General features: G+C 37.8%; 2 protein-coding genes, 1 long non-coding RNA gene and 1 other non-coding gene across 13 annotated transcripts; 3 read left to right on the plus strand and 1 right to left on the minus strand.

Moving 5' to 3' along the window:
* Positions 1-896: 896 nt before the first annotated feature.
* Positions 897-1,493, plus strand: LOC145805299 (disease resistance protein RPM1-like). The gene is made up of 2 exons (XM_082900415.1): positions 897-1,140; positions 1,285-1,493. Exons 1-2 carry the CDS (start codon positions 897-899, stop codon positions 1,491-1,493), a joined length of 453 nt encoding a protein of 150 aa, XP_082756541.1.
* Positions 1,494-18,846: 17,353 nt separating this feature from the next.
* LOC114299476 (uncharacterized) lies at positions 18,847-22,781 on the plus strand. 7 transcript variants are annotated; one of them, XR_014348676.1, is made up of 4 exons: positions 18,926-19,329; positions 20,799-20,904; positions 20,992-22,181; positions 22,549-22,781. It is a non-coding gene; the product is annotated as an uncharacterized LOC114299476 (long non-coding RNA). The 7 variants fall into 7 exon arrangements; XR_014348678.1 differs by having other exon boundaries at positions 20,992-21,240; positions 21,350-22,781; XR_014348679.1 differs by having other exon boundaries at positions 18,928-19,329; positions 20,992-21,910; positions 22,150-22,781.
* A 3,597-nt stretch (positions 22,782-26,378) lies between these two features.
* On the plus strand, positions 26,379-39,279 carry LOC114318670 (disease resistance protein RPM1-like). Its single transcript, XM_082901943.1, has 2 exons — positions 26,379-27,482; positions 37,144-39,279. The coding sequence occupies exons 1-2, from the start codon at positions 26,679-26,681 to the stop codon at positions 39,133-39,135; spliced, it is 2,796 nt and encodes a 931-aa protein (XP_082758069.1). The 5' UTR covers positions 26,379-26,678; the 3' UTR covers positions 39,136-39,279.
* Positions 39,280-49,882: 10,603 nt separating this feature from the next.
* LOC114294854 (uncharacterized) lies at positions 49,883-54,733 on the minus strand. 4 transcript variants are annotated; one of them, XR_014348682.1, is made up of 6 exons: positions 54,719-54,733; positions 52,870-52,930; positions 51,398-51,623; positions 51,206-51,311; positions 50,839-50,987; positions 49,883-50,302 (listed from the first exon to the last, which is right to left on the minus strand). It is a non-coding gene; the product is annotated as an uncharacterized LOC114294854 (transcript). The 4 variants fall into 4 exon arrangements; XR_014348683.1 differs by having other exon boundaries at positions 52,848-52,930; XR_014348680.1 differs by lacking the exon at positions 54,719-54,733 and having other exon boundaries at positions 52,848-53,028.
* Between the last annotated feature and the right edge of the window lie 17,356 nt (positions 54,734-72,089).

Here is a 72,089-nt window from a genome sequence, read left to right on the forward strand (position 1 = left end):
CAAAAGAAAACAGATTTTATAGTAAGCATATACTCTTGCATTGCCACAGATCATAGAAACCTCAGTTGACTTGGAGCATTACAAATTCCCAGTTTTAAAATTCTGTTCAGCTCACCATTTCCTCTTAATTATCCCTCCAAACACAAAGCCTACTACTGCAAACAAACACTCAAAATAAGAAAATGGCCGAATCAGCGGTGCTCCATCTATTAGCCAACTTTATTGCACCCTTCCTCCAACAAGAGGTGAATTTGTCGAGCGGAGTTCGGGGAGAGATTGAATACATCAGAGATGAATTCGAGTGCATGTCAGCTTTCCTCAGTGTTGCTGATGCTAAGGAAGAAAATGACCAAGAACTCAAAGTTTGGGTCAAACAAGTCCGTGATGCTGCTTATGGCACTGAAGATGTTATTGACAAATTCATGCTTCACCTTGCACATCATCATGGCAATGGATTCCGTGGCTTTCTTTGTAAGATTCCCCACTTTATCAAGACTTTAAAAGCTCACCACCAAATTGCTTTTGAGGTACAAGGGATCAAGTCTAGGGTCGTCAATATTTCCCAAGGACGTCAGAGATACCAAGATAGATATGGTATACCAGAAGGCTCAAGGTCCACTATTGTTAATAATCAATGGTATGATTGTTGTGGCAATGCGCTTCTACTTGAAGAAAAAAAGCTGGTGGGGATCGAAAAGCCCAAAAGATGATTGATTGGGTTGCTAATCGAGGGAGGTACTAGGCTGAAAGCAATTTCTGTGGTGAGAATGGCAGGATTAGGCAAAACAACCCTAGTTAAAAAAGTCTACGATGATAAAACGGTGAAGAAACATTTTAACAGCCATGCTTGGCTCACTGTTTCCTAGTTAATTAACATTGAAAATCACATGAAGGACATGATTCAACAACTCTTCACCGAAATCCCGCAACCAATCCCATCTGAAGTTGAAACTATGAGCATTAAAAGGTTGAAAGGTATGGTTAAAGATTTTCTACAACAAAGGCGGTACGTGGTTGTTTTCGATGATGTTTGGGATGCTGTCAAATCCGTGCTGCCTGATGACAATTGTGGCAGTCGTGTTATTCTTACAACTCGTTTATCTGATTTAGCTTCTAGTACCTATTGCAATGAAACTGATGGCAATGTCCACACCTTATCCGCAGAGGAGTCTTGGATACTTTTTTGCAACTAGAATTTTTTAGGGAACTTATGCCCTGCACACTTGAAGGAAATTTCCCATAAATTCTTAAAAAAATTTAATGGATTGCCGCTTGCAATTGTAGTGATAAGTGGTGTTTTGGCTATAAAGGACCAGAGCGTAATAGACGAATGGGAAATAATTTATTGCAACCTTGGTGCTGAATTAGAGGGCAACAACAGACTAGATAGTATGAAAAAAGCACTCTCTATTAGTTACAACTATCTACCTGATTATCTGAAGACTTGTTTCTTGTACTTGAGCATTTTCCCTGAGGGTCAACAGATAATGTGATGTAAAATAATTGGACTTTGGAAAACAGAAGGATTTGTGAATGCTACCGAGAGGATGACAACAGAAGAAGCTGTAAACAACCACCTCAATGAGCTATTCAATAGGAGCCTGCTTCAAGTGGCACAAAGATTTGCAAACGAGAGGCCCTGCAGTTATCATATTCACGGCCTGATGCGTGAAATTATTCTTTCAAAGGCAAGAGAGCAGAACATTGTAACAATAGTTTGTGGACAGGGCTCAAGGTGGCCAGAGAAGGTCCGCCGCTTATGGATCCAAAGCACCTCAGATAATGTAGAATATAGTGAGCTTTTTTCTTGACTCCATTCTGTATTTGCGTTGGGGACAACGAGTTCATTGCTTATTGCATCCTTGGGTGAGTTGTTTAGACGTGGTTTGAGGCTAATAAAGGTGTTAGATTTGGAAGGTACTCCATTGGAGACTATACCTAATGATGTTTTTAAATTATCCTTCTCATGTATCTAAGCTTGAGGGGAACAAAAGTGAAGATGATCCCAAATTAAGAACCTAGAGACCTTAGATCTGCGAGACACCTATGTGACTGAGTTGCCTGATGAAATCCTAAGGCTTCAAAAATTGTGCCATCTCCTATTATATCACTTTGTTACTAAAGAGGTTGAATACTATCATCATAGATTTGGTCATATAAGTGGCTTTAAGGCTCCACTTGAGATAGGAAGCTTGTAATCCTTACAAAAACTGTACATGATAGAGGCAGACCAAAGAAATAGATATAGCAACCCCGGTCTTTTCCCATTTGATTATTGTATCCGGACTTAGGTTCCGTAGATTCCGTCATTGTATAATTGTTGTTGTCATTCATTATTTTCTTATTTTGAGTCTTGGGTTGTGTTGGGAAGATTTGGAGCAGGTTGGTTGAGCTTAGGAACCAAGTCTAGTTGCCCAGATTTTGGCTTGTCCGCTCGAGCGGGGGTTTGGACGCTCGAGCGGGGAATACACCCATCCAGTATGTCCTGTGTAGTGTTGGCCGCTCGAGCGGGGGGATTGGACGCTCGAGCGGGAAGTCGTGAGTGACGCTCGAGCGGGGAGTTGGGCGCTCGAGCGGGGACCTGTCTGCAAAAACTTCTGGGAGAGTGCATTCGCCGCTCGAGCGGGAGTTTGGCCGCTCGAGCGGGAGTCTGTGAGTGGCGCTCGAGCGGGGGTTTCCACGCTCGAGCGGGGCGACTGGTATAAAAATCCGAGATCCGACTTTCAAGATCATTTTTCATCTCCTTTTTGATTTTAAAACCCTAGAACCGTCTTCTCCCTCTCCCTACACACCTTCTCTCTTAGGTTTGATCTACTTAGAGTGTATTTCTACCCTAAGCCCTTTGTTAAAAAGATAGAGTGGGTCGAGAGCTTCCGTTTAATCTGAACAATCTTGGGTTTGGAGCACTTTGGTTTTCGTCATCTTCTCCATTCGAGTTCTTGGCTTCAAGGTAGGGATTTCCTACTCCATCCTATAAGTTTTGTCCTAAGTTTTGGTATTTTGATATGTTGGGAGTACTTTGGTAATTTTGGGAAAAACCCTAGTTGTATTAATAAATTAATTTGTATAATTAATTTAAGGAAATTGGGGAAATTGGTTAAATGCATGAAATTGAGGAATTCATTGATTAAATGGTGTAGTTGGATAATTAAAATCACTCGCCTATTGAATTGTTGATATATTTATTTCCAGTCTAGAAATAACTGTTTTGGGCTATCGGTGGAGGATAGTCGTGTTTGTTGTAGACATTGCATGTGGATTAGGAATAACTGAAACTAATCACATTGGTTAAGTCATTAATTTTGACTATTGCATTAATACAGAAAATACGTGTATTGATTGAGCATTGCATTTGCATATATATTGTTTTGTGTGGGAGGAGATAGGGGATGTACTCCACGGTTTAGGGGAAGATAGGGGATGGACCTCTAAACCGGATTTTGTTTGGGAGGAGATAGGGGATGGACTCCATTAGCATCACTTTTATGTGTGCTTATTTATATTGAAGTGTTTTATTTGATACAGCACTAAAATGTGTATCAAACTGGAAGTATGAAGTGTTTGATTTGAGCCTGAGTCTCATCTGTTTGTTGACATTGGAAGAATGTGAATGTAATATATATAGTTCACTGTTGTAAGTTTGGCCAGGTTCTGAGCCATATTGATAAAGTTGGAAAGTAAAACGTGTCTTAGACAATATTGTCATGAGACTGTAAAATGATGTAATTGATTATCTTGGTTAACCATCTATTGAATGCTAATGCTTTATTCAATGCTTATATTTGGTTTAGTATTTTTCTACTGGGCTGTGGCTCACCCTTTATGGGAACATCATTTTCAGGTTCAGGTGATAAGCTACCTCCACGGACTTAGCCTGGAAGGATTTGATGTTTGGGATTTTGAAGACTTGTCTTTAGTTATATGTTTTATTTTGTTATTTTTGAGATTTCATGTAAACATTCAAGCCTAGGGCTTAACTTGTAAATGAGTTAGTACTCATCCTTTTTGTGTCCAAGTGTTAGCTTGGAAAGATGTAAGCCCTTAGGGCATTTATTTTGATGTTGCAGGATGTTACATGTGATGTCTTTCAATAAGAATACTCTGATGAATAACTCAAATGATTCGTTTTCTTTTATAAATGCATGTTAATGTTATGGTTATTATGGGTTATTTTGAGGGCGTGACAATAGAGGTGGCATAGTGAAAGAGCTGGGGAGGCTGACCAATCCAACGGCTCTAGGCATTGTGAAGTTAAGAAAAGAAGATGGGGCAACTTTGTGCTCCTCCATTGAGAATCTCAACAATCTTTGCGAATTAGATGTAACTTCAACACAAAACAATGAGATCCTTGATCTGCAATATTTGTCTCCAGTTCCTAAATTTCTTCAACTGTTGAATGGACATTTGACGAAGTTTCCGCATTGGATACCTTCTGTCCATGGCCTTGCCACTTTACATTTAAGGTGGAGCAAGTAAGGGATGATCCTTTGCAATTCCCACAAGAATTACCTAACTTAGCTGAGCTTGTACTTGATCAGGCCTACGAAGGAAATGGATTTTGTTTCAAGGCTATAGGGTTTCAAAGGCTTAATTTTTTAAGCCTTTATAAATTAAAAGAATTGAGATGGGTGAGAGTGGAGGAGGGAGCAATGCCCCACATTCAAACTCTAGTTATCACAAATAGTGAATTGGTAGAGGAGGTCCCCTCCGGTATTGAACATCTAACCAACCTTCAAATGTTTAGATTTTTTGATATGTCCAAGAAATTGATTTCTAAGTTAGAAGTACAAGGCGGGGATTACTGGAAAATATCACACATCCCTCTAGTTGTGATTGAGAACTCAAACAAGGTCAAAGGTAAGTTAAGTTTCTACAAAAAGAAAGTGAAAAGAAAAAGTGCTCTCACTTAATTGGATCAGTATCACGATTAGTACCATATCTTTTTCTTTTTCTTTGTTTTTCATAATCAATCATTTGCCTTCGTTTTGGTCTAGATGATGATTGACATAATTTTTGTATTCCAAATAATTGATAATAGTTGATTTGGTGTGTTTCATATCACGATTCGTGCCTGCATTGTAGTTTCATTTTTACTTAGTTATTTACTTATCATTATAATTGTTGCTATTATTTGTTAAAAATTTAATGTCGCCACAGTTTTAACTAAAATTGGGACAGTATGAATCCTAATTTAAAATTGGACAAGTTAAGAGTGCTCTTATCAATCCTATGAGTTCAATAGCATTATATTGCATGTATTAGATCCGACTTTAAGAGCACTATTAAAAGGGTTTGAGAACTTTTCAATATTTCTAAGGTTGTAAGAACTATTATGTGTGAAAATACATACTTCTTCAAATTATAAACCAATAACATTAAACTGAAAAAAAAAAATACCATTAAATAGTTGATTTCATGATTTCCAATCCATTAGCAAATACATTGCATATGTTAGGATTGACTTAATGATATTTTGTCGAATGTATTCACTGTTCCTTTCTTGGAAAGTTCCATGAAAAAGAAAGTTAAAAGAAAATGATAATCATCGTTTTTTTTTTCTTCTCTATTTCTTAGCATATGTGTTTTAGCCCAATTGGACTTGTGATAGTTGGAGTCCTAGTTGAATTCGAATTGAGCTAGTGGTCTCACCTAGTAGACTGGGTGCAGTACACTCTTATCTTGTATTATTTGTAATATTCAAGTGGAGAAGGATTTAAAAACTCATCAATGTCCATGAAGAGAAAGAATTTCATTAATTATTAATCTATTGAGTAATCTACTGTTATTTATTGGATATTGAAAAATCTTAAAAATCCCGAGATATTGTTTGTGATTATTGTCAGGTTTTTTTTTCTTGGCAACCCTGTTTGACAAAACTCCTTTCAGTTGTATTTGTTTTTACAATTTTTATCTCAGTGAGGCTATGAGTGTTTAGATGCAAATCCTACCCGAATTGTGCCTTGCAGAGAAGTTTGTGATGTTAATGCTTTCAAGATTGCCACTTCGTTGATTATGACGGGGGTCGAGCTGCCAGGTCAGCTCGCGGCCAAAGCAAAATGTAAAAATGCATTCAAAGTTGCCTGTCCGCTCGAGCGTCCGTTTCCTCACTCGAGCGGAGAATGCTGAGTTCTAGAAGTTTGGTGAGTCTGCAAAAATACTGTGATCCGTGTTTTCACGCTTGAGCGTCGAAATCCCTACTCGAGCGTACATCATGGTTTGGAACATGTCATATAGTGTCCCCGCTCGAGCGTACACCCTAGTGCGGAACACTTCATATAGTGTCCCCGCTCAAGCGTCCATTCCCACGCTCGAGCGGACCTCGCGATTTCAGATTTTATTAATTCACAAATTGCTCCAAATCTAGGATTACTCCTCCAAATCTTCTTCTTGGGTTCTAGGTTTTATATTTGGGGATATTTTGCTAGTTTTCTTTGATGTTTTGATTGAGTATTCAACTCATGATTTAAAGAGTATACATCAAAGGGTTTTTTGTTTGTTCTACAAAAGAGAGGGTTGTTCTTCGGTGGATTCTGAAGAATTCGAGCCTGAAGCTTTGGTGGATTCTGGAGTGGCTCATCGTCAAGACAATTCCGAGGTGAAGACGGGGTTGGAAGAGGCACATAGGGATTGGTTCAATTCGGGCGTGGATTCGCTAGGTAATTGAGAGTATACCTGTGTAATTCCTTTATATCTTCTTAGTGGATTGTTTTGTGGCTGTTGCCCGTGGTTTTTTTTATCACAATTGGAGGTGTCCAATTGTGGTTTTTTCACGTAAAATCGTTGTGTCGATTTGTCTTGATTGTTTGATTGGGATTGTTATATACTGCTTAAAATTGATACATAATCACAAATCAACATCTAGGGAATTTCTAGATTTTTCAATTGGTATCAGAGCAGGTCGTTCTAGTTTTTTGTAAAAAAAAATCTTTTAGAACGAGATCTTGTTTGATTTGTGATAATGGATACAATTCGTGAGGGAAATTCTATGGTTCGACCACCCCTACTTGACTGATCCAATTATTCTTTTTGGAAAGCTCGGATGAGATCGTTTTTAAAATCTATTGATGGAAAAGTTTGGCAATCTGTCATGTATGGGTGGACTGAACCAACGATTACCGTTGATGGAGTAACTTTCCCCAAACCAATCGATAAGTGGGACACAATTAATTACCAAAATAGTAGCTGGAATAGTAAAGCTATCAATTCTCTCTTTTGCGCTGTCACACCTGAAAAGTTTAGTTGAATTTGCAATTGTGAAGTGGCAAAAGAGGCTTGGGATATCTTACAAACTATTCATGAGGGCACTCCTTCTGTTAAACACTCAAAACTTCAAAGGCTCACGTTTAGTTTCGAAAACCTTTCAATGAAAGAAAGTGAGACCTTTGATGAATTTTATACGAAGTTGAGTGACATTATAAATTCCAGCTTCAATTTAGGTGAAAAAATACCATAATCCAAAGTTAAGAGATTCCTTATACAACTTTTCATAAGCTTGCTCAAGCTCTTCATTATCACTTCCCGAGGATTCATCATCAGTGGCATTCTCAACCGGCCTCTTCGGATACTCTGTTCGTCCTTCAATTTCGGAAGCCGCCATGAAAGCAAGGAATTGTTTATGTCCTCCTTCGCCTTGATCTTCGTTGTCACTTTCATCTTCATCAGATTCTGATTCATCCTCCCAAGTGATGGCGAGGGCTTTCTTCTTCCTCAAACGAGTGGGGCATTCTGAAGTAAAGTGGCCAAATCCTTGGCATTCATAGCATTGGACTCTTTCAGAGTTCCCTTGTATCTTTCCTTTCTCCTTCTTGGCTATAGGATTAATTTTGAGTTTATCTTTGCCTTTAGATTTATGAGTATGAGTAGATTCTAAAAGTTTAGGATTCTCTTTCAAAAAAGATTTTTTAAATTGTTTTATAAAAGCATCCGTAATCTTGGAATCTATCTCACAATCCTCATCAGAATCCTCTCCAACTCTATGAGCACTACTAAAAGCAATATCTTTTTGTTTCTTTTTGAAATTCCTATGTGCCTCATAAGTTTGGAGATTTCCAACCAAGTGATCCAGCTTGAGGTTGTCAACATCTTGAGCCTCCTCAATAGCCGTAACTTTTGGTTGGAACCGATCGGGCAAGGATCTCAAAATTTTTCCCATAACTTTGGATTCTGGTATTTTTTCACCTAAATTGAAGCTGGAATTTACAATGTCACTCAACTTCGCATAAAATTCATCAAAGGTCTCACTTTCTTTCATTGAAAGGTTTTCGAAACTAGACGTGAGCCTTTGAAGTATTGAGCGTTTAACAGAAGGAGTGCCCTCATGAATAGTTTGTAAGATATCCCAAGCCTCTTTTCCGACTTCACAATTCAAAGAAAACTAGCAAAATATCCCCAGATATAAACCCTAGAACCCAAGAAGAAGATCTGGAGCAGTAATCCTAGATTTTGAGCAACTTGCGAATTTATAGAATCTGAAATCGCGAGGTCCACTCGAGCGTGGGAATGAACGCTTGAGCAGGGACACTATATGAAGTGTTCTGCACTAGGGTGTACGCTCGAGCGGGGAAATGGACGCTCGAGCGGGGACACTATATGACGTGTTCCAAACCAGGATGTACGCTTGAGCGGGGATTTCGACGCGCGAGCGTGAAAACATGGATCACAGTATTTTTGCAGACTCACCAAACTCTGGAACTAAGCATTCTCCGCTCGAGTAGGGAAACAGACGCTTGAGCAGACAGGCAACTTTGAATGCATACAGCTCGACCCCCATCATAATCAGCGAAGTGGTAACCCTAAAAGTATCAACATCAACAACTTCTCTGCAAAGTATAATTCGGGTTGGATTTGCATCTAAAACTCATATCCTCACTGAAATACAAGAGCAAATAAAATTACAACTGAAAGAAGTTTTGTCAAACGGGATTGCCAAGAATAAAAACCTAACTATCAATTTTAAACAGTAAATGACAATCATAATCAAACAATCAAAGACAAAATGATACAACGATTTTACGTGGAAAACTCACAATTAGAGCGCCTCCAATTGTAATAAAAAAAACCATGGGCAAAAGCTACAAAACAATCCACTAAGAAGACAAAAAGGAATTACACAAGTGTACTCTCAATTATCTAGCAAATCTACGCCCGAATTGAATTGACCCCTACGTGCCTCTTCCAGTCCCATCTTCACCTCGGAATTGTCATTCCCAATGTTGAATCTACAACGCCAATGTTGAATCCATGACAATGAGTCACTCCGGAATCCACCAAAGTTTCAAGTTCAAATTCTACGGAATCCACCAAAGAACAACTCTTTTTTTTTTGAATAAACGAAAACAAACAAACCCTTGATGATGTTGATAAAAAGAAGTTAACGGATCAATTGATCATTCTTAAATCATCAAGGAAACACTCATAAAACACCCTCTAATATAAAACAATTTGTATCTTGTTTCTCTCTAAAAATCTGGACAACTCAAACCCTAGAAACAGTGAATAGCGCACTTTATAGAAAATAGAATTGCAAAGACTGCTCAAGCGTAACTTTCACCACTCGAGCAGTAAAACTTTCTTTCTAGAAGTTCAGGCACTCTGCAAAAATACTGGATGATCTGTTTCTCCGCTCGAGCGCACAAATGACCACTCGAGCGGTCTAATAACTTTGATTGCATTTTTGCTTTTTTCTTCAAGGGAGCTAACCCTCGACCCCGCCGTGGCGCTGCCCCGGACCAGCAAAATTTCACTTTTGGCAACTAAAATTTTACCAAAAGCCTTATTTTAGTCGCCAATTATTTTTGGCGACTAATATATTTGGTCGCTAGTTTGGTCGCCAATAGTTTGTTAGGGAAGACAATCGGCGACTAAAATTTTTTTGGTAGCCAAAAGTGACCTATCAGTGACTAAAACTTTGGTCGCCATATATTTTTTAAAAATAATTGAATATATATATTTTTTTACTTTTAGCGACTAAATTATTTAGTAGCCAATTGAGCATGTATGTTTGGCGACTAAAAATTTAGTAGCCAAAAGTTTCCTTTTTACCATTGGCGACTAAAAGTTTAGTAGCCAAAAGTTTCACTTTTTGACAATTGGTGACTAAAATTTTAGTAGCTAAAAGCCAACTTGTGATATTAGTCGGCAAAAGGTCTTATTTAGTTTTTATAATTTGTTCTGTAATATTTTTTGTGCCACCTGTAACCTCTGCATATACAAAATTATTCATCCATTCATTCATTCAAGTCTCAATCATTCAATAAAAATATTTCTCCACAACCTGTAGCATTCAATTTTCAACCATATACAAAACTTAACTATTAACCATACATATCAAAAAAAAAATAAGAATCCATAAACATAGTATAATCCAACAAATACATATACTATCCAAACAACAATTAAAATCCAAATTAAAAAAAAAATCTTAATAACAAAACATATCAGGTGTACATGTTTTCCATAAACAAAAATATAATGTAAATTACGCCCATGCAAACGTCATCTATCTAGCCCAAAAACATCACTATATCCATGCCAACATCATCAATCTGTAACAAAAATCAGAGAGGTAACTAATCAAAAATGCAAAGTTTTATTTTCGTTTAAATAGAATATGGTTCAATTTATTTAATAAGTAATTTAGCTTATGGAGAAGGAAAAATTAAATAACTAACTCAGTTGAATTTAGATGAATAACACAACGAATATATGAATTGATATAGCAAGACTAAATAAAGAAAAATCAGTGAATGATTCCTTTTAGCTTAACAGATTGTTATTTCAAAGCTTTTAACTAAAATAGGCAAATAACGATTTATGAGGATATAACACACAATATCAATTATACAGCAACAAATATACCAACTAATGAACTTATAACTTACGTGAATAGCAGAATGTGTTCCAGTTGATTTACAAATGAGTTCAAGTAACCATAGTCAATAAAATCAAATATATCAGTTAATGACGAAACACAAGATGAGCTATTAGTGATGAGCTAACTGAAAATGCAATGAATGAATATTGACGAAACAGTTTGTGAGTTATAGAAACAAATAAGCACTCGTTCCAACTCAATCAAGTTAGAGAAGGTAATGGAAAATTTAGCTCAAGATATCAAATACTTAATAAAGTGACTAACACGGTGAGTTTATCAATTAGCTATGACAGTTAATATAAGATGAATGGCACAATATTTATTAAAACTGATATAGCAAGACTAAATGAGGGAAAATTAGTGAAGTAGCTAATTGAAAACACTATGAATGATTTTGATTTAACAGATTAAGATTCGAATATGCAAGCAGTGGCTTCAACAGATTAAGATTTGGAGTTGTTGTAGGCTTTATTCAATACATGTTTGAGCACCAATTACACTGCCAATAAGTTAGGTTTGTGGCTTAGAATTTTGGGAAGCCTAGGAGACATTTTATCAAATAGTTTGAAGGCAAGGGAAAAAAAAAAAAACTCTTTTGTTATAAGAATCCAAATCTAAAACAACAGCAAACTATTTTGACATTATAAGAACCCAAAGCAACAAACCATCTATAAGAATCCAAAACAACAACCCATCTTGAAGGTCTGATTTGGTCGTTTACAGAGGGATTAAAGAGACCGATTCAATGAGGTTTAGGGTAGAAATCGAGACCGCCATGGTGCTCTCCTTCAACTTCTCTTTCTGTTCACAGATTCAAACGCTTGCACCCAAAAATTTTTCAGAGAGAGAGAGAGAGACAGAGACAGAGAGTGAGAGGAAGAGGAAGGGGAAGGGGAAGAAGAAAAGGAAGAGGAAGAAGAAATATCAACTGTCAGCGGTGTGCGATGTGCGATGTGGTACTGTCATTGGTCGGACATGGGTGCTTGTGTGCGATGGTGGTTGGTCGGAGATGGGTGCCCTTTGTGACGGTGGCGGACAACTCTATATAGAATAAAAGAAAGAGAGAGGATGAGAGAGAAGAGTGAGAGCGTGAGATACTTGATATAGATGGTTATTGGCGACTAAAATTTTTAGTCACTAAAAGTATTTTATAAATCCCTCCAAAATATTTGAAATGTCTCCCTCCAAAATTTTTTGTTCTTTGGCAACAAAAATTCTTTTTTGTAGCTGAAAATAAACTTTTGGCGACCAAAAAGGTAAAAAATAATTTTTTATTTTCCATTTGGTGACTCAATAGTTTTAGTAGCCAAAACTCACTATACGGCGACTAAAATTCTTTTTTGTCGCTGAAAATAAACTTTTGGCGAAAGGTAAAAAATAATTTTATTTTTCATTTGGCGACTAAATGGTTTTAGTAGCCAAAATTCAATGTACAGCGACTAAAATTCTTTTTTGTTCCCAATTCTAACATTTTTAGCGACTAAATTTTTTTTAGTCACCAATAACCAATATACCTTGACTAAAAAAAATTAATAGCTAAATATTTTACTTTGCTGACCAAAAACATTTTTGGTCACCAATTCCACAACTTTTGGCGACTAAATTTTTTTTTAGTTGCCAATTTTGGTCGTCGAAGGTGCATCGCGTTGTAGTGCCCCTGACCCCCGCGAGCTAACCAAGCAGCTCAATCCTCGACATAGTCAGCAAGGTGGCAAATATGAAAGAATTAAGATAACAAACTTCTCCGCAAAACACAATTCGGGGTGGATTCGCATCTAAAAACTCATAGCCTCACTAAAATAAAAGATCGAATAAAATTATAATTGAGTAGTTTTGTCAAACGGGATGGCCAATTATAAATACCTAACAGATATAATTATTATGCAAATTTCTTACACCCCATTCCCCAAAACTTTCCCCATTCAAAATTCTCCCCCCCAATAAATTGGTGATTTTCTTGTGTTGGCTATTTTGACTATCTACAGGGGAATGTTGTGATTTGTCTGGTATTTTGCAACTCACAACACTCATATCTAGTTTGTCTTTTTTTTTTTTTGGTGTAAAGATAGATGCTATATATTAATATTTCTGTGACTTTGAGCTTATGTGTAATTGATATACTGTTTTTTGATTTCTTGAATGGAACAAGGTTAATTGATGCATTTATTTTTATTTTTATTTTTTTCTATGAGGAGGAACAATTGATTTTACAATAATACTTGAGACCTCCACAAATTTTGACCCCCACAACTCCCAATTGACTTGTGGCCACACATTATGTTTTTTGTTTTTTTCTTTTTTCTCCCCTCTCTCTCCTCCCTCTCTCTCACAAAAGTTCTGGGGGGGGTGCTGGGGGTTTGAAGCATAACCCTTGATTTTACTGCAGCCTGCAGGGAGTAGCTGGGAGAGCTGGTAAATGTTCTTACAGAAGCTGAGCAATTTTTCCTTTCCTACAGCCCTTGTAAACTTTGATACTCATTTCAAGGAAAAAAAAAGTGTGCTTTTTCTTTCCTTTATTTCTTTTCTACTTATTTATTTATATAGAGGGAGGGAGGTAGCAGGAGGGTTCTTTAAAGTGTCTGTGGTGTTTGATGTATAATTTCCAAAAGCTTGATGATACATAATAATCTGAAGCTGAACAAGAAGTCGATTATGATGGGCCAGCAGCAAACGTGTTTATTGAATGATCGCAAAGTTAAACTTGTCCGGAACCTCAGATTCATTTTATTTTTGTGTATATTGTGTGATAAGGCCTCTCAGAATGTGAAGTGTTTCACTATAACAGAAAGCTATTGATTTGGATGAATTGTAGCAACTTCAGATTCTTTTGCTTGCAACTTGGTTAAATTGTAGTAATGCATGCTAGTGTGTTCTTATTTTACCACACTCGGTTTTTTTCTACACGTTCTGAAACAGTCAGTTTGCAATTTTTTTTTAGGTACAAAATTTGATATAAAAAATTTGACACGGCTTTCTCATATAAATTGAAATCCATACATTCAAGGGGAATGCTTGCGTTGATGCCATGGCAAAATTTGGAGCAGATCAACCGGAAGACCTCTTTGCAAGCTGTTTAATTTCCCTTGCACTCAAAACAAAAAAAAAAACAACAACAACAACAAACATCCCACCATGTGAGAGAATTTTTAATAATCCTTTTGAGCATAGGGAAACACATCCACACAAGAAGTCAAAAGTCTTCAGTGGCCCTTTTTTTTTTTTTTTTAGTGATGGACAAACATTAGTTGTTATATAAATTAATAATTATGTTTTTTTTTTTTCGATGACTAATGTGATTTATAATAATAAAATTTTAATTTAAAATAAGATACATTTTAAAAATATGATAAGTATCACATCACTGAAATATGCTTTTATATATATATATATATATATAAAATTTGTTAGTTTGCAGCATTAGGCTTATGGCTTATATCGATCCCATTAGAAGAAGAAAGCATGTTTGGTAATACATTTGTAGGTTGAAAATTAATAATAAAAAATAAAAGTAAAAAATATTTTTTCACAACTTTTCAACTAATTGTTTTTTATAAAAAAAAATTAATTTTTTTTTAAACTCATAAACTATAAGGTAAAACCAACACCAAATAACACCTATTCTCAATAACAAAAAGAAAATTATTACCATAAAAAAAATAAAAAGAAAAAGCTTATTAGTAAGCCTGCACCAAAGCAGGACAAAGGAATCACTTAAACCACCTACCCCAGGTGGACACATCCCAGTGATTTCCAGGGAAAACAACAATTGTTACGCGCAAACAAAGACTTAGGTTAGGACTATCACTAATCCATGACAAATGCTAAAGAGTGTTTTGGTCATTCTTTAATATTGGGATTAAATTAAAAAGTGTCCTAAAAATAAGTAAAAATATTAAAATATATATATTAATTTCAGTAAAAAAAAATTAAATTTAATAAAAAGTATCTTATGTTATTCAATTTTAGTGTCTTTTTCTTGTACTCCAAGGGCCCTTGTTAAGAAGTGACGTAGGAACATGTTTTACTTTTTTACTCCTGGCTCGATTATATTTATTAAATATATTATATATTATTATTTAATTTTTTTCAAAATAATAAAATTAAAACGCTAAAATATTGCTCTTAGCATTTATGTTTACTCATTTATTTCTAATCTTACTTCTTTCAATTTTTATTAATTATAAATTAATATCTATAATTTTCATTACTATTGTGGGTGTTGATTTCCGACCACACAACCAAAAGGGAGAACTCAACTGGAGAGCACTGGCAGAATAGATTAAACCCGAACAACTTGTCACAAAAAGATAAGAATCCCGCGGTGGTTCGTCCACCCGGGGGCACTCCGACGATCAAGTCAGTAAAATATCTCTCAAAGATAATCAATAGTGCTTAACTCACTAGACAGAACATAAAAAAACATACCTTAGACCCACGAGGATGTCTCCTTTTTATAGCCAACACAATCCTAGTCCCAATAGAAGTCTAGTTCCAATGGACTCTGGATTACTGCTAATCTTGGTAGGATTGGGATAAACTCTCTAAGAGTCTTATCTTTATCCAAATTGAAGTCTTCTCTCACTCTAGGACTCTTGTCCCTTATACGCTTATCCCAGATTCTGGTATTATTGCACCATATCTCGGCATCATGGTTCGCCCACGTGGTACCTCGGCTAACAACCTCGGCCACATGGACTACCCAAAAATATGTCCCCACAATTGCCCCTTAGGTTCTATTACCTTGGCAAACTGAGGTGATGGAATCTATACATGTACTCCTCCGACCGAGATCGTGACTTGTCGGCGCCAAGAAATAAGGACTCATATGTCCACTCATCAAGAATCAAGAATCAAGAACCATCATGTTCTATCTTATCTAGGTCTAACATCTCAACAGAGATCACATTACTAGCAGAGATCATGACCTGCTAGTTCAAGAACATCAAGATCCTAGTATCATCTCATTAGAAACAAAAATAAACAAGTTCTGCCCCCATCCAATTTCAACATCCCAACTGAGATCAATATCTCAACTAAGATCGCACTTCTCAATCAAGATCATCATCGGATTGGAGCATACCAATCACACCCCCATCATGTCGCATCAGTTCTGCCCCCCGTCATCTGATGTTAGCACAGGCACATTGGGACTCAAAATCATAACTTTTTGCCATATTCTTCTAATTCCAGCAAAACCATTTCATCTTCATATTTCATCTCTATTTGTGTCCCTAGACTCTCTTTCTCTTGGTCTCTGCAACCATCATCGCTGTTCTTGAAGCATTCATTACTATTACAACTCTGGTCACCACTTCTGGCGTGCACTCAATAGTTCTGTTCCAATCATAACGTTGTTTGACTCCGGTGAATCCCTTTTCGGCATTTAGTTCCTCGGCTTCACTTTGTAAGTCCTTGATTTCTTTTATTTTAACTTCAGTTCTCTAATATATTCCTTCTGTGAATTGTTACATATCACACACAGTATCTGTATCTGTATCTGCATCTACATTGCCATCTTGTATTCATATTCAAATCTCATTGTTCTACATGCCTTCGCTTGTTGACTCATATTTTGTCCTTCATGTTCTTGAGCCTATCTTCACATTTTTTTCTGTATTTGACACATATCTTCTAGCACACTATCATCGAATTCTATTAATTTTGTTCATTCCTTGAATCTATCAATGCTCTATTTTTCTCGTATTCTTGAGTCTTTGATCACTGTTTCATGTTTTTGAGGCCTGTTTCTTCTGTCTGTTCTTCCTTGTTAGTAGATTACTGCCTCTGAATCTTGTACATTTGCACAGACGTAGGTTTGAGAATTGCTAGAATCCATACCTAGGAAAACTAAAACAAATTAACCTAAAACTGATAACCTAGCACTCCTTAGGGTTTCACCAAGGTCTTTAACCCACATAGTCCAACTTTCATTGCCAAATTCACCCTAGCCGAGGTCATGGGGATGTTCAAATGGAGGGTAAACTTTTCCAATAAACTAGAATACTTCCGTCAGGAATTTTTCATTCCAGCCGACGTTCATCTAAGGTTGGCTGGGGAGGAGGATTCCATGATGCCTGGAGAGACATATATGCCCTTCCCTGTAGTATCTATCATTTGGGGGTGGAGTCAGATTCCATCTTGATATCTTGTTTTGCTTTGGGCCGAGGTGCCTTCTTTGGTATCTGAACAAGTTGTCTTTTTGAATGCAAGTCCTCTTTTTGACTAAGTGTTCAATGCTTGTCTCTGTCTTTACTGTCTTGTATGATTCCATACTTGGAATATTTTTGTACTTCTCCCAAGTATACTTTAACTGTGTAATCACTTCGGGTTAGAACACATCTGACACGTACCACCTCGAATCCACTTCATCTCGGGTACACCCTTAGTTGGCCACCTCGGACCAACTTACCTCAGAGTTCACCTTTTACTGTGATCTCGGCCGACGGGCATTTTATAAAAACTCCTTAAACAACATTCAACAAGTATTGTTTTCTTACTTGTACTTACTGCCTTCCAATATTTCCAGGTTTGATAAACTGGCTGGTGATCTCGGGTAACCAACAACTCGAGTGTCCCTTATCTGGATACCTCGACTGACTCCAACTTGTTAAAAATTTCAACAAGTGTTAAGCCTATTCCTTATTCTTGCTTCCTGCCCCCTAATGTGAACCCAAGTGTCACTTATGTTCACGTTAAGCATGCATCTTTAATTTCGCCGAAGTCTGATTCAAACAAAGACTAGCCGAGGTATTCAACCTTGGTTTCTCTAAAGCAAACTTAGTTCGATTCTGAGTTTAACTCTGCCGACATGGCAAGTCTAGGTGAATTCAACTTAGTTCAACTCTATTATATATAAGTATAATTCAACTCTGCCATATAATAAGTCTAAGTTATTCGTCATGTTTCAATCAGAAACATCGCCAACTTAGTTTAACTCTATTATATGCAAGTATAATTCAACTCTACCATATAATAAGTCTAAGTTATTCGTCATGTTTCAATCAGAAACATCGCCAACTTAGTTCAAGTCTATTATATGCAAGTATAATTCAACTCTGCCATATAATAAGTCTAAATTATTCATCATGTTTCAATTAGAAACATTGCCAACTTAGTTCAACTCTATTATGTGCAAGTAGAAACTCTGCCATATAATAAGTCTAAGTTATTTGTCATGTTTCAATCAGAAATATCGCCAACTTAGTTCAACTTTATTATATGCAAGTATAATTCAACTCTGCCATATAATAAATCTAAGTTATTCATCATGTTTCAATCAGAAACATCGCCAACTTAGTTCAACTCTATTTTATGCAAGTAGAAACTCTGCCATATGATAAGTCTAAGTTATTCGTCATGTTTCAATCAGAAACATCGCCAACTTAGTTCAACTCTATTATATGCAAGTAGAAACTCTGCTATATAATAAGTTTAAGTTATTCGTCATGTTCACCATGGGAACATCGTCATAAGACTATTCAGTCTTATTGTACAATCATGGATTCCAACAACATTTTTACGCTTCTTTACATAGGCTTCGACATCCTTTTGCATATAGGGCCACCAGAATCTCTGTGATATAGCTCTGTAGGCAAGGGATCTGCCCCCTGCATAGATCTCGTGTAAAAAGTCTTCAACCTGGGAAGGATGTACACATCGTAATAGAGGTCCAGTAAAAGTCCTTCTGTACAGATGGCCTTCTGCCAATAGGCAGAACCTGGGTGACTTCAGTCTGATCTTGTGTGCTTCTTTTTTGTCTTCTGGGATCTGGGATCTGCTCATTTAGGCTGAGCTCTTGTCTTCTCGGACCTACTCATCTACGCCGAGATTTTGTAGGATCTGAGATCTGGAATTCCGAATCTGCTCAGTTAGGCTGAACTCTTGTCTTCTCGGTCCACTACAAGAAAATAGTGATTTAGAGACTAATATTTAGAGACTAATTGAATTTAGTCTCTAAAAATCATCATTTAGGGACAAAAATAAATTTTAAAAGAAAATTATAAGAATACACTGTATTTCTTTATGATAGGCCCAAAAAAATTGTCTAGAGACTTTTAAGGACCAAAAAAATTAACGCGTATGTTCACTTAGATACTTGACCCGTGTGTTTGAGGTGGGTAAAAGCTGGAGACGAATTAATTTGGTTGCTATAGGTCGTCAAATACGAGATATAAGAATTGATCTTCACTAGGACTTAATCGATCTCAGTTGTTTCCTCTGTCTAGGACTCTGACTCAATCAATCTTCAACTTCGATCGATCATTAGCTTCAGTCTGAATCGATCTTTGTGCCGCCTCATATCCGAATCGATCTTTACTTCAATTCAAATCCATCTTTGTACTGATCTCAGCTTCAATCGATCTTACCTATTGTAACTTCAATTCGAATCGATTAAGATCTCAGCTTCAATCCGAATCGATCGTTGAAGATCTGAGTTCTTTGGCTTCAATCGGAAGGTAAATCAATGATTTTCATGGCTGCTGAGATCTTCATCTTGATGCACAATTTTCTGAGATTTTCTATCATTTTTTTTAGCTACACACACACATATACACATTTTCTGAGATCTTATATCATTTATTCTTCATTTTCTTCAAATTTTTTGTAGATATATATAAGTTTGAGTAAATCGATTTGGTTTCTAATAGAGATCGTAGTAATTTGGATTCAATAGTGATTTGGTGTGTTTTCAATCTCTCTCTCTCTCTCTCTCTCTCCACAGACACGACATATATACATGTACATATCTATATATATACTCCTTTGTGTTCATTCAAATTGCTTGAATTTGAAATTTTGTATTCCTCTGTATTCTATGTTTTTATTTTTATGCTAGAAATTGCTTGAATTCCGCCACCAATATCATACACTCTTTCACTTGGATATGAATTTATAAGCTTATATTAGAATGCAATAAGAGAAGCAGCCTTGTATATACTAAACATAAAAGATACAAAGCATCTTTTGTTAGTGTTCTTTTTATTTTAATAAAAGCATCATTCATTACTCACATATAGAACAATGAAAAATTAAGGGTAGAGTTATAATTCAAGCCAAAAATGTTGGCTTGTACATGAATAAAACCAGACTCTCTTTACTTACAGATTCATTAGTACCATACTACTTTATCATAAAACTTATAGGATAGATTCACAGATTTTCTGCTCTAGAAGTTTTCAGAAAATAACCAAATGCCTATCAAAAGTAAAAAAAAGACTCTATTCAACAAAACAAAGCCTTGTCCCCATTATTTGGGATCATCTAAATAATTCTTGTTTCAATTCTTTTTTGAAAAAGAACTGAATGTTAAAATTTGAAAAAGAGCATGGAAAATTAAAATTTCATAGAAGGAATGGAAAACTATATTGAAATTATTACAACATAAGAAATGTGTATTGGAAAAGAGCAAGGAAGAAAGAAAAGAAAGCTGATGCAATGTTACTTTAGATAATCTAAGAGTATAACTACGGGAAGGAGACAATATTACCATTATTATTATTGGTGTGTGTGGGTGAGGACGTTCTATAACACCGCGTAAGTTGCACGAACAGTAGCTGAATTTTTTATCCTTTGCCCATTTATGCATTGGGAATCTTTTTCTGGTCCTAATGCTCTTTACAAATTATTAGTTAAGGGAGATGCTGAGGTAGGCTTTTTACATTATTGGCATTGCGTCCTACAATGGTAAGCTTGACAAGGACTAAGCACATTTTCTAGCAACATTCGCGATATTATTCTGTTATGCTAAGTTCTATGTGGGGAGTGGCTTGCAAATATGTGTATACTATCTCAATATTTTTTCCTTAGTGTTATAGTAGTTTTTTTTCCAATTTTCATAATTGAGTGTCGGTGAGGAGCCCTCATTAAGGTCTGAGATAGTAGTAAACATGTAAAACTCATCCATTCAAATCCTATCTGTCCCTAGATCTCACGCTGCTGCAATAAGGATTGCAGGAGAATTACGTGCCCTGTTCTCTGTACACTTTTTGTCTGGTAGTGCTTGAAAGTCAACCCGGTTTTGTATATCACAGGTACGTGTGGAGATACAAGATTTAATTATTCTTTCTCCAGTTTTAATTTCCTTCATATGAGTTGATATTTTAATTTTGCAATTGCAGGTTTATTACCGATTTCTGTCTAGTAGTTGAAATGGAGCTTTGGACTGTTGAAATCTCCAACTATAATTTTCTTCTCTCCAATAGATAATTCTTACATTAGTTTATCCAATTGATTCCAAAATTGTCCTGTAATATATTCCTCCAATCATATTTGGTCGATAATCTCAAAACTGTTGTGCTGGCTGATACCACGATCTAAGACCATTCTTCTAACGAAAACTTTCATGAGATGAGCATATTGCAGTACATGTAGTGCCTTCAAATCATCTGGTTTCCCACTCATTTAAATATTGAAACATAATTTCTTCTTCTTTTATTATTATTATATTCAATACTAGCTCTTGAATACTTTTGACAGGGAACATGTTCAATCATGAAATACTTTCATGGCCAAGATCAGTCCAACTGTTCGTCCAAGCAAGTGAATGATAGATTTATCGCAAAGGCTGCACCATTGTCACCCTCTGGGACTGCTCTCATTCTGTACGCTGATTTTTGTTTCTTTTTACTTTAGTTTTACCATTAGTTTTGCAATTTTGGTAAAGAATGGCATTCTTTCAAGAACTGCAAGATATTCAGAGTTGTATACAATTGAACTGCCCATAGAATTCCATGAGGAAGAAATAAGGAATAGGTATGCCGAGTCTGGATCAACAGGAAAACAAGGGAGAAGTATCTACGAGAGAGGTTTGCATTTATGTTGGCTTAAATTTAGTTTATTGATTAATTGTTTTAATGGGTACCAATATATTGTTACAAGAAAGCTAAGGGAGAAGTATCATTTCTAGCATTTGAATATCTAATGATTATGACATGGATGGTTCCTTATTTTATTTAATTGCGCCTTTTGGTCATGTTTATTCTATGTCCTAGGTATATGGCATATATTATGGACACTAATGAAGAGGAGAGAGTTAAGGTATTTTTCGTATGTCTAGTTTGGGTCACTTATTCTCAAAGGAAAAGGAAAAACCAAAAAGGGTCAATTTACTTGCAATGTCTCTCAATACATAACTTTGATCTAAGAAATATAATTGCTATTTACATTTTAGTTCTTTCTAGAGCATCCTCTTCAAATATAAATCCTAGTTTATTTTAGTTCTTATCATTGATTAGTTTCTATTTCTTTTCTTCCTCAAGTACACCTTATTCTGAAAGAACTAGCGAGGAAATCACTATCAACAACACAGGTAAACAATCTTCAAAATTTTTTTCCCCCAGTGAGATGGATCATCTTTGGTTAGTAATATTTCTTTGCAAAATAATTTAAATAATTTACTACCTAACCTCAACATGTTTATATTTCTACACATTTGGAAGTATTCAAGTTGTTTGGCGCATTTGACATGCATACTTCAGTTAGTTTGAAATATTCATGTAAGCTTATCAATAACTTTAGCAAATTCCCTGTTCTTAAAAAATGTAAGTAAAAAATGAGTTTCTTAATTAGGTGAATGATCCTTGTATATTTAAAAAGTTGAGAATGTGACAATGTGAACTGGTGTTTCTTTAAGATGTAGAGGTGTATAATCTTCTAATCATTATCTTATTCTGCAGGTCCTTCAAAAATATGTAAAGAATTGGATATCAATTGTTGTACCATTTCAGGATAAGTGATGACATACCAGTTGACAAGGATACTAGTTTGAGATTGCAACTTGATATGTCAATTTTTGAAAGTTTTTTGAAAGCAGAATCAAACATTTTGGAAACTTTGAATTTTAATTTTTGTAAAATTTTACTTTCTATGTACTCATTATGATTTGGGAATGGAGTGTCTTTGATGTGTAGATGTCAATTTTTTTCTTTTTTGTATGATTGGATGACATTTAATTTTTGTGCATTTTTAGCTATCCCAACTTTGATTTTTAGCGACGAAAAAGTGTAGTAGAGAAAGTTATTTGTCTTTTAGCGACCAAATATAGTTGTCGTTAAAAATGTCATTAATTTGTTTTTCGCGACCAAATTGGGATATTTTGTGACGAAGTATTAGCGACTAAATGTTTAGTCTTGTAAAATCAAACATTTTGTGACAATATAAAATTGGTCGCTAATTGTCATTTTCAGTGACATTTTCAAAAATTCGTCACTAAAGACTTTTCTAGATGCACTTTTAGTGACTTTTTTAGTGACGAATTTAATTTTGTCACAAAAACTATTTAGAGACCAAAATAATGGTTTTAGCGACCAAAATAATTGGTCGCCAAAAGTCTTATATGTTGTAGTGGTCCTACTTATCTAGGCCGAGATCTTGTCTTCTAGGATCTGGGACCCAGGATCTGGAATCCGTAATTTGCTCACTTAGGTTGAGCTCTCATCTTCTCGGACCTAATCACTTAGGCCGAGATCTTGTCTTCTAGAATCTTGGATCTGCTCACTCAGGCTGAGCTCTCGTCTTCTCGAACATAATCACCTAGGCCGAGATCTTGTCTTCTGGAATCTTGGATCTGCTCACTCAAGCTGAGCTCTTCTCTTCTCAGACCTAATCACTTAGGCCGAGATCTTGTCTTCTGGAATCTTGGATCTGCTCACTCAAGCTAAGCTCTTCTCTTCTCGGACCTAATCACCTAGGCCGAGATCTTGCCTTCTGGAATCTTGGATCTGCTCACTCAGACTGAGCTCTTGTCTCCTCCTTCTTATTGTGGATGTTATCTCCAATCCTCACTTCCTGTTTGGCCATCTATCCTTACTAAGTTCCCACAGACGGCGCCAAATTATGGGTGTTGATTTCTGACCACACAACCAAAAGGGGGAACTCAACTGGAGAGCACTGGCAGAATAGATTAAGCCCGAACAACCTGTCACAGAAAGATAAGAATCCCGCGGTGGTTCGTCCACTCGGGGGCACTTCGACGATCAAGTCAATAAAATATCTCTTAAAGATAACCAATAGTGCTTAACTCACTAGACAGAACATAAAAAGCATACCTTAGACCCACGAGGGTGCCTCCCTAATATAGCCAACACAATCCTAGTCCCAATAGAAGCCTAGTTCCCATGGACTCTGGATTACTGCTAATCTTAGACTCCTAATAGGATTGGGATAAACTCTCTAAAAGTCTTATCTTTATCTAAATTGAAGTCTTCTCTCACTCTAGGACTCTTGTCCCTTATCTGCGTATCTCGGACTCTGGTATTATTGCACCATATCTCGGCATCATGGTCCGCCTACGTGGTACCTCGGCTAACAACCTCTGCCATGTGAACTACCCAAAAATATATCCCCACAACTATATTATCTTTAATTTTTATTAATATTCTCATTTTTCATTTTACAAAATTAACCTACTTTCGCCCCCAACCTGATTTGTCTTAATACCATACGGAGTCAAGGCAGGGGGAATACAATCCACCCCATTGGTAATAAACAAGAGTAATGTTTGATCTAGTAAACAGTCAGACTTATTAAACCAATAAATATTAACACATGATAAATACAACATGTTAAGAATTCATACTCCTCTAGCATTATTGCAATGAGTACCCAAAAAAGAGATTCGGAAAAGAGAAAAGTTAGGGATCATGAAATTTTTTTTATGAAAATGATCATGAAAGATTTATGATCATTGGATTACCTTGATTAGTGTGTGGTGCTTTATTCTAAATATAATCTAAGGGTCACAAAACTTTCATAATTATTTTCACGAAAATTTTTTCATGATACCTAGTGTTACTGTTCTAAAAGGCATGTGAAGAATTCAGGCTCTTCTAGCATTTAATGAGTATTAGATTTACTTTTGAGATTAGTGATATAATAATTCATTAGATATTATCAGAATATTTAAGACAAATATTTTTTTTTTCAACAAATAATCTCTTGTACACTATAATAAGTCTTAAAAATAAATCTAAAAAATGAACTTTTATACTCCCTCCGTCCCAAAATATTAGTCCCTTATTCCATTTTTCATTGTCCCAAAATATTAGTCCCTCTTCAAAAATCAAGTACAAAAATAATATAAATTTCCTATTTTACCCTTCTTTTAAATTAATAAACAACATAAAAAGTACAATTATGCATTGATATTCCCAAAAAATGTACTATCAAAAGGATAATTTTGGAAAATCAACTTTTTTCAAATGCAATAATTGTACTACCAAAAAAAGTTGGATTCCCCAAAAGGGACCATTATTTTGGGACGGAGGGAGTAGCATTTTACTATGGTAATTTTTTTTTTGTTACAGGAAAATCCTCTCACTTCTTTGCAAGTCCAAGACAGTGCCCCTCTCAGAGATTGCCAAGATATCCTATTATTTATTTCAAATAAAAATGAATAAATTACAAACACACCCCTCAGATTTATTTAAATTACAAATTACCTTATGTAATTCTAGAAATTACATTATGTCTCTTAAGGTTTCTAATTTCATAATAAATAAGTCATTTTATTAATAAATTATAAAATTAATTAACAATTTTTAATAATGTTAAAATTTTGTTTCAATTAATAATTCAGATAATTTTATTACTGCATAGGTGAATAGTTAGAAATTTCATTTTTTAATTAACTCTATTAAATAAAAAATTCTAACAGAAAGGTATTTGTAATTTTTCAAACTATAAGAGACAATTTCTATTTTGAGTAAAACTCAAATAATGTATTTATAATTTACTCAAAAAAAATTAATTTATTCCGAACTTCCAAATTATAAGCAAAAATGCTTGGGAACTCTAATTAGAGCCACCACTAATGATGTGACAATAAATCCCTGTCACAGTGGGTATTATGCCTTTTTTTTTTTTTTTTTTTCTTTCAAATTTCCACCTCACTAACGGTGGAGATTTAGAATTTTTTATTTAAACCTTTAAATCATAGCTGAATTTTAAGTGAACCTGCAGCACACGGAACAAAGGAATTACTTCAACCACCCACCTCATCACGCGGAGCATTCACACTTCCCACTGACTTCCACGAAAAACAAAAACATTTACTGTGCGTTTAGTTTGAGTTTTTTAAATTAAGTTTTTTAAAAATTAAATTTTTTAATTTTTATATTTTTTTGTTTTTAGTAAATATTTTTTAAATTTTAAATAATTTTTTTACTTTTTTAAATGCACCTTACTTAGATTTATCTAAAAAGTAAAAAATTTGTGAAAAAATATTTTAAAAAATTAATAAATACATAAAAATACAAAAAATGTACTGAATTCTTGTATTTTTAGTATTTAGTGAATTTTTAAAAGATTTTTTTTACATTTTTTTTTTTACTTTTTAGGTGTATTTATGTTAGGTGTGTCTAAAAAGTAAAAAAATTACTTAAAATATTAAAAAAATTCAGTAAAAATAAAAAAACACGGAAAATAAGAAAGTAGAATTTTTTAAAAAGTATTTTGGAAAACTGAAAACCAAGCATGGTGATTTTTATGCAAAAACAATGAATTAATTAATACTATTATCAATGTTCAATATCATATTATCATCACAGTATGGATGTAACTTCCTGGAAAGAGTCTCATGTAGTTGCCACTAAAGAAATAGGGAAAAGCAATTTGCATGTTTTGAAAAAAAAAAAAAACAGATTTTATAGCATATGCATGAATTTAATACTACATTGCCACACAAATCAACGGAACCTCAGTTGACAAGGAGCATCACAATTTCCCAGTTTAGATCACCATTTCCTCCTAATTATTATCCCGTCAAACAAGACAAAAGCCTACTGCAAAGAGACGCTCAAAACAGAAAATGGCTGAAACTGCAGTGTTCCGTTTACTAGCCAACATTGCACCCTTCCTCCAAGAAAAGGTGAATTTGTTGAGCGGAGTTCGGCAAGAGATTGAATTCATCAGAGATGAATTCGAGCGCATGTCGGCTTTCCTCAGAGTTGCTGATGCTAAGGAAGAAAGTGACCCCCAACTCAAAGTTTGGGTCAAACAAGTCCGTGATGCTGCTTATGACACTGAAGATGTTCTTGACAAATTCAAGCTTCACCTTGCAGATCATCATGGCGACGGATTCGGTGGTTTTGTTCGTAAGATCTGGAGCTCCATCAAGACTTTAAAAGCTCGGCGCCAAATTGCTTCTGAAGTACAAAGAATCAAGTCCAAGGTCATCAGTATTTCCCAAGGACATCAGAGATACCATGATAAATATGGTACACTAGAGCAAGGTTCAAGGTCCACTTCTGTTAACAATGCATGGTATGATTATCGTGGCGATGCACTTCTACTCGAAGAAGCGAAGCTAGTGGGTATTGAAAAACCCAAAAGACAACTGATTGGGTGGCTAGTCGAAGGAGGTCCTGGGCTGAAAGCAGTTTCGGTGGTGGGAATGGGAGGCTTAGGCAAAACAACCCTGGTTAAAAAGGTCTACGATGATGCAACGGTGAAGAAACATTTTAACAGCCATGCTTGGCTCACTGTTTCCGAGTCATTCAGGGCCCAGGATCTCCTCAAAGACATGATTCAACAACTCTTTAAAGAAATCATGCAACCAGTCCCTGTTGGAGTTGAAACTATGAGCATCGACAAGTTGAAATTGTTGGACAATGTTCACTGTATTTAAAATGATTTAATTCTGTTGTGTACAAAACAACAACAAGAATAAAAGAAATAGAGAAAAAGAGAGAATTTGTTTGATTACAAAAATCAAACTCGAAATAATAAATTATATAAATAAAAAACAGATTTTATTTTGTTACAAAAACAAAATTAAAATCTGAATAAATAAACAAATAAAAACAACACTGAAAGTAAATTAAATAACTTACTTGATTTAATTTCTTCGAATTATTTTTCTGATCAAGTCCAGTGTTTGACACTGTGTCCTTAAGACAGATTCGTCCTCTCCACGGTGCTTTCAGAATTTGGACGTCTATCTCCCAGGATGAAATGATCTACCACAAACAATAGCAGCACTACTAATTGTTTGCCTTACGAACACACTAAGTGTTTACACTCTTTCTTTCGGAAATAAAATGCAGCAAGATGAAGAATAGAAAACAGAAGTGAAATACGAAATTTCTGAATGCAAAATATCAAATGAGGGTGGTCCTATTTATAGATGTGAAGGTGACTCTTGGATTTGAAATAAACAGGTATGTAGCTCTTGGTTTTGAATTGAACAGGTATCATACCTGTTGGGTTTTGAATTCAAACAGATTTGAATTATTTCAAACAGATAGTAAAACGGGAAGGGCCCTGTTTGGGTGTGCATTAATTCCAAAACAGTTTATTTCTGTTTGAAACCGGGAAGGGCCCTGTTTGGATGAACAAAAAATCCAAACTAATTTAATTTGAATTCTGGATTTTATTTTAATAAAAAATAAAATTAAATTCAAATGTTTTTGGCCCAAAAAGATTAGAAGCCCAACCACACACCACGCACCCGCGCCCAAGCCCAGGCCCAGCCCAGCCCGCCCGACCGACCGGACGGACGGCGGCGGCGGCGCGCGCGCGCGTGTGGTGATTTTTGGGTCCAATGGGTCTAGCCCATTTTGCCCATAACCTCTCCCTCTAAAACACTTGGGTACCCCTTGGGGCACACCCCAAGTATCTCACCCTAAGCCTTATAAACCCTTTCAAAACCTCCCACCAAATCAATGTGGGACAAGCCAAATTACAACCTTAAGGAATTTCCACCAAAACTCCATTTCCATGGAGCACACTTTGGCTTCAATTTCCCATTCACTCGGTAATGGTTTTGAGCAACCAAATATACCACGTGAATCACAACGCGGCATAGAACGCGTTACCACTTTGACCCGAGTAAATTGACACTCGGGGCCCACCTAAAAAATAGACCAAACTTGAGGAAAAAATAACCATTCCAACAATCCCCCACATGAATGGAATTTGATGACAACGGAAATGCAACAAAATGCAGACTTTAACGAAAGAGTATAAGTCGAAAATATCTTGCATCAGGATAGGTAGTTTTCGGCTTTGAACCTTCCCTAGTGATAACCTATCGGACTTACTGGCTAACCAATGGACGCGATGCCTTGAATTGTTCAGCCGTTTGTGTAAGCCAAGACAATAGATTTCACACAAAATATCTTCTAACACATCGTGGTTCTCACTGTTGTGTTCATTTTGGCCTTGAACGCACCTGGTTTTCATAAGTGTTTCTAGAGAATTTAGCCTCTTCATTCTCATAGAACCGGCCCCAGTTCAACACTCATATAGGTGATTCTTATTGTGAGTATCTCTTTATACTCGTCTTGATTTTATGCCTTAATCAAGATATAAGTAATCATTAAAAGCAAAGCTTATCCTTATACCTCTGCATACAACATATGTTGCAGATATCACTCTCACCATAGGAATGGGTAGGAATTTTAATCCCTTGGTGATTTCTGGCGAGCCATACATAACTTAGTTGTCCCTTTGAACTTAGTTCTTGGGATCTCCAGTCATATAAGTAGGGTTACCATTATGACGACTCTTATGTAATAGGCTTTAATCCCATCCCCTTCGATGAACTATACACTAGCTCTTTTGTCAAACCTTTTGTTAACGGATCCGCAATATTCTCTTTAGATTTTATATAATCTATTGAGATTATTCCGTTTGACAACAATTGCCTTACGGTATTATGTCGACGACGAATATGTCGTGACTTACCATTATACATATGATTCTGTGCCCTGCCTATTGCAGATTGACTATCACAATGAATGCAAATAGCTGGCACAGGTTTTGGCCACATTGGAATGTCTTCTAAGAAGTGACGAAGCCATTCTGCTTCTTCACCTGCTTTGTCTAAAGCAATGAACTCGGATTCCATTGTGGATCGTGCGATGCACGTTTGTTTCGTGGACTTCCAAGAAACAGCAGCGCCTCCTAGAGTAAAGACATATCCACTAGTGGATTTTGAATCTTTAGTATCCGATATCCAATTGGCATCACAATAACCTTCGAGTACTGCTGGATATCGAGTAAAGTTCAAACCATGATCACGAGTAAATCTTAGATATCTAAGAACTCGAATGATCGCTTTCCAATGGTCTTCTCCAGGGTTACTAGTGTACCTACTCAATTTACTTATAGCATAAGCTATATCAGGACGAGTACAATTCATTAGGTACATTAGGCTTCCAATGATTTGGGAGTATTTTAACTGAGACACTGCATCACCTTTATTTTTCGATAAATAAAGACTGATGTCAACAGGTGTTCTAGCTAAATTCAAATCATCCTTGATAAATTTATCAAGAATTTTCTCAATATAATGAGATTGATGTAACGCCCTCAAAATAATAACATTAAACCCATCAAATAGGACATGCATTTGCATTTAAACTAACCGCATTCCTTCATTCATTCGAATTCCATTACATAAGTATTACATGTTAACATCAAAACAAAATGCCCTACGGGCTTACAGCTTTCCAAGTTAACACTTGGTTTCAACAAAATAGTACTAACTCGTTTACACATTAAGCCCTTGGCTTGAGGTTACATGTAATACATCAAAAGTAAAACAACTACACTATGTCCGCCTCTAGCCTCCCAAGCTATGTCCTTGGAGGTGGCATGCTTCCTGCACCTGAAAATGATATTCCCATATAGGGTGAGCCACAGCCCAGTAGAAATACACTAAACCAACCATGGACAATGACTAAAACATTAGCAATTGATAATTGGTCAACACTGATACAATCACATAAATTACATATTTATGTCAACGACTTACAAGTCCCAATTACTTTTCATTTTCCCTTTTTCAACAGATAAGCATGCTAGCTCTATCATCATTTCCACAGATATGTATAAAAACTATATCTCACATTCAGATAAGCATAAAAGCTATATCCACATTCTCAACAGATATGTATATCAATAATATCCACAGATAAGCATACAAGCTGTATCCACATTCTACAACAGATATGTATATCAACAATATCCACAGATAAGCATACAAGCTGTATCCACACTTCACAAAGATAAGCATATGAGCTCTATCTTCACTTCTCTAGACAAGCATATGAGCTCTGTCTACGGAGTTCATCCCCTATCTCCTCCCAATACCTATCCGGTTTAGAGGTACATCCCCTATCTCCTCCCAATACCTATCCGGTTTAGAGGTACATCCCCTATCTTCCCCTAAACCGCGGAGTACATCCCCTATCTCCTCCTCTACACATAACGTATATAAACACATTGGTTCTATATACAATCACACAATACACACAATTAATGTATTCTATCAACCGTCAAGTTCCATGACACATTCCATTGATTAGTTTCCGTTTACCTAATCATCATGCATTGTCTACAACAATCTCGACTATCCTCCACCGATAGCCCAAAGCAGTTATTTCTAAAACAGAAAATAAATGCACAAATGGATATTCAATCAACATTTCATTTCCTCATTTCTCACCAATTAATTATCCCAATTAATTAAACAATGTAATTAGGTCATTTTCCATAATTACCATTTCAACCCTTAGGTCCCATTTTCATCAATGATTTAACATTCATTCCATTTCTCTATGCCAAACATGCATCTAGGTTTATTATGAATAAAACCCCAACTTTTGTAAAATTACACAAAAGCCCCAAACTTTCACAAAATTACCAAACCAAGCCCAACATCTCAAAATACCAAAATTTAAAGACAAAACCCATAGAGAGGAGTAGGTTATCCCTACCTCAAATTCGGAGTCCCAAAGGAGAAGACGACAAAACCCAACGTGCTCCAAAACCCGTGATTTTCAGATTAAAATGTAGCCCTCGACGATCAACAACTTTTTTGTAAAGGCCAAAGGTGAGTAAATCACTCTTACTAGATCAAAACCTAGAGAGAAGGTAGAGTCTAGAGTGAGAGGCTCAACAATGGTGATTTGGAAAAAGTAAGAGAGAGAAGAGAAAGTGAAAAAGTGATTTGAAAAGTCACAATTTCGGGACTTTAACCCAGGTCTCCGCTCGAGCGTAAAACACCCCGCTCGAGCGGCCACTCACAGACTTCCGCTCGAGCGGCCAATCTCCCGCTCGAGCGCAGAATGCACTCGCCCAGCACTTTTGCAGAACCAGGCCTCCGCTCGAGCTCCCAACCCTACGCTCGAGCTCACAACACTGCACAACAAGATACTGGATGGATGTATTCCCCGCTCGAGCGCCAACACCTCCGCTCGAGCGGACAGGCCAAAAATCTGGGCAACTAGTTTTGGTTTCTAAACTCAACCAACCTGAAACAAACCTGCCCAACACATCCCATAACTCAAATACTAAGTAAAAAGGATGCAAACAAGATGATAGACAACTACCAACATCCACGGACACATGTCCGGATCACGGTATAACAAGGGTAAACCCGGGATCGCTATATTGAGATAATGCATATCCGTCAGATGTTTTAGTAATTTTCATTCCTAATATAACATCTGCGACCCCCATATCTTTCATATCAAATCTTTTGTTAAGCATCTGCTTAGTTGATTTGATCATGTTTTGACTGCTTCCAATGATAAGCATGTCATCCACATAAAGACAAACTATGACATATCCTTGGTCAGTGTTCTTAACATAGACGCATTTGTCACATTCGTTTATCTTAAACCCATTAGTAAGCATTGCATGATCAAATTTTTCATGCCATTGCTTAGGTGCTTGTTTTAATCCATAAAGGGATTTTACAAGTCGACAAACTTTCTTTTCTTGCCCTGATACTACAAACCCTTCGGGTTGTTCCATATAGATCTCTTCATTTAGATCACCGTTTAAGAAAGCTGTCTTAACATCCATTTGATGTATTTCTAAATTAAACAACGCTGCTATAGCAATAAGCATGCGAATGGATGTTATTCTTGTCACAGGGGAATATGTGTCAAAATAATCCAGACCTTCCTTTTGTCTGTAACCTTTAACAACAAGTCTTGCTTTATACTTGTCAATTGAACCATCTGCTTTCATTTTTCTCTTGAATATCCATTTATATCCAAGAGGTTTAGAACCTGGTGGAAGATCCACCAATTCCCAAGTATGATTTTGCATAATGGATTCAATTTCATTATTAACAGCCTCTTTCCACAAAGGTGCTTCAGGACCTGTCATAGCTGCCTTAAAGCTTTGAGGTTCATTTTCTAACAAGTATGTCAGAAAATCTGGACCAAAGGATTTTGATGTTTTTGCTCTCTTACTCCGTCTTGGTTCATCATTAGTTAAATCCTGTTGGTCGAGACTATTACTAGTCTCTTGTGTTTGATTGTCATTAGTCTCTTGACTTTGTGTACAATCATAAGTTCTTTTCTGTGAACTTAATTCCTGTCCTTTCTTGTAAGGAAAGACATGTTCAAAAAACACAGCATTCCTTGACTCTATAATAGTGTTCACATTTATATCAGGTATATCTGATTTATAAGTCAGAAATCGATATGCACTACTATTCTGAGCATAACCAATAAACACACAATCTACTGTTTTTGGTCCAATTTTAGTCTTTTTAGGAACAGGTACTTCAACTTTTGCCAAACACCCCCACACTTTGAAGTATTTGTAGGAAGGTGGTCGACCTTTCCATAATTCATAAGGAATGCTTTTGGTTTTCTTGTGGGGTATTCTATTAAGAACATAATTAGCAGACAATATTGCTTCCCCCCACAAGTTCTGTGGTAAGCCTGAACTTAGTAATATGGCATTCATCATTTCTTTTAAGGTTCTATTCTTCCTTTCAGCAATTCCATTTTGCTGTGGAGAATAAGGGGCTGTAGTTTGGTGAATAATGCCATATTGTGCACAAAATTCATTTAATGGTGCATCATACTCACCACCCCTATCACTTCTAACCATTTTAATGGTTTTACCAAGTTGATTTTCAACTTCTGTTTTGTAGAGTTTAAACATTTCTAAGGCTTCATCTTTACTTCTAAGTAAATAAACATAACAATATCTTGTGCAATCATCGATAAATGTTATGAAATACTTTTTGCCACCTCTAGTTTGAATAAATTTTAAATCACATACATCAGTATGAATTAATTCTAGAGGTTCGGTTTTTCTTTCAACCGATTTAAATGGAGCCTTAGTTAGTTTCGCTTCTACACAAATTTCACATTTATGATTAGGATTAATTTCAAACTTTGGTATATAATCTAAATCAATTAATCTACGCAAAGCATCAAAATTCACATGTCCTAATCTACCATGCCATAAATTTGACTCAAGAATATAAACAAAAGATGTGTTATTCTTATTCATAGCAACTTTCGGTACAACTGTCATTACATTTAACTTAAAGAGACCATCACTCATGTATCCCTTACCAACATACATACCACTCTTTGTTAATACAAATTTATCAGACTCAAAAACAAGCCTAAAACCATTTTTACTTAACAAAGACCCAGAAACTAAATTCTTCCGGATGTCAGGTACATGCAGTACGTTGTTGAGGGTCAGTTCTTTCCCTGATGTCATCTTCAAGATTACTTTCCCTTGTCCAGCCACAGTAGAAGTAGAAGAATTTCCCATGAAAAGTTGTTCACCATTTGCAGCCTCATTGTAGGTAGTGAACATCTTCTTGTCCGCACATATGTGACGAGTTGCTCCAGTGTCAACCCACCACTCTTTGGGATTTCCAACCAAGTTAGCCTCAGACACCACAGCAGAGAGGTTGATGTCATTCACTCCGTCAGAGATGTAATCCAATTCTGTTACATTGGCCTGATTGGTGGTCTTCTTACTTGTACTTCCATGATTCTTCTTAGGGCGGCGGCAGTCAGAAGCTCGATGTCCAGTTTTGCCACAGTTATAGCATTTTCCTTTGAACTTCTTGCTACTATCGCCTTGTTTAGGACCATCTCCAGTAAACTTCCTCTTTTTGTTATGTGGTTTATGAACTTGTTCAACCACATTTGCCTTGGACTCAATGGGATTTTTCCCATTCCTCTTTTCAGCCTTTCGGTTATCTTCTTCAATTCTTAATCTTACAATCAATTCATCCATAGTCATCTCTTTGCGTTTATGTTTTAAATAATTTTTGAAATCTTTCCAAGCCGGTGGTAACTTTTCCACTAAAGCAGCGACTTGGAATGACTCGCTAAGAGACATACCTTCTGAATGAATATCATGCAAAATTATTTGAAAACTTTGAACTTGAGATATTACCGTTTGGGAGTCTACCATAACAAAGTCCAGAAATTTACCGACGACAAATTTCTTCGTGCCGGCATCTTCTGTCTTGTATTTCTTCTCCAAAGAATCCCACAATTCTTTTGCTGTTTTCAGAGGACTGTATACATTATACAGCATATTGTCAAGGCCATTTAGGATGTAGTTTCTGCACAGGAAATCTGAATGTTTCCAAGCATCTATAGCGGCAACAACTTGCCGATCACTTTCACCCTCTTTAAGTGCTGGAGCCTCTTCATGGAGAAACCGGGCCAAATTAAGAGTTGTAAGATAGAACAGCATCTTCTGCTGCCATCTCTTAAACTCGGTACCGTTAAATTTTTCCGATTTTTCTCCATGATTGATTGGTACATGAACATGGTTCTGGATAGGGACCGATGTAGGTGTAACAATAGGAGTACCACTGCCAGATGCAGTTTCAGTTGTAGTAGCCATAATCTCTGATTACAAAAATCAGAAAATATTAAAACACAAATTAATTTTCTAGTTACTAAAACCAGAAAATAATTATAACAACAAAATAATTTTATTTTCCTTGTTACTAAAACTTGAAAAATAAAATATCACAAGAATTTTCTGTAATACCAAATAATATTCTGAATTGTTAATGACACCAGTATCGTACTACTAGTAGTTGTCAAAGAAAAGAGACAGTATATTACTACTATCTGTCAAATAGCATAAATCACTATTTGTTTTTCCAACCAGAATATTAATTTGAAAACACAGAAAATTAAATACAATGAAGATACCCAAAAAGGATTCTGTCTTAAGATTGTTGGACAATGTTCACTGTATTTAAAAGGATTTAATTCTGTTGTGTACAAAACAACAACAAGAATAAAAGAAATAGAGAAAAGAAGAGAATTTGTTTGATTACAAAAATCAAACTCGAAATAATAAATTATATAAATAAAAAACAGATTTTATTTTGTTACAAAAACAAAATTAAAATCTGAATAAATAAACAAATAAAAACAACACTGAAAGTAAATTAAATAACTTACTTGATTTAATTTCTTCGAATTATTTTTCTGATCAAGTCCAGTGTTTGACACTGTGTCCTTAAGACAGATTCGTCCTCTCCACGGTGCTTTCAGAATTTGGACGTCTATCTCCCAGGATGAAATGATCTACCACAAACAATAGCAGCACTACTAATTGTTTGCCTTACGAACACACTAAGTGTTTACACTCTTTCTTTCGGAAATAAAATGCAGCAAGATGAAGAATAGAAAACAGAAGTGAAATACGAAATTTCTGAATGCAAAATATCAAATGAGGGTGGTCCTATTTATAGATGTGAAGGTGGCTCTTGGATTTGAAATAAACAGGTATGTAGCTCTTGGTTTTGAATTGAACAGGTATCATACCTGTTGGGTTTTGAATTCAAACAGATTTGAATTATTTCAAACAGATAGTAAAACGGGAAGGGCCCTGTTTGGGTGTGCATTAATTCCAAAACAGTTTATTTCTGTTTGAAACCGGGAAGGGCCCTGTTTGGATGAACAAAAAATCCAAACTAATTTAATTTGAATTCTGGATTTTATTTTAATAAAAAATAAAATTAAATTCAAATGTTTTTGGCCCAAAAAGATTAGAAGCCCAACCACACACCACGCACCCGCGCCCAAGCCCAGGCCCAGCCCAGCCCGCCCGACCGACCGGACGGACGGCGGCGGCGGCGCGCGCGCGCGTGTGGTGATTTTTGGGTCCAATGGGTCTAGCCCATTTTGCCCATAACCTCTCCCTCTAAAACACTTGGGTACCCCTTGGGGCACACCCCAAGTATCTCACCCTAAGCCTTATAAACCCTTTCAAAACCTCCCACCAAATCAATGTGGGACAAGCCAAATTACAACCTTAAGGAATTTCCACCAAAACTCCATTTCCATGGAGCACACTTTGGCTTCAATTTCCCATTCACTCGGTAATGGTTTTGAGCAACCAAATATACCACGTGAATCACAACGCGGCATAGAACGCGTTACCACTTTGACCCGAGTAAATTGACACTCGGGGCCCACCTAAAAAATAGACCAAACTTGAGGAAAAAATAACCATTCCAACAGAAATATCTGGTTAATAATTTTCTGCAAGAAAAAAGGTATGTGGTTGTTTTCGATGATGTTTGGAATGTAAAAGATTGGGAGGCTATCAAACACATGCTGCCTGACAAAAATTGTGGTAGCCGTGTCATTCTTACAACTCGTTTCGCCGATATAGCTTCTACTTGTTGTGAAGAAAATGATGGTGATGTTTATACCTTGATGCCGTTGTCCTCAGAGGAGTCTTGGACACTGTTTTGCAACAAGACTTTTCGGGGAGACTTATGCCCTCCAAACTTGAAGGGAATTTCTCTTCGAATCTTAAAAAGGTGCGAGGGATTGCCCCTTGCAATTGTAGCAATAAGTGGTGTTTTGGCTACAACGGATCAGAGCAGAATAGACGAATGGGAAATGCTTTATCGCAGCCTTGGTGCTGAATTAGAAGGCAATGACAAACTAGAGAGTATGAAAAAAGTGCTCTCTCTCAGTTACAATGATCTGCCTTATTATCTAAAGATTTGTTTCTTTTACTTGAGCATTTTCCCGGAGGATCAACAGATATTGTGCAAAAAAGTAATTCGACTTTGGATAGCAGAAGGATTTGTGAATGCTATTGAGGGGAAGACAATAGAAGAAGTTGCAAATGGCTACCTCAATGAGTTATTCAATAGGAGCTTGATTCTAGGGGCAGAGAGAGATCCAGATGGAAGGCCTCGTGATTTCCACATTCACGACCTGATGCGTGAAATTATTGTTTCCAAGGTGAGAGAGCACAACATTGTAACAACAATTTGCAGACAGGGCTCCAGGTGGCCGGAGAAGGTCCGCCGCCTATTGATCCGAAGCACCTCGAATAATATAGAATATAGCAAGCGTTCTTCTCGACTTCGTTCTCTGTTTGTGTGGGGGCCGATGGATTCATTCCCTATTGCATCCTTGCGTGAGTTGTTTAGAGGTGGTTTAAAGCTGCTAAATGTGTTAGATTTGGAAGGTACACCATTGGAGATTATACCAGATGAAGTTTTTAAACTGATCCATCTAAGATACCTTGGCTTAAGGGATACAAAAATAAAGATGGTCCCAAAGTTGATTGGGAGGCTTGAGAACTTGGAGACCTTAGATCTACGAGGAACCTATGTGACTAAGCTTCCTGCTGAAATCCTACGCCTTCAGAAATTGCGCAATCTCCTATCATTTCATTTTAAATCAGGAGGCATTTATTTTGAATTTGAAGATTTTAGTGGCTTTAAAGCTCCATCTCAGTTACGAAGTTTGCAATCACTACAAGTGCTGTGGCTGATAGAGGCAGACCAAAGAAGTGAAGGTGAGGTTAGTATAGTGAAAGAGCTGGGGAGGCTAACCCAACTAAGGGAGTTAGGCATTGGGGATTTAAGAAGAGAAGATGGGGTGACTATGTGCTCTTCCATTGAGAAGCTCAGCAATCTTCGCATATTATATGTAATTTCAACAAAAGAGGATGAGATCCTTGATCTGCAATCTCTGTCTCTAATTCCTCAATTTCTTCGAGAGTTATACTTGTATGGACTTTTGGAGAAGTTTCCGCACTGGATACCTTCTCTCCATGGCCTTGTTTGTTTAGTTTTAGGGAGGAGCAAGTTAAGAGATGATCTTTTGCAATCCCTACAAGAATTACCCAATTTGGCTAAGCTTACACTTGATCAGGCGTATGAAGGGGAGGGATTGTGTTTCAAGGCAGGAAGTTTTCAAAGGCTTAAAGATTTGCTTCTTTGTAAATTAAAAGGATTGAGATGGGTGAGAATGGAGAAGGGAGCAATGCCCCACCTTGAAGCTCTAAGTATCAGAAATAGTGAATTGATGGAGGAGGTCCCCTCAGGCATCGAACATCTAACCAGCCTCCATACGTTTGAGCTTGGTGATATGTCCAAGAAATTGATTTCAAAGTTAGATCGAGAAGTACCAGATGGGGATTATTGGAAAATAGCGCACATCCCTCAAGTTAGAATTTGGTACTTAGAACCTGGTCAAAATAAGTAAAGTAAAGTTTCTATGAAGAGAGAGGATGAGGAAGGAGAAGAGCTCTCTCTAGATTGGATGAGTACCATAGTAAATAACCATTTTCCCTCCTTTCTTTCATTTTTATTACATATTCAAATGATGATTGATTTTCTTCTTGATCTAGATGATAATTGGTAAGAGTAATTGATTGCACTTTATTTTTACTTATTTAGCTCCTATTTGTTTGCAGTGGCCACCCTAAATTTTTATTTTAAGATAGACATTCAAAAATTTAAACTTTATAAATCTTTTAATTTAGACTTTTTTAAAACACAAAAAAAAAAATCTAATTAATTGATATAATTGTTTCAAAAATTAAAATGTGGATACAAAAACTTTTATATAATTGTATTTTGTGTTTATCACTAGTATGATAAAATGTGACATTTTTTCTTGTAAAGTCTAATTTCTTTGTAGTTAATTTGTGTAGTAAGTTATGAAATAAAATTTTGATCTTTCAATGAATTGGGAACAAAAATAGGCGTAAGATTTGAGATAAGAAATAAAATACATATTAAAAAAGGGATTAATTACACTTTTCACTTCCCTAGTTTGATTTAAATTTTACTCTAGTCTCTATAATTTTAATTTGAACAATTTACTCCCTATATTTTAAATCTAGTTTCAATTTAGTTCTTCCGTTTACATTTTTGTTAATTTTGTCTACGTGTACACCTTAGAAAATTAACAAGTGTCTAAAAATTGTTGGTTTTAACCTTCAATTTAAACGAAAGAACCAATTTGAAATCTTAGAAAATTAACATGTGTCCAAAATTGTTAATTTATTTTGTCTACATGTACATCTTAGAAAATTGATAAGTGTCTCAAATTGTTATTTTAACCTCCAATTTAGACGGGAGAATCAAATTAAAATTAGACTTAAAGTATATGGATAAAATTGTACAAATTGAAATTATAGGTACTAAAGTGAAATCTAAGTCAAATTGCAGGGGTGAAAAGTTTAGTTAACCCTATAATATATTGAATTATTGTTTAAAAATTTATATATACTAGAGAGAATAAACAGAGACAAAGAAGAATATGTATATAAACTTAAACCACATATATTAGGATAAATTACACTTTGTCCTTTTTATGTTTAGTCATTTTCTCACTTTGGCCCTTGAAGTTTGATTTTTTCCACTTTGGCCTTTCATATTTCAAGTTTTTCTCAATTTACTCTTAAAACTAATTTCTGTTCAAAACTAGATAAAAAAATGTCACATTAACTGCCACATAACATAAAAAATTATTATATTAATATTTGAGTTTGTATAGAGTTGAGTTACATATTATAAAATATTTTTATATTACGTGACTATCAATATGTCATTTTTTGACTAATTTAAATTAGTAAAAACTTAAAACATGAAGAGTTAAAGTGAGAGAGAAAAAAAAAATATTTAAGGACTAAATGAAAAAATGACCAAAAATAAAAGAGGTAAAGTGTAATTTACCCTATACATTAAGAGCATTAATGACCACATTTTTTTACCATATTTTGTTTATCTTCTCATATGCCAACACTATATTAGTAAGAAAAATGATTCGTCCTCCTAATTTTGCCCCCCCCCAATTCCCCCCTCATTGATGTGGAATTAAGGGGCTAAAGATGAGAGAGAGTAGAGATGACAATTTGAAACCGGCTCGACGGGGATCTGACCCGCCGACTACGATTTAAGCAGTTTTTTCCCAAAAAAAATCTCCAACGAGATGGGGATAGTATTCAAAAATCAATCCCTGATCAGTTTTGGGCCAGAAATGGAGATAAGTGTCCCAGCCCCGTACCCGGCCCGTCCCCATTCCCGTTTGTCCCCGAAGTGAAATTACTATTTTACCCATATATATATATATATAAACCAAACCTTCATCCTCATCTCACTTCTCTCTCTCTCTCTCTCTCTCTCTCTCTCTCTCTCTCTCTCTCTTTTTCTCTCTTATCTCTATTCTCTCTCTCTCTCTTACTCTAGCACCTCTCATCCTCCTTAGCACCACCGCACTGTTCGCGATGCGCATCGTCCTCCTCCGTCGTCACAGTCATATCATCCATTGTTCTCCTTCGTCGTCGCAGTGGCAGTCACCCTGTCGTCACAGTCGCAGTCACCGATCGTCCTCCTCTGTCGTCGCAGTCGCAATCGCAGTCGCAGTCACAGTCACTGATCGTCCTCCTCCGTCGTTCATCGCCTCTGTCCATGACACAAATAAACAAATCTCAAATCTATTTGTGTATGCATGTATACATGTATGTGTGTGTAGATCTGCCCAATTTTTTTTTTTTGTAGTGGATCTGTTGATGATTTTGTTGATATTGATGTTGAAAATGAAACAATTGGAAATGATGATGATGATGTTGTTGATGGTGTTATTGAAACAGATTTGGACCGAGGAATTTTAAGGGTTGGTGAAACCCGATCCCCGTTAAGAGGCGGGGACGGGGATGGTGATAGGTTTCCTGTCGGGAATCAGGGCCTGAGATGGGGAGATTTTCACAATCGAAGATCGGAGACGGGAAGTGTGATCCCCGGCCCGTTACCATTCCTAAGAGAGAAGAGTGTGAGACCACTTCACTTGAATTTTAACCATGTCATTGGGGGTGGAATTTAAAGACCTCAATTAGGAAGATGTAACATTGCTCATATTAGTAATAAGCATGATTAGTGATACTCATTAAACTAACATGATATTAGCACATAAGATAATAAATAAATTATAATAAAAAAAAAGATAAGCATAACATTATTATTTTAATAATTTTTGTGTTATGGATTGAGTGTTCAATGCATTGGGTTGGTGTGGGAGTGTTCAGGAGAGCCAGCTTTCGCCGAAAGTCGACAAAGCTGTCGCTTTTGGAACTCCAAAAAACAATTAAAACAAGGAAAATATTTGAGGGCCACAATTTTTGTGGCTCAAATGGCTCAAAATTGTCAAAACGACGTCGTTTTGGCAATTTTAAAGTTGTTTTGTACTCAAAACGACGTCGTTTTAACAATTTTGAGCCATTTGAGCCACAAAAATTGTGGCCCTCAATCATTGCTGTTAAAACAAAGGGCCCCAAAAATTAATTCATTTAGTGTGTATTCTTAAATTTGTTAGTTTTTATAAGTGATTAAAGTTGATTTTTTTTTTATATGAAAAATCGCTAATTCCAAATAACCTCTATTTTTTTTTCTTTAAGAAAATAGCCTTATATGCAAATTTATAAAAGTGCCAAAAAAAAAAAAACGTAAGTAAAATTTTCTTACGCTAAACAACTATTAAAAAATACTTAAAAATAAAAATATATCAAATAAATTAATTTTTTGAAAACTTATTTTTAACCAATAAATTAATTTTTTTTAGCTAACTCTCAAAGATGTTTTATATCAAAACAAAATTGTTTAAGTATCAATTTCAGAAAGAGTACTGCTATTAGCACTCCTTCAATTATTTTGAAACCCCGCTTATAAAGTCTAAAATCTTTAAAAAAAAATTTCTCCTTCCAAATAATACTAAATTATCCTTATTAAAATATTTTACTCATTCAATTGAATGCACATTCTTATATCCCAAAAAGCCTCTCTTCCAAAAACTAGAACAAAACTCACAAAGGTGATTACTATTTCATTTTTACATATTTGTTCATGACCTAACAAAATAAATATCCAGTTACCTATTCACAAACAAATAAACAATGTTCGATCTTGTATTTTTGAAAATAAAGAAGATGATTCATAAAAAGAATCAAATTAATCACATTATATTTAATTTAAAACAATATATAATTTATTTTTAAAATAATATATTATTTTTCATTCTTTAAATTAATTAGTCAATGACACTTATTTGGTTTCACTCCTTTTTACTTTCATCCTACTTTTCTCACCACTATCCCCCCTTTATATATTCACTTTTTTCTTTCAAAAAAAGTGGATAGGTATGGCATGGGTCCAGCTTTTTCACTTACGCGTCTATTGCCTTGTTCGGAAGGTAATTATTTTAGTAAGTTATTTTAATTTTTGATTATTTTAGTAAGTTAAATTTTTTGTATTTAGAAAGATAGAATACTTTTTTTTGTAGTTTGATGTGATATTTGTAAAAGAAAAAATGGAATGATTATAAATTTAATATGACATTTTGTCTTATTGACTATTTTAACCTATTTTATCTTTTTGTGAATTTTAACTTAAAATTAGCTATTTTAGCCTTTACCAAACAAGGCTTTCGAGAAAGTTTCAGATTACCTAGACGGACTTAAAATATTAATCACAAAACCAGAGGAAAATTGTCTTTTTTTTTAAAAAAAAATTTAGAGTTGGATTTTCCTCATGATTAAAGGGAGTTGTTCAGGCCCCTAAGATTCATCACCAGTTTCATTTCGATAATTTGAATAATTCATTTTAAAAATCTTTTGTATATCATTTATAAAAAAACATTAAGTGAATCCAATAATCATAAACTTATAATTTTATCACGATTATCATTAAAAATTATCAAATTTACTGGTCTGTATAATATTGCTTTTAAGACTTACATGAATCCTATTAGAAGAATAGAGAATAGAAATAAAAGTATTCTTTCTCAACTTTTTAATAATTAATTTTTTTAATTTAATTAAGTTATTTTAGTTTCATAAATTATATACCGACACAAATTATCAAACTTTAATAAAAAAAAGGAAAAAAAAAATATAAATGACACTCATGAATTACACCAAACAAGACCAAGGGAACCACTAAAACAACAACATCACACTCCAAACAAAGAAATAAGCATCCTCCAGTGACTTCCACCAAAAACAACAAAGGTTAAGCGCAAACGAAGACTTTAGGACTGTCAATATTATCACAACAGAACAATGGTTACTTCCTAGAAAGAGTGCTGAAGTGGCCATCAAAGCTTCAAATAGAAAAGAAAAAAAAGCAAATTTCACAGCAACCATAAATACTCCTGCATTGCCACACATATTATTAGTAGATATTTTAATATTATAATTTGTTATAGATTATATTATGTGATTGGACTCCAAATAACTTGTTAATCCTTTCTTTTCCTCCAAGAAAACTTGCCCACCAAGTTTCCAAGACATGTCTTCCATGACAAGTCTTCCAAGTCTTTCAAGTCTTCTTCTCAAGTCTTCCAAGGAAATTGCTCACCAATTTCTTTTCCTATTCTTATCCACTTAGTGTCTTTTCCTCCAAGCCACTTGCCTAAAAGGTTTCATCTTCTATAAATTGATCTAACTTCTTATCTTGGAGGAGAGAAGAAGTGTTTGTTGCTTTATTATGTTTTGTGTAAGATTATCAGGCAAATAAAAAGGGTGTATATGTTAAAGCTTTGGGTTCAACCAATTGTGCAGTATTGGTGAACCATACGACTTAGTCGGGCTGTTGTATTCTGGGGGGGACAAGTCAAGGATTTTCTGCTGCACCGGTGTGAGGCTTTGCCTAACCTCAGAGGGCTTGAATCTCCTTAAAGAGAGCGAATTTCCCGCGCCTCAGTCCTTACAATAGTTATTGTAATTTTTATTATTTGTATTTTTCAGTGTTTTATTTGTAATTATCACCAACAATTTTAAGGAGATTCAAATAGCAAAAATTCATGGAGCCAGTACTGGAGATGCCCAACGAGAATACCGGCAATCTCAACACGCCCTTCCGGTTCAAGGGAGCCTATTTCAAGAGATGGAAAGGTAAGGTGCTTTTCTACCTCAGTCTCCTCAAGGTGGCCCATATCCTGACCGAGAAAAATCCGAACAAAGTCCCCACTGAAGAGATGACCGACGAAAAGTGTGCTGCTCATCTTGAAAAAATTGAGAAATACAACACAGATGAGTATAAATGTTGATATCATCTTTTGAATTGTCTTTCAGATCAATTTTATGATTATTATGATACTACTTACACCACTGCCAAGAAAATTTGGAAAGCCTTGCAGAATAAATATGACATTGAAGAGGCAGGCCCTAAAAAATATGCTGCAAGCCATTTTTTCCGCTATCAAATGATAGATAGAAAATTTGTGGTGGAGCAAGTTCAAGATTTTCAGATGCTAGTGGCTGAAGTTATATTCGAAGGCAACAAATTGGAGACAATCTTGTTGTGGCAGGTATTATTGACAAACTACCATCATCTTGGAGGGAGTTCCAGAAGTCAATGTGTCACAAGCAAAAAGAGACGTCCTTGGAGACTCTAATCACACGGATTCGGGTGGAGGAGGAAGCACGATGACAAGATGCGCTTATAACACAAGAGCATTCTACTGCAAAGGTAAATTTAATTTCTGAAAATACTTTATCTAAATGCCGATTTCATAAAAATAGTCACTTGAAACCAGTTAAGAAAATTTGGAAAAATACTAGAAGGCCACAAAATAAAAATTACCCGAGGCAAAAGAAATGGAGCCAGGAACCCCCTTCAAGAGATCTGACAAATGTGACATGTTTTGTGTGTAGTAAAAGTGGGCATATTGCTCGAACTTGCAAATTTCGAAAACAACAGTCTCGACCACAGGCTAATGGTACGAAGAACCATTTGTGGCTATGATTACAGATATTTTTATGGTTCAATCTGTGGAAGGGTGGTGGGCAGACTCTGGTGCCAATAGGCATGTCTGCTATGATAAAGATTGGTTTAAAGATTTCACTCCTTTTAATGAGGAGAGGACTGTTATATTTGGTGACTCTAGTTTAACCAAGGTGCTCGGGTGTGGGGATGTTGAGCTGAATTTTACTCTAGTTTAAAGATTTCACTCCTTTTAATGAGGAGAGGACTGCTATGTAGGGTTTCCCTGTCCTATTTTGTCAGGAGCTAGGGTTTCACTACGCACACAGCGGTTTCAAACAACCTATAATCGGGTAAGCAACCTGTCCTAGCTTGGAATGGTCATTACGGATCTTGATATGCACTAGGTCAAATGGTCAAAAAGGGTGCCCCAGTAAAAATCAGGGTTAGTGTTCCAATCGTGGCAGAGCCCGTAACCGGTCAGCCTTATGGCACGCTTCTCAAAGCGAGCCTCCGGCAAACTGTTCAGGAATAGCAGATGGCAAACACGGTGTCCTAAGCGCACCAATACACATACAATGCAAAGAAACACATAAGTGTAGTCAAAACGAGATATCATGAGTTTGAGTCAAGTTCTCTAAATCCCCAGCAGAGTCGCTAGAAACTGTAGACGTCCCCGAATGTCCCGGGAGGGAATCCCGTTTTGTTCATTTGGGCTCACTATAGTTCGGACTCAATGTCATGGTCCTGTATCTAATCTCGCAGAGTGCAATGCAAGACCGATGAATCATGAAAGAGTCCAAATCCGACAAATCGTTTTGAAAAACTGATTTTTAGAAAGAAGTGCCAAACATGGATTGCTTTGCCAGATACAGAGTCGCCACCTAAATATTTTATTTTGGGGGAATTTAGGAAACCCTGACTCGTGCCTAAGGCCACGTGTCCGTCATCACCAAAGTTACCTCGGCTCGGGAACTTGGGTACGATTGGGGATGGTCACTTCGTGAGCACCCCCGCTCACCCGATCAAAGATCGGCCTCTACTAACCACGATATCAAGTTTTTGAAAACACATGTGCTCTTATTCCGGTTTATTAGCCTAGAATTACTATGTGATGCGTACAGCAAAACAAGTATAGACTGGATTGCCTAAGTTGGAACAAAGCATCGCATATCTATTTGTTTCGAAAATGGATTGAAGTTTGCTACTCGCATGTAGGCTAAAACACGGGTTTCGACGAATTATTCCACACTACAACAAAAAAGGCCTTTGGTGACAGATTGATTTTGTCTCCAAACAACAAAATTTCGTCACTAAAGTGATCTGTGACGAAAAAAATTTGTCACCACGTTCGTGGCCTATACGTCGTCACAAAAAGTACCTGGTGATGAAAAACAGTTTCGTCACCTATTTTTCATTTTTGGTGACGAAATGTTTCGTCTCCAAATGTTGAATTTTTCGTCCTCTAAAACACCAATTTCGTCACCAAAACTAAATAATATTTTATTTTAATTATTTTTTGCGACGAAATATTTCATCACCAAATATATTTTAGTGACAAAAGTTTTCCTCACCAATGATATGGATTAAGGTGACAAAAAAATTCGTCACTAAAATGAGCAAAAAAGAAAAATTATTTAATGACAAAAAATATTTTGTCACCAAATATTTCAATTTAGCGACGAAATATTTAGCAAATGTGACGAAATTATTTGTTTCATACTCATAAGTGACAAAATTATTCATCATATTTTTTGAAAACTAATAGCGACATTTTTTATTTCGTCACTAATAAAAATTAAAAATTTTGAAAATGAGTACTATTTTCTTCCGAATTTTTTTTTCAGTAACAATTCCCTGTGCATTTCAATAACCTGTTCAATAAAATATCTATTACAAATCAATACAAAAATCTGTTCATTTTCATTAACATCACAATCGAATTTTAGCACTATCCACAAAAATACAATATGAACTGCATGCAGATTACAAACATGTCTCCTAATATCCACAAAAAACGCCTACTAATATCCACAAAAATATAATATCAACCGTATGCAGATTACCAAACACATCTCCTAATATCCAACAAAAAAACATGTCTACTAATATCAACAAAAATAAAATATCAAGGGCGGATTACCAAACATGCCCCGTAATACTAACAAAAATATTTATTTACAACACAACCAAAATACATGTAAGGTAAAATGAACAAAAAAAAAAAATGAGCTACCATCGGCCCTCCAAATTACCAAACACGTCCATATCAAATCTCGAATCTGCAAAAATGAAACACAAAAAAAAAAATGTCAGTTAAACAATTATTATCTTATCCATAACATATACAATTTAACATGCATTTTTGGATTTAGTTTTCAAACCAGGAGTCCCGTGCTAGTTCCGTTAGTTTCCACAACTCACATTGGTCCCTCCCGAGGTGTTTGAGGTGTTCCCCAGGCCGTCTCGTGGCTGTTGCACGATTTTGGCGCCCGAAGGCCTATTTTCAAGCTTAAGTGTGGAAAAGTGCATATTTGGACTTAGTTTTCAAACCGGGAGTCTCGTGCTAGTTTCGTAAGTTTCCACAACTCACATTGGTCCGTCCCGAGGTGTTTGAGGTGTTCCCCAGGCCGTCTCGTGGCTGTTGCACGATTTTGGCCCCAGAAGGCCTATTTTTAAGCTTAAGTGTGAAAAAGTGCATTTTTTGACTTAGTTTTCAAACCGGGAGTCCCGTGCTAGTTCCGTAAGTTTCCACAACTCACATTGGTCTGTCCCGAGGTGTTTGAGGTGTTCCCCGGGCCGTCTCATGGCTGTTGCACGATTTTGGCCCCCGAAGGCCTATTTTTAAGCTTAAGTGTGGAAAAGTGCATTTTTTGACTTAGTTTTCAAACCGGGAGTCCCGTGCTAGTTCCGTTAGTTTCCACAACTCACATTGGTCCCTCCCGAGGTGTTTGAGGTGTTCCCCAGGCGGTCTCGTGGCTGTTGCATGATTTTAGCCTCCGAATGCCAATTTTCAAGCTTAAATGTGGAAAAGTGCATATTTGGACTTAGTTTTCAAACCGGGAGTCTCGTACTAGTTCCGTAAGTTTTCACAACTCACATTGGTCCGCCCCGAGGTGCTTGAGGTGTTTCCCGGGCCATCTCGTGGCTGTTGCATGATTTTAGCCCCCGAAGGCCTATTTTCAAGCTTAAGTGTGGAAAAGTGCATTTTTTGACTTAGTTTTCAAACTGGGAGTCCTGTGCTAATTCTGTAAGTTTCTACAACTCACATTGGTCCGTCCTGAAGTGTTTGAGATGTTTCCCGGGCCGTCTTGTGGCTGTTGCATGATTTTGGCCCCCGACGGCCTATTATCAAGCTTAAGTGTGAAAAAGTGCATTTTTTGACTTAGTTTTCAAACCAGGAGTTCCGTGCTACTTCTGTTAGTTTTCACAACTCACATTGGTCCCTTCCGAGGTGTTTGAGGTGTTCCCCGGGCCGTCTCATGGCTATTGCACGATTTTGGCCCCCGAAGGCCTATTTTCAAGCTTAAGTGTGGAAAAGTGCATATTTGGACTTAGTTTTGAAATCGAGAGTCCCGTGCTAGTTCCGTAAGTTTCCACAACTCACATTGGTCCATCCCGAGGTGTTTGAGGTGTTCCCCAGGCCGTCTCGTGGCTGTTGCACGATTTTGGCCCTCGAAGGCCTATTTTTAAGCTTAAGTGTGAAAAAGTACATTTTTTGACTTAGTTTTCAAATCGGGAGTCCCGTGCTAGTTCCGTAAGTTTTCACAACTCACATTGGTCTGTCCCGAGGTGTTTGAGGTGTTCCCTCGGCCGTCTCGTGGCTGTTGCACAATTTTGGCCCCCGAAGGCCTATTTTTAAGCTTAAGTGTGGAAAAGTGCATTTTTGGACTGAGTTTTCAAACCGGGAGTCCCGTGCTAGTTCCGTTAGTCTCCACAACTCACATTGGTCTCTGCCGAGGTGTTTGAGGTGTTTCCCGGGCTGTCTCGTAGCTGTTGCACGATTTTAGCCTCCGAAGGCCTATTTTCAAGCTTAAGTGTGGAAAAGTGCATATTTGGACTTAGTTTTCAAACCGGGAGTCCCATACTAGTTCCGTAAGTTTTCACAACTCACATTGGTCCGTCCTGAGGTGTTTGAGGTGTTCCCTTGGCCGTCTCGTGGCTGTTGCACGATTTTGGCCCCCGAAGGCCTATTTTCAAGCTTAAGTGTGAAAAAGTGCAGAAAAGTGCATTTTTGGACTTAGCAATTCTCTCAAGAAGAACTATGTTTGATTAAATGTACAAATGGTATACACCATTATATACTAACATGATTCTCATCAACTATCTGTAAATACTCTGTATCCTTTTTGTAAGAAAGAGAAGAGAGCAATTCTCGCAAAAAGAACTGCTCATATTTTTCACCTAATAATTAAATCCTTGATCGGACCTTAAATATACTCAAAAAATTGTGCATTAGATGAATAAAATCAAGGTCCATGCACTCCAAATGTATTTTTGAGAATCATTAGCAAGCTTGAATCGTTTATCAAAAGGTAATACCTGAACTGAACCTTACGGTTTCAGCCTATCAAGTTATGGCAGGTAGAATCACAAGGATATGCACAGTCAATTTCCTTGGTCACCCTTCTTCCCAAGTACCAATCGCCTACTGCTTCTGCAATGGTCTGTAAGAAATTGACTGGTTGTTACTCACTATGAAAACTTCATTAGATTTAAATCTCATTATTATAGATGAAATCAGTGATATTAATAATAGTCAATGGTGCATACATTTTTGCAGGGACTAATCACATCATTAAAATGGCAACCTTAGATATTCTATGCTAATAGAACAAGTAATATTCAGTCATGAACTATAGCACCACACCATGGCATGCTTTGTCAACTTATTACATTATATCAGTCATAGATTATGATTTCTAATTAAATTTGTACACACACAGGATTGAATCATTCTATGCATGGGTTGTAGAATATTTGACATGACTATGACGCATACCAATCTAGTTTTACAATTTTTTTTGGATATGTAACTTTAGATCAGACTTTGAGAGCTGAGCATTCATTTCATAAGTGTATTTACTTGTCATTGGTGCTTCATAAATGGACAAATACAAAAGAGGAGAAAAGCACGACTAGAAAATGACATCAACTTATTAAAGCTATCATATCCACCAAGGAAAGGGGCTAGTTTGTAAACCTTATTGTGCACTCTAGGGGAGTCTGATGTTAGCCATGTACCTTGTGACTCACTTTGGCAATGCGCAAAACATGAGTTTATGAACATCCCTCCTCTTTTTGAGTATTTAAAAAATAAACTCAAAGCTGCAAGCATATCTTTCCGGAACCCTGAAGAATAGAAATTTTAATAAACATGTCTATCATAAAGGATAACACATGTTAAAAATTACATGCAAAATTTATGAAAGTTTTATATTTAATATGAGAGGTATGCTCTCTAAATTGAAGATAATCATCATTAAAAATAAAAATGAAAAGAAAAAAGAAATTTTAGAAAAGAATATCGAAAGCAATTGAAATTTAAGAATGTAAGGACAAAAAATAACCTTGCAAGATATTTGTCTGGTTTGTATTACATGCCACTGGATTAAGCCTACAATGATTCCAATGCCCACTCAAATCAGCAGAAGGTGGCACCAATATGTGATGGAACTGTGATAAGAAAGTAGTACTCATTTTTCACTATTACCTCAGAAGCACTGAAAAAATATATGTCATAGGACTTTAATTTATCTTACATGGTACACATCATATGCTGAGTTTAAGATGAAAAATGGTGTCCTGATGTATTTTAACGCATACTGCAAACAGAAACGCTGCCAAAAAAATCATGTCAAAACCATGCCAAGCAAAGTTGTGTTTTTAAGTTGAGTCAAGGAACAAAAAGAAGCACATTAGAAATCGTACTTGTTTTGGATAATAAAGAGAACCTGTGCAATTTTTGTCTAGATTTTGTTCTACACCCTGTCAAAAAAAAATTTCACACAAACAACGATGACAACGATGAAAAACATCAAATGCAGTAGAAATTTAATAGGAAGTGTTTAATAGCTTCTAAAGGCAAATTTGGTGCAACCTCGCTAGTTTTCACTTTGCTGAAATGCATGATAAATTCCATAAAAGAAGAACAAAAAGAAATAAAACCTTCTTTAAACAAAGATGGTATGGTGGAATTGGCAATGGCATATGGCTTGCCAAAGCATCCAACCCATCCCGCAATATTTTAGCTCTGATACCATGCTACATTGTCTTAGATAGAACTCAACCCCAAAAGCTATCTATTTGAGGTGAGAAGACCCTCATGGTTATATATTGCACATTATTTTTTTACCATGTGACATGGGACTTTCTTACATTGTTTTCAAGGCATAAGAAAACATAAACAAGTTAGATTGTGGGCCATAAATGAACACAACACAAGAAATCGAAACACGAGAGCAGGCATGAGTGATGAGCAGGGCAAACCACAACATTTTGTTTATCATCACATAAGTCTACCTTCAGTTACTCAAAGGAATTAGCCGAGTGGTAAAAACTTAAAAGATAAGATTCAAGACCTCAAATTTGAGTCTCTCAAGGGACCTGGAGGTTAGATCATTTGTTAACTTCTAGTGTCAGCACGTCCCTTAGGTGAGTAAGGTAATCTTCTAAAGCTACAAAGTAAAAGTTCTTCTTGTTCATGAGCCCCAATAATAAAAATTTAATAAAACACTTCTTATCCAAAAGGCCCAATGAAAAAGGAAAACAAATTCTTACATAAAAGCCCAATAAAAAAAAAATTGTTCCTCGTCGAAAGATCCCTATGGTGAAAACAGTAAACACCACTTAATTACTAAAATAGATATGCAAGGAAAATGAATGATAGAATAAAAAATTACAATGTAATAAATTAATAAATATTATATATATATATATATATATATATAAGAGTCCTATTTGAGATTTCACCCAAGGCCCCGATAGTATTGGGCTGCCACTGCTTACTATAGGGGGAGCAGTCGTTACTAAGGTGGTTTGGATTATGATATCTTGTACATTCAAATGAGGCATTTGTTTACTAGTGTCATTTTCCATAGAGTAAACTATAATTGGATAGTAATGCTTCACAGAAATAGAATAATCGAAATTTATTATCCATATCATATAAGCACCTACTATTATCTCAACTGGAACCATTACAATACTTACTTCTTCATATGGAAAGATTTACCAGTAAAGAAATAAGATCGCTATAGAAGGATCTAATAGTGTGATTCAAACTTATGTCTCTTCTGCAAAGAAAAGGCCAAAAATTAATTTTTAAAAGAGGGAAAGATAGGATACAAAATTACAGATTAAATTTCTATTTGAAGGAAGGTACTTACATTGAAGAAAGATAGGATACAACAAATCGTTAAAAAAAAAATAATGGCACATGATGTATATTATACATTGAGTTATATTCAACAAATCATTAAAAATAAAAAATAATGGCACATGAATCTATGTGTATACATTGAGTTATATTTAACTATTGAGTTATATTCAACAAATCATTAAAAAAAAAAATAATGGCACATGAATCTGTGTGTATACATTGAGTTATATTCAACTACTGAGTTATATTCAACAAATCATTAAAAAAAAAAAAATAATGGCACTTGAATCTGTGTGTATACATTGAGTTATATTCAACTATTGAGTTATATTCAACAAATCATTAAAAAAAATAATAATGGCACATGATGTATATTATATATACATTGAGTTATATTCAACAATCTGAACAACAAATCAACTATTGAGTTATATTCAGAATCTAATTATAAATAAAATATTCAATATGAACACAGAGTAGGATTTGTTACAAGGTTCATATGTGGGCCTCATAAATTGTAAAGAAGTTTTGAATTAGGGCAAGAAAACATGATTAGATATGTGGGCCTCATAAATTTGAAAAAGAAAATGATGAATGATTCTACAAAGTTCAAAAGTATTATTATTACAAAACTAAATTTCCTAGTTGAATTGTTGTCAAGAAAATAGAGGAATATGCAATAAGTAAAAATTTGAATTTTTGTGATGTCAATGAGGTTCTGAAAACTCCAAAGAACTCAGCATTACAATATCAAATCTGATTGGCTATGTTGCACAACAAAACTGGGCTCAATTAATAATTCACAGTATGTTTCTTCGACAAAAAAAAAAAAAAAAAAAAAACACAATCTTGTTCCCCAACCCCCTTTGATATGTTTGTCTCTATATCTATATCTATATATATTGGTGTCCATCCATCTCCTTGGGATTATATGATCCAAGCTTGTACTATTTTCCACTTAGCCTCTTATATCCCTAAGTTTCAAATGCAATTCATGACAAATTAGGCACTCTATAACTGATGTAGAGATGCGTATGAAATGAACGAAAAACACAAAGAAAACAAGAATAATATTTTATATATTTCTCTGAATTTTATTACTAAAAAGATAATTACTTAATCTCAAAATCTTACATCCCAATTTATAATAAAAAAGAAAATCATGACTGTGTCAATAACTTCAATATTGGGCTAAATGGAATGCATCATATTTCATGCAATTCAAATAACTACTTGAACAGCAAAGGCCTTTTTCTTCTCATGTGGTTCATAATCATACAAATCTTAAATGTTCAGTCATTACCAAAACTTCGATTCAAATTACAATCAGAAAGTAAACAAAAAAGTAACTAAAGAAAGAATTAGGATGGAGAAATTAAACCTAAATCTTTCCCCTCCAGAAACAATACTTTAATTTACTTTCACAGTATCTTAATCAAATTACAAGGTTCATATTGTCCAAGAAGAAATTTGTTTTTTTATAAAATATCAAATTACAAGGTTCATATCTTAATCAAATTACAAGGTTCATATTCAGAATCTAATTATATTCAGAATCTAATTATAAATAAAATAGAGTAGGATATATATATATATTATATATGTATAACAATATAATGTATACAGAACACAGAGTAGCAAAAAAAAAGAGAGAAAGAGAGAGCATCGAGAGAAAAGAGCAACGAGAGAGAGAGAGACTAACAGATCAGTGGCGGTGAGAAGAGGAGATGAGATCGGCAAGGGAAGGAGAGGCTAGATCGGCACAGCAGCGAGGGGCGGTATAGCGATCCCGGGTTTACCCTTGTTATACCGTGATCTGGACATGTGTCCGTGGATGTTGGTAGTTGTTTATTATTTTGTTTACATCCTTTTACTTCGTATTTGAGTTATAGGATGTGTTGAGCGGGTTTGTTACAGGTTGGTTGAGTTTAGAAACCAAAACTAGTTGCCCAGATTTTTGGCCTGTACGCTCGAGCGGAGGTGTTGGCGCTCGAGCGTAGATTACACCCATTCAGTATTTTCCTGTGCAGCGTTGTACGCTCGAGCGTGGTATTGGCCGCTCGAGCGGGGTTGTCTGAGTGCCGCTCGAGCGTAGGGTTGGGAGCTCGAGCGGAGGCCTGGTTCTGTAAAAGTGCTGGGCGAGTGCATTCTGCGCTCGAGCGGGTAGTTGGCCGCTCGAGCGGAAGTCTGTGAGTGGACGCTCGAGCGGGGTGTTTTACGCTCGAGCGGAGACCTGGGTTAAAGTCCCGAATTTGTGACTCTTTAAATCACTTTTTCACTTTCTCTTCTCTCTCTTACTTTTCCAAAATCACCATTGTTGAGCCTCTCACTCTAGACTCTACCTTCTCTCTAGGTTTTGATCTAGTAGGAGTGATTTACTCACCTTTGGCCTTTACAAAAAAGTTGTTGATCGTCGAGGGCTTCATTTTAATCTGAAAATCACGGGTTTTGGAGCACGTTGGGTTTTGTCGTCTTCTCCTTTGGGACTTCGAATTTGAGGTAGGGATATCCTACTCCTCTCTATGGGTTTTGTCTTTAAATTTTGGTATTTTGAGATGTGGGGCTTGGTTTGGTAATTTTGTGAAAGTTTGGGGCTTTTGTGTAATTTTACAAAAGTTGGGGTTTTATTCATAATAAACCTAGATGCATGTTTGGCATAGAAAAATGGAATGATTGTTGAATCATTGATGAAAATGGGACCTAAGGGTTGAAATGGTAATTATGGAAAATGGCCTAATTACATTGTTTAATTAATTGGGATAATTAATTGGTGAGAAATGAGGAAATGAAATGTTGATTGAATATCCATTTGTGCATTGATTTTCTGTTTTAGAAATAACTGCTTTGGGCTATCGGTGGAAGATAGTCGAGATTGTTGTAGACAATGCATGATGATTAGGTAAACGGAAACTAATCAATGGAATGTGTCATGGAACTTGACGGTTGATAGAATACATTAATTGTGTGTATTGTGTGATTGTATATAGAACCAATGTGTTTATATACGTTATGTGTAGAGGAGGAGATAGGGGATGTACTCCGCGGTTTAGGGGAAGATAGGGGATGTACCTCTAAACCGGATAGGTATTGGGAGGAGATAGGGGATGAACTCCGTAGACACAGCTCATATGCTTGTCTAGAGAAGTGAAGATAGAGCTCATATGCTTATCTTTGTGAAGTGTGGATACAGCTTGTATGCTTATCTGTGGATATTGTTGATATACATATCTGTTGTAGAATGTGGATACAGCTTATATGCTTATCTGAGGATATTGTTGTTATACATATCTGTTGAGAATGTGGATATAGTTTTTATGCTTATCTGAATGTGAGATATAGTTTTTATACATATCTGTGGAAACGATGATAGAGCTAGTATGCTTATCTGTTGTTAAAGGGAAAATGAAAAGTAATTGGGACTTGTAAGTCGTTGACATAAATATGTTATTTATGTGATTGTATCAGTTTTGACCAACTATCAATTGCTAATGTTTTAGTCATTGTCCATGGTTGGTTTAGTGCATTTCTACTGGGCTGTGGCTCACCCTTTATGGGAATATCATTTTCAGGTGCAGGAAGCATGCCACCTCCAAGGACATAGCTTGGGAGGCTAGAGGCGGACATAGTGTAGTTGTTTTACTTTTGATGTATTACATGTAACTTCAAGCCAAGGGCTTAATGTGTAAACGAGTTAGTACTCTTTTGTTGAAACCAAGTGTTAACTTGGAAAGCTGTAAGCCCGTAGGGCATTTTGTTTTGATGTTAACATGTAATACTTATGTAATGAAACTCAATGAAATAAAGGAATGTGGTTAGTTTAATGTTATTATTTTGAGGGCGTTACAACTTGGTATCAGAGCGTACCGGGTTCGAATACTTTGGGTACGTGGGAAGTGATTAGTATCACATTGGGTTCGTCTCGTTTGATAGAGACTTAGTGTAATGTTATATGCTTACGTGATAACATGTTTATGTGACTATGTGGGTATGGGATTTAATTTCTGGGATATTGATTGGATCCTTGAGTTTCTGGGAGTCTTGTTGGAAAAGCACTTGATCAATGCTGTTTCTAACCGGAACTTTAGTAACGCCTCGGGACTATCATTATCCGGAAATGAAATTCGTAAGTGCTTATGTGTTTATGTGCTTATGTGGAGTGAATTACAATTGTCCATGCATTAGGACGTGAGTGTTTAGTTTCGGCACATTTATGAATGTGCTAATGTTCTGTGTTGCCTTTATTAGGATGTCAGGACGAGGAAGAGGTGCTAGGCGTGGTAGACCTGCGAGGCAGGAAGTACCGTTACAGGGTGAGATTCCGGCAGTGCAGGAGGGAGTTGGGCAGGCCAATGTGGCCGAGCCAATAGGTCAGCAGGCTATGGGTGCCTTGGCCAGAGAGATAGCGGGAGCTTTGGGTATTCTTAGAGCTGGGAATCAGGCAGCTGAGACAGGGCCTTCCTTCTTGAAGAGGGAGTTCTTTCGGTGTAATCCGGACGAGTTTATCGGGGATCCTAAAGAGCCGCTTAAGGCAGATGAATGGCTCGAACAGACAACGAAGACGTTTGAGATGCTTGGCATCGAGGACGGAGCACTGAAAGTGACCTTGGCATCCTTCCAACTGAAGGGAGATGCGGGTCAATGGTGGAAGTACGAGAAAGCTCGTGTTGGTGGTACTTGGGAGGCGTTTGTGAATGCTTTTCAGGAGAGGTTTTTATCAGCAGCAGCTAGGGAGAAGCTGAGGGATCAGTTTAGCCGGCTTAATCAGCAGGGCTTGTCAGTGGCCGAGTTTGAGGCTACTTTTACCAGTCTGTCTAGGTTTGCACCTGAACTGGTGGCGTCTGAGGAACGCCGTTGCTATGAGTTTGAGCGGAAGTTGAGGCGGGGCCTCAAGTTGAGAATTGGTGGGTCTTATATTCGAGAGTATAGACACCTAGTGGACGCTGCAGCTCATATGGAGCTTATGATGCAGGAGGAGGATGAGGGTCAGAGAGGCTCCAAGAGGAGCCAGGATAGTCAGAGTGATGGCAGGAGACAGAAGGGTTATAACCCTCAGCAGTCGCAGGGTGGTGTTGCTAGATCGACCTTCCCAGTGCCGAGTGCAGGCTCCGGGAGAGGTGGTCAGGGGGATTTCACCTGTTACAAGTGTGGCCAGCTGGGTCACAAGGTATCTGTTTGCCCGCAGAAGGGTGGGGGTCAGAAAGCTGCTTCTTCTTCAGCTAGACCACAGAGTCAGAGTTTGGGCAGGGGGCAGCTCTTGACTTGTTATCAGTGTGGACAACCTGGGCACATGAAGAGGTTTTGCCCACAGTTGAGTGCCACTTCGGGAGCGTCTGGTTCTAGGCAGATGCAGGGTTTTCAGCCAGCTCAGTCTGTGCAGGCCTCGAGGGCCAATCCGGGAGCTTCGTTATCCCAGTCTGTGCAGCAGTCTTTTGCTCCGAGAGGTGAGCAGGTAGACCAGGGGCCTACGGGGCGCGTGTATGCTGTTACCGCGCAGGATTTAGTACCGGCTCCATCAGTAGTGAGAGGTACTTTTCTGTTTTGCAACTCAGTTGCTAATGTGTTGATAGACACGGGTGCATCTCATTCTTTTGTATATGCTGCATTTGCATCTGTTTTGGAATTGGAGTTAGCACAGTTAGCATCTCCTATTTGTGTGGTATCGCCTTTGGGTGGTGAGTTGATCCTGAAACAGGGTGTTAGAGGATGTGATATAGAGGTCGCCGACTATAGGCTTCCTTTTCCGTTTGTTGTCATGCCCATGAAGGGTTTTGATGTTATTTTGGGTATGGACTGGTTATCGTCATACCGGGCTGTTATTGATTGCTACCGCCAGAGGGTTACATTATGTACCTTGAGCGGGGAGTGGTTCCATTTCTTGGGAGACCAGGTTGGTAGTGTTTTGCCACCGGGGTATGATTCGCGAGGGCGAAGTGAACTTAGTAGTCTACTTGCTAGCTTTGAGAGTGGTGAGAGTGGTGAGACCCAGCATGTATTACCGAGGGTGGTTTGTGAGTATTCGGATGTCTTTCCCGAAGATCTTGTTAGTTTGCCACCTCACCGAGAGATAGAGTTCTCTATTGATTTAGTGCCTGGCACGGCGCCGATTTCTATGGCACCTTACCGTTTTGCTCCAGCAGAGTTGGTTGAGTTGAAAGTTCAACTCCAGGAATTGCTCGATAAGGGCTTTGTTCGCCCTAGTGTTTCACCATGGGGAGCACCGGCACTCTTTGTTAAAAAGAAAGATGGTGCCTTGAGATTGTGTATAGACTACCGGAAGTTGAATCGGGCTACGGTTAAAAATAAGTACCCTATGCCCCATATAGATGATTTGTTTGACCAGTTGAAGGGTTCCCGTTGTTTCTCTAAGATAGACTTGAGATCGGGTTACCATCAGTTGAGGGTCAGGGAGGAAGATATTCCTAAGACGGCATTCCGTACGCGGTATGGCCATTATGAGTTTTTGGTGATGCCATTCGGACTTACCAATGCACCGGCAGTCTTTATGGATTTGATGAACCGGATTTTCCGGGAGTTCTTAGACCGATTTGTGGTTGTTTTCGTGGACGATATCCTTATCTATTCGTCTTCTGAGGAGGAGCACGAGGCACACTTGAGAGTGGTGCTTGAGTTACTTAGAGCCCATAGGCTGTATGCCAAGTTTGGGAAGTGTGAGTTCTGGCTGGGGGAAGTCAAATTCTTAGGCCACGTGGTATCCGGGGAAGGGGTGTCTGTTGATACATCCAAGGTTGAGGCAGTGCAAGATTGGGCACAGCCTAAGAGTGTGTTTGAGATCCGCAGTTTTCTGGGATTGGCTGGGTATTACCGTCGGTTTGTGAAAGATTTCTCCAGGTTAGCGTCACCGTTGACTAGACTGACTCGGAAGGGAGTCAAGTTTGTGTGGAGTGAGACTTGTGAAAAGTCGTTCCAAGAGCTGAAAGTTAGATTGACCACCGCTCCGGTGTTGATTATTCCGGAGAGAGGGTTGGGTTATGCGGTTTATTGTGATGCCTCACGAGAGGGTTTGGGTTGTGTGTTGATGCAAGAGGGGAAAGTGGTAGCTTATGGCTCACGTCAGTTGAAAATACACGAGAAGAATTACCCCACACACGACCTAGAGTTAGCAGCTGTGATCTTTGCCTTGAAAATCTGGAGGCACTACCTTTATGGTGAGAGGTTCGAGGTATTCTCGGATCATAAGAGTTTGAAGTATCTGTTTACACAGAGAGACTTGAATTTGAGGCAAAGGAGATGGATGGAGTTCATCGAGGATTATGATTTTGAGTTGCATTATCATCCGGGAAAGGCCAATGTTGTGGCCGATGCCCTTAGTAGGAAAACCATTAGTGATGTAGCTTGTATAGCCATCCGGGAATGGGTGATGTTGGGAGCACTTGGCGAGTTTGATTTGCTACTGGGCGAATCTGTTGAGGCTGCGGCCTTGTTTTCTGTCGTTGTGCAGCCTACACTTGTGATTAGAGTGTTAGAGGCACAGAGAGGTGACCTTGAGGTAGAATCCCTCCGAGAAAAGATCTCCAGTGGGAAAGTTGAGAAGGGTTTGACGGTATATCCCGACCTGAGTGTGAGATACCGAGACCGTTTGTTTGTACCGGAGTCTTGCCGAGAGGAAGTACTCCGAGAGTTTCATCATTCGCGCCTTGCGGTGCATCCGGGAGGTACTAAGATGTATCAGGATTTGGGTCGCCAGTTTTGGTGGCGGGGTATGAAAAGAGATGTGGCTGTTTTCGTATCGAAGTGCCTTACTTGCCAGCAAGTGAAGGCCGAGCATCAGAGGCCAGCGGGTTTGTTGCAACCCTTGCCTATTGCCGAGTGGAAGTGGGAGCATGTCACTATGGACTTCGTTGTAGGTCTTCTGAGGACTCAGCGGGGTAGTGATGCTATTTGGGTGGTTGTAGACCGGTTGACTAAGTCGGCGCACTTTATTCCTATGCGCGTGAGAGATTCGGTAGATCATCTTGCCGACCTGTATATTCGGGACGTAGTGAGATTGCACGGGGTCCCAGTGATGATTGTCACAGATAGAGATCCTCGTTTTACTGCTAGGTTGTGGCAGAGTTTGCAGAGTGCCTTGGGCACTAAGTTGACCTTTAGTACGGCTTATCATCCTCAGACTGACGGGCAGTCCGAGCGTACTATCCAGATCCTCGAGGATATGCTTCGGGGTTGTGTCCTGGATTTCAGTGGGACGTGGGAGAGGCACTTGCCATTGGTAGAGTTTGCCTACAACAACAATTTTCAGTCTAGCATCGGTATGGCACCGTTTGAGGCCTTGTATGGCCGACCGTGTAGGTCTCCAGTGTGTTGGGCCGAGGTGGGTGATGCACCTTTGTTGGGTCCGGAGTTGGTTAGGGAGACGACGGAGAAAGTTGAGCTTATCCGTAAGAGGCTTGTTACAGCCCAGAGTCGACAAAAGAGTTATGCCGACCGTAGGAGGAGGCCTTTGGCGTTTGAGGTAGGTGATCATGTCTTTTTGAAGATATCACCTAGACGAGGCCTGATGAGGTTTGGGAAGAGTGGGAAGTTATCCCCTCGGTTTATTGGTCCTTTTGAGATCCTTGAGAGGATTGGTGAGGTTGCTTATCGATTGGCCTTACCACCGCAGTTGTCCGGAGTGCATGACGTGTTTCATGTGAGTATGCTTCGGAAGTATGAGCCAGATCCATCACATGTGTTGGATTGGACTGATTTAGAGGTAGATGAGGATGCCTCGTATGAGGAGAGACCGGTACGGGTCTTGGATAGGCGGGATCAGGTCCTGCGTGGCAAGACCATTCCTTTGGTGAAAGTCTTGTGGAAACATCACGGAGTGGAGGAAGCCACTTGGGAACGTGAGTTGGGAGTCCGTGAGAAATATCCGGACTTGTTTGTTGATATGTAATCTTGTATTTAAATTTTACATTTTTTTGAACTTAAGAGCTTTTATATATGTCTTAAGTTGTGAAACATTGAAAATGTTTTGATTATTGGAAGTATGTTTGGAACTTGCCTCATATGGAAGTTGAATGTGACACTATATGTGTTGAATATATTGTTGAAATTGGAAAGATAGTGCATAATGTTAATGCATGTTGAAAATACATATGTTGTTTACATATTGTGATATGTCTCTTGTTAAAGGGATGGGATGACCGGTAATGGGTCGAATTGTTGAATGTTAAATTGTAACATTGTCTAAAATGAAGGAAAACTTGTTTTGAAAACTTGTGCTTAATTTCGGGGGCGAAATTCTTTAAGGGGGGGAGGTTATAGCGATCCCGGGTTTACCCTTGTTATACTGTGATCCGGACATGTGTCCGTGGATGTTGGTAGTTGTTTATTATTTTGTTTACATCCTTTTACTTCGTATTTGAGTTATAGGATGTGTTGAGCGGGTTTGTTACAGGTTGGTTGAGTTTAGAAACCAAAACTAGTTGCCCAGATTTTTGGCCTGTACGCTCGAGCGGAGGTGTTGGCGCTCGAGCGTAGATTACACCCATTCAGTATTTTCCTGTGCAGCGTTGTACGCTCGAGCGTGGTATTGGCCGCTCGAGCGGGGTTGTCTGAGTGCCGCTCGAGCGTAGGGTTGGGAGCTCGAGCGGAGGCCTGGTTCTGCAAAAGTGCTGGGCGAGTGCATTCTGCGCTCGAGCGGGCAGTTGGCCGCTCGAGCGGAAGTCTGTGAGTGGACGCTCGAGCGGGGTGTTTTACGCTCGAGCGGAGACCTGGGTTAAAGTCCCGAATTTGTGACTCTTTAAATCACTTTTTCACTTTCTCTTCTCTCTCTTACTTTTCCAAAATCACCATTGTTGAGCCTCTCACTCTAGACTCTACCTTCTCTCTAGGTTTTGATCTAGTAGGAGTGATTTACTCACCTTTGGCCTTTACAAAAAAGTTGTTGATCGTCGAGGGCTTCATTTTAATCTGAAAATCACGGGTTTTGGAGCACGTTGGGTTTTGTCGTCTTCTCCTTTGAGACTCCGAATTTGAGGTAGGGATATCATACTCCTCTCTATGGGTTTTGTCTTTAAATTTTGGTATTTTGAGATGTGGGGCTTGGTTTGGTAATTTTGTGAAAGTTTGGGGCTTTTGTGTAATTTTACAAAAGTTGGGGTTTTATTCATAATAAACCTAGATGCATGTTTGGCATAGAAAAATGGAATGATTGTTGAATCATTGATGAAAATGGGACCTAAGGGTTGAAATGGTAATTATGGAAAATGGCCTAATTACATTGTTTAATTAATTGGGATAATTAATTGGTGAGAAATGAGGAAATGAAATGTTGATTGAATATCCATTTGTGCATTGATTTTCTGTTTTAGAAATAACTGCTTTGGGCTATCGGTGGAAGATAGTCGAGATTGTTGTAGACAATGCATGATGATTAGGTAAACGGAAACTAATCAATGGAATGTGTCATGGAACTTGACGGTTGATAGAATACATTAATTGTGTGTATTGTGTGATTGTATATAGAACCAATGTGTTTATATACGTTATGTGTAGAGGAGGAGATAGGGGATGTACTCCGCGGTTTAGGGGAAGATAGGGGATGTACCTCTAAACCGGATAGGTATTGGGAGGAGATAGGGGATGAACTCCGTAGACACAGCTCATATGCTTGTCTAGAGAAGTGAAGATAGAGCTCATATGCTTATCTTTGTGAAGTGTGGATACAGCTTGTATGCTTATCTGTGGATATTGTTGATATACATATCTGTTGTAGAATGTGGATACAGCTTATATGCTTATCTGAGGATATTGTTGTTATACATATCTGTTGAGAATGTGGATATAGTTTTTATGCTTATCTGAATGTGAGATATAGTTTTTATACATATCTGTGGAAACGATGATAGAGCTAGTATGCTTATCTGTTGTTAAAGGGAAAATGAAAAGTAATTGGGACTTGTAAGTCGTTGACATAAATATGTTATTTATGTGATTGTATCAGTTTTGACCAACTATCAATTGCTAATGTTTTAGTCATTGTCCATGGTTGGTTTAGTGCATTTCTACTGGGCTGTGGCTCACCCTTTATGGGAATATCATTTTCAGGTGCAGGAAGCATGCCACCTCCAAGGACATAGCTTGGGAGGCTAGAGGCGGACATAGTGTAGTTGTTTTACTTTTGATGTATTACATGTAACTTCAAGCCAAGGGCTTAATGTGTAAACGAGTTAGTACTCTTTTGTTGAAACCAAGTGTTAACTTGGAAAGCTGTAAGCCCGTAGGGCATTTTGTTTTGATGTTAACATGTAATACTTATGTAATGAAACTCAATGAAATAAAGGAATGTGGTTAGTTTAATGTTATTATTTTGAGGGCGTTACAGGCGGTGAGGAGAGGAGAAGCTAACAGATCAGCGGTGGTGAGGAGAGGGTGACGGCGGTGAGCAGAGTGAGCCGATCGACGATGAATCTGTGTCTGAATCGATGAGGAGAGTGAGCAGCGGCGTCACCTCTGTGTGTGTGTGAGAAATAGGTTTGAACCGATAAATTATTGTGTGTTTGAGGCGCCGAAACATTTTTTTTTCCCGCCTAAAATATTTAATAACTAAATTATTTATTCGTGACAAAATTATTTCTTCACCAAAAATAAAAATATTAGCTACAAAAATTGTTTTGTCACTAAATGATATTAAAATATAAAAAATTATTGGTGACAAAAATATATTCGTCATTAATAATTTTATAATTGGTGACTAATTTTTTCGTCACCAAAAGTCTCAAAATTTTGGCACTTTCCGAAAAAATTAGCGAGAAAATATTTGGTGACAAAAAAAATATAAATAATGACAAAAAATAATTTCGTCACCTAATTTTTTTATTATGATTTAGATTGGTGATGAAATTTTATTTTTGTCTCCAAAAATAGTACATTTGGAGACGAAATATGATTTTCGTCATTAAAAGATACGTATTTTGTGACAAAAAAAAATTTCGTCATTAGTTTTCGTGTCTAAAGACTATTTTTGTTGTAGTGCCAACTCAAGCAACCCAACCTTCACCCACAGACATTTAGGCAGGTCTATCATGTAAGCACATAGCCTCATGGTAAGCATGCTATCACGGGAGTCACTCACACACATGCAAGGATGCTAAAGCATAGATACTTATCGAGTACTCCAAGCCAAAATAGAAACTAGTTAGTAATCAATGCATGATCCTAGTTCATGCTAAGATGGCTAATGCAACACATGCAAAAATATAACTAGGATAGGCTTGGCTATTCTAAACATGGCATATGAAATGCAGCAGATAACATGTATTCAACTTGGAATTGAAATACAATGCAGTTAGCATGATGCGCCGAGCCCGGTGCATGCAATACAGATGAATGATGCAAACATGCGAGCATAAGTATGCTAATTGAAACATGCCCTAAACTAACCATCAAAAGCTAGTAAATAAAAGGGAGAAAGACGTGGGGTTGGAAGACATACATCACACAAACACACACACACTTATTACAACATTGCCCTCCTCGGAGGGTCCTAATAATACAAAACCAGATGAATAATGAACTACAGCTAATTATTACACGACATTAACTAATTAACAAACTAGCTAAGTAAGCATGTAAACTAAATGAATGTGACTGCCTCGGCTCTGTTTTGGATGATAATGGACGCATGCATGCTCGAGTCGCCTCGTCGGGAAATCCATCGCGATGCTTCATCTCGCCTTTGTGTGCAATTTATTTCAGAAACTTGCACGAAGCTCCAAGAGGCTGAAACTCCACGCTGGGAAGTTGTGGGAGGGCTGCCGACCAACCAATGACATTGGAGACCACCTGCCGACCACCCCTTTGTGGTGGAGACCAAAAAGGGTGGTCGGCCTGCCAGAAAACCTGGTCGACCTACCACTTTCTGCCCTTGGATTCTGGTTTCTTGCAACACAAAGCAATAGGGAAGCATGACAAGGTATTTTCAACAAATGTGTGCTCGACCACTCTCCCTGTCATAGCATAGGCTCTAGGGAGTGTAACCCTCGATCCTCGGACCACCAATCATGCATCTCGATGCATGATGGTCGATGAGTCGGATGCTCGAGTCGCCTCGTCGGGAAATCCATCGCGATGCTTCATCTCGCCTTTGTGTGCAATTTATTTCAGAAACTTGCACGAAGCTCCAAGAGGCTGAAACTCCACTCTGGGAAGTTGTGGGAGGACTGTTGACCTGCCAATGACATGGGAGACCACCTGCCGACCACCCCTTTGTGGTGGAGACCAAAAAGGGTGGTCGGCCTGCCAAAAAACCTGGTCGGCCGACCACTTTCTGCCCCTGGATTCTGGTTTCCTGCAACACAAAGCAATAGGGAAGCATGGCAAGGTATTTTCAACAAATATGTGCTCGACCACTCTCCCCGTCATAGCATAGGCTCTAGGGAGTGTAACCCTCGATCCTCGGACCACCAACTACGCATCACAATGCATGATGGCCGATGAGTCGGATTGCACGACTTAATGTGACATGAATGCACAAATAAGCATCTAAAGCCAACAACTCTATCATGGATAGTCAAGAGTGTCGGCGACCGGGAATCGAGGCACGTTTCATCACTTGGAGTGTGAAACGCTCCTCGTTTCCCTTGTTTGGGATAACTCCTATCCCAAACATGATGAAACAAGAATGGCATGCTCAATGCAACTTCTAGCTTGCAATCCTAATGTAATGCAACTAAATGATACAAAGATGCAAGGAATGATATGCGAGCATGCAAATGGCATACACAATGCTACGAACTACACATGACATACTCAATGCACGTGGACTAAACAATGGCATACACAATGCACATCTGAAGACTAACAAACACAATGAGATGAACAAGGCATGCTCAATGCAATGATCAACTCATGCGACAACATGGACTATGTGGCATACACAATACAAGATGGACTTAAACCAAAGTGAATGGGCCTCGGCCACACCCAAATCAGTGGCCAAACATGATGAAATTAAAGGCAGGAACACTCATGCAAACATGCCCAATGCAAGGGACCGAACCTAAGGCATCAAATGCCACTCCACCAAAGCATGGCAAGGGATGAAATATGGTATACAATCATACATTTTCCAGCTCTGAAATGACATACAAGATGGTCCCGAATCATGCAAACACCTTACACAATGAATGCTAGATGGCTCGAATACCGAAACTAGTGAAGCGCATTACACTAGGGGTACACAAAGTAATGCACAAATGGAAAAACCAGCCCCAAACAGACCCTAGGCAGGTCCAAGACAGTGGGAAAATGGCCTAAGATGATGGCTCAAAGTGCATAGAAATGAAGCTCATGCTAAGGCTCAAAAATAAGGCATACAAGCACAACTCTCAAACATATTGAAGGAGTGATGAACATGAGAATATGGCAACCTTATATGCTCTGAAATATCATGCTTGATGATTCCAAAACATGTCAAGGGCCCAAACAACACATGCTAGTGGACCCGATATGCAAAGCTAGTGAGCTTAAATTGAACTATGGCCATATACAACAATACATGCATGACCCAAAGCACTTCAAACAAAGTTAAGGCAGCCCAAAATATGAATAAAATTAGTTTGGATCATGGCCAAAATATGCTAGGAAAGAGGGCCAAAACATCATGCAATACAAGCTAGTGAACCATGATTTACACTACAACCATATGAAGCACATGAGAGGCCACCAAACCAGTCAAAAAAAGAATCATGGCATGTCAAATGAAGCCCAAAAACCCACTGAAACTTGGCCAATGCATGCAAAAATGACATGCCCCTTTGATAGGCTATAAAGAGGGTTGTTCTACACATGCAAGATGGACACCCAAAATGGCAAAAAGGGCTCTGGACAAAGCCTATGCAGGTCCTAAAATCCGCCAAAAATGGTCTGAAACATGGGTTGGAAGCATGCAAATAAGGGCTCCTTTGTTAGGCCGAATATGCTAGCAAACAGGACAAGGGGTGAGAGGGTTACCCCTCTCTGATTTTGCTGCTCAAAATAGCATAATAACCATTGAAAATCCGCTGGATTTCAGTGGTCAAAAGGGCCAACAAAGCTTAACACAAGGGCCCTAATGCATGGCTCAAAACAAGATGAAATGAAGCATGCAAGGGGGTAGATGACCCCCAACAGAAAAATGGTCTTAAACAAACATGTTAAGGACTTCAAAACAAGAATTTTTTCATTTTATGACAAAACCCAAATATGCTTGCAAGTATGGATAAGAGATGAAGCAAAATAAAGACCAAAAGAGGGAAAGAAGTGTTACCCTTGAAGCTCAGCAACTCCAGCAGTTTTGAAGCCAAAAACTCAGACCTTAGGACCTCTCAAGACCTTCCAAGAAGCTTAGGTTGGTGTTGGCGGTGTTGGGCTAAGAGGTGTAGTGTAAATGTGCAAGAACCATGGACTTTTGAGACCAGAATAGAGAGATATAAAGAGGGAGGTGTGTATGCCTTAGACAAATTTTCTGAACCTTTGCAAATGAGGGAGAGGGTCTCTCTTGTAGAGGAACAAAGGTCCAAGCTTCTTCAAGAAGCTTGTGTATAGGTCCAAGCTTCTTGAGGAAGCTAGAGCCAAAGGGTCAAGCTTTTTCAAGAAGCTAAAAAGGGTTCAAGCTTCTCTTAGAAGCTTAGAGTAAAGGGCCAAGCTTCTTTAAGAAGCCAAAACAAGGTTGCCAATCCTCCATACACGTATATGGAGGATGCAGTCTGTGCCCTCCAGCTGGCCCAGCTGGCACACACTCACAGAGACAGAAAAGGGGGAAGTAGGCCGACCAGTTCAAGTGGTTGGCCGACCACCTGCCCTGGTCGGCTGACCAGGGTCAAAAGGTTCAAGCTTCAAAAGCTGGTCGGCAGCCTCTGGGGTGGTCTCCCAACTCAATGCAAGCTAGTGGTACGGTGGGAGACCGGTAATTGTGGCTCAAAAGTGAGGGAGACCAGCTACTTGACAAGAAAATCGGCCGGTGGGGGAAAAGTGATCTCCAAGGAGAAAAGGTGGTCTCCCACCCTTGTACCACCTTCCAAACAAAGAAAATAGGGTCCATGCCAAAAATGAACCAAGATGGATGCAAAACGAGGGTTCGGGGGCCAAAATGCGAGCCGGAGGCCCTGAAAACTGACTGTTAAGCATCGAAAGTGGCGTGCAACCACAAAGGTGGTCTCCCGGGCCACAATGTCCCTCTAGATAGAGGAAACAAGGTGTGTGCCAAAAAACGAAGCAAACGGAGAAAGTTAAGCGGTCCCGAACCGAGGCGCACGGCCGACGGCTCCGAAAACCGAAAACTGGTCTTCAAACGGGAACAGTGGTCAATGGCCACGAAAAGTAGCCTACGGCCACTGAGAGACGATCTACGAGACCTCTCCCTCCCTTTGGGAAGAGAAAATAGAAACTGGTTCGCAAACCGAGGCAAAGCACAAAAGAGTCCCGAAGTCCGGAGGCAAGGCTTTTAGCCGAGACTCCGTAACCTCAGAACGAGCACAACATGCGCAATCACCAAGCGCTCAATCGATGACGTTTGAGTCTTAAGGTCGGTCAAAAATGGGGTGTCTACAGTTGCCCCTCTTTGATAGAACTCGAAAGTCATAAGTGACGGGAGTGAATGTCAAAGCCTAGAGATGACCCATTTTTGGCAAGGCCGAAGACTTAGACAAACATGCAAGATAAACAAAGTGATGTGCCCGTAGGTAAGGGCAAAAATGCAAAATGTTATGCAGGAAGATTTTGATAATTGGGCTTATACGCTACGCGAAGCCGATTTGATAATTGGACTTATACACGGCGCAAAGCCGGTTTGATAATTGGACTTATACGCTACGCGAAGCGGGTTTGATAATTATGGAAGTAACAGATAGAGCAATAGATGCAAATGGGGTAACACACTCCAACCGCGCTGGAATCGTGAGAGGAGGAAGAACAAAGAAAACCAACTAGGAGTGCATTCCACGCAACCAGAGATAAATTCCAAACACGCTGAAATCGTGTGAGGAAGGGGACACTCTAACCACGTTGAAATCGTGAGAAGAGGCCTAAAAACAACCGCCTAGTTGCATACACAACGCAATCTGAGATGAATTCCAAACACGCTGAAATCGTGTGAGGAAAAGGATACTCTAACCACGCTGAAATCGTGAGAAGAGGCTCGAAAACAACCGCCTAGGTGCATACACAACGTAACCTGAGATAAATTCCAAACACGCCGAAATCGTGTGAGGAAAGGGACACTCAAACCACGCTGAAATCGTGAGAGGATGTCCGAAAACAACCGCCTAGGTGTGTACACAACGCAACCTGAGAAAAATTCTAAACACGTTGAAATCATGTGAGGAAAGGGACACTTAAACCACGCTGAAATCGTGAGAGGAGGTCCAACAACCCGCCCAGCGCGTCTACAACGCAACCTGAGATAAATTCCAAACACGCTGAAATCGTGTGAGGAAAGGGACACTCAAACCACGCTGAAATCGTGAGAGGAGGTCTGAAAATAACCACCCAGGTGTGTACACAACGTAACCTGAGATAAATTCCAAACACGCTGAAATCGTGTGAGGAAAGGGACACTCAAACCACGCTGAAATCGTGAGAGGAGGTCCAACAACTTGCCCAGCGCGTCTACAACGCAACCTGAGATAAATTCCAAACATGCTGAAATCGTGTGAGGAAAGGAACACTCAAACCATGTTGAAATCCTAGGAGGAGGTCTGAAAACAACCGCCCTAGTGTGTACACAACGCAACCTGAGATAAATTCCAAACACGCTGAAATTGTGTGAGGAAAGAGACACTCAAACCACGCTGAAATCGTGAGAGGAAGTCCAACAACCCACCCAGTGCGTCTACAACGCAACCTGAGATAAATTCCAAACATGCTGAAATCGTGTGAGGAAAGGGACACTCAAACCACGCTGAAATCGTGAGAGGAGGTCCGAAAACAACCGCCCAGGTGTGTACACAACGCAACCTGAGATAAAACCTGCCCAGGCCCGCACATCAGGCGTCCTGAGATAAATTCCAAACATGCTGAAATCGTGTAAGGAACGGGACACTCAAACCACGCTAAAATCGTGAGAGGAGGTCCGAAAACAAACCGCCCAGGTGCATACACGACGCAACCTGAGAAAGTCCCAGAGGACAACGATCCTAAACGCAGCTCAGCGTAAAAGGATAAATGGTACAAGATAACACAAGATGCAAATAAAAGCAATAAGTGCGATGATACAGTATATGTTACAAGCAATGTAGAGCATGATGTTTAAGGAATGCAATAAACAAACAAAGCGACACTTTAGAAAGCACCTCATGGAGTGAGTGGTGGTAAACCGCTTTACTCTGACGGGGATCTCCCCTCCATTGTGTTCTTCGAACACTTACCTTCAACTCGCAGTACAAAGGTCTTGAAATGCTGACAAGGGGTAGCTTCTGCATGCAGAAACCCCAAATGTTGTTTTCCTTCCTGATCATATTCACAACTTTCCCTCATTGCAAACATAGCCAAGATAACTTTGTCGGGGAATGGTACTCAGGGAGAGCACTTCTGATCGCCATTCTAGCCTGAAACGGTGAAACAGTCAACACAGTATTCTGTTCACTTTGAACACACAGCTCGTATCAGCACACTGCTCATTCTGAACATGCAGCTCATAACACAGTATTCGGTTTATTCAGCACACAGCTCATACATCACACTGCTTACTCTGAACACACAGCTCATTCTGAACATACGAGATATAGTGACGGGACTTGCGAAAGTTGAAGGAACCCCAGATGCTCCAAATTTTCCTTCTTTTCTTTTACTTTGCAATCCGGAACCCATATAGCTTCAGATAGGTCCTGGTTTTACTGTTCTTACATGACCTGGGTTGAACCCTGCGGTTTTTTGGAAGAACAAATCTTGTTTTGTACAAATGTGGAGAATGGCACGGCACTCTGAGCACAAAACAATTTTTTGAAAGTGAGATGAGAAAAGGGTTCTCAACCGGGTATTGAGCCTACAACTGACCACAGCCAAAACGACTCAACAACGGACAACAAAAAGGTAGAACAACCTAAACAAAAATCAACAAAGGAAAAACACGGTAAAACAACCTAAACACA

This window comes from Camellia sinensis, chromosome 13 (genome assembly GCF_055761805.1).
Source record: "Camellia sinensis isolate YWXY chromosome 13, ASM5576180v1, whole genome shotgun sequence".
NCBI classification, from domain to species: Eukaryota; Viridiplantae; Streptophyta; class Magnoliopsida; order Ericales; family Theaceae; genus Camellia; species Camellia sinensis.

What these genes read in the sequence shown, in the direction of transcription:
- LOC145805299 (XM_082900415.1), top strand. Translation starts at nt 897, where the DNA reads ATGATTCAACAACTCTTCACCGAAATCCCGCAACCAATCCCATCTGAA. An exon ending in CTATTGCAATGAAACTGATG is followed by an intron (nt 1,141 to 1,284) that starts GCAATGTCCACA and finishes TTGCAATTGTAG; the next exon opens with TGATAAGTGGTGTTTTGGCT.
- LOC114318670 (XM_082901943.1), top strand. Translation starts at nt 26,679, where the DNA reads ATGGCTGAAACTGCAGTGTTCCGTTTACTAGCCAACATTGCACCCTTC. An exon ending in AGTTGAAATTGTTGGACAAT is followed by an intron (nt 27,483 to 37,143) that starts GTTCACTGTATT and finishes CCATTCCAACAG; the next exon opens with AAATATCTGGTTAATAATTT.